Genomic DNA, 72,089 nt, shown 5'->3' on the forward strand with positions numbered 1-72,089 from the left:
TTTTAATACAATACAATTTTAAAGGTAAAAATAATATAATCGATGACACAAAATTTTGTCATCTTCATATGATACTGGAACTCTAGAAAGTTTAAAAGAAATAACTCTTATTTTAGATATATACACGAGCATTTATTTTTACGGATAAAAAACTACAGGATATAATTTGAACTGCTATGTTTTTTTTAACTAATTTATCTAAAGAGAGTTGTACAAGCTAACATTTGGGCATAAATTAAATGTGTTACTAGTGAATATTAATAACACTGTAAACGAAGGGCTCGGAAACAATAACCGATAGTGTAATAAAATTATGGGACCTATTAGTCCTTTACGGGTTTTCCAAAGGATAATATATTAGTTTGGTGCTAAGTAACAACAGGATATTTGATAAGCTAAATAATTAAAATGAGAATAACAATAGTGTTTAAATGTTTAAAAAACATCATCTAGTATTGTGTAATCTGTAGCTTAAACGTATAACTGTTGTGAAACGATGGTTCTAATAGTATACTACTTTATTTGGACAATGTAACACATATCCAAACGTAAATAAGCTCACAATTATAAACACTAAAATTTAATTTAACTAAAAGAACAGAACTATAAAGTTTAGTATATGTGTACATTTTTAACCAATATACTTATATGTGTCTTGTCTATTAGTTTCAAATATATTTATCATTCATTATAGTAAACAAACTAAAGGTATTATTTGCTTAAAAGCCTAAAATAATCGAACGTTATGGGTGAAGAAGAGTATCTAAAATATCAAATGAACGTCCAAAAGGCCAACTGAGTTTCCATAAATGACAAATGAATTGTGGATCAATTTATAACCTACAGGCACACGTCTCCTCCAGATGTCCCTTCCTGAATTTGGATATAGAATTGATAGAAAAAATTGTTTTCTTGTTTTTAAGAAATTCTTGTTCAAATGGTTGGTCCTTTTGGTCCACACACACACACACACACACACACACACACACACACACACACACACACACACACACACACACACACGTACATGTAAACGTTAAAGTTAATTTCTTTTCTTTTTTTGGAACTCTACAATAAATTGTTAATTTAATTACGAGTAACACCATACTAGATTAATGTTAGTCAATATTTTACGAGCTAATCGCCCCTTTACAGGTCTAAGCATACATCCAATGGCGGAGAAGGATGAAAGTTTCCCTAGGAAAGTCAAACTTCATCCCTTTCTGGAAAGGTTCTTGCAAGGATTCTTTTAGACAATAGAGCAATTTTGTATATTTTCTACATGGTCAGCAAACAATGAATATGACTTATTACTGTCAGAAGTTACGGTATGAGAAACCGGTCTATTGAAAACATGACAGAGATGTGCACGCCAGAGCTGTAAGCTTTTCCAAGACCAGGCCTCACACCACGCCTTTGACAAGGGCTGCACTGGAAGAAATGGGTTGGAAAACCCATAAAATCCCTTCTTGTAACTCTGATTTGCTCCCATGTGACTTATTATTAGGGTCTATTAAGAAATCACTGGGAGGAAAACGGTTAAAGAGCAAAGAAGAAGTCAAGCCACGTGCACAGTTGGCTTACAACTGGACCTGGAAAGTTACTTAGAAAAATAGCCAAAAAAAAAAAATATATATATATATATTTAATGATATCAAATAAATATTTAAAATTACCGTTTATATTATATTGCCTAAAATATTATATATATATTTACAACTATCATAACTATTTATAATGTATTTTTAATGGTGATTAATTAATTTTCTTCTAAACTGATACATATCAATTGAGTTATGGCGGATTATATACCAGGTAACATTTATTTCTTAGACTTCCTGCGTCAAAATTAAAGCGATTATCTAAACCTTATTTGCTATCGCCTTAAGTAAACTTCAATTACTAGTTGTTTAAGCGTATAATGCTTTCAATTGTACCTGAACATATTGCACTGGCAATGAAAGACTTTGTGTTCCCTCTTTTGAAATAAAGAATTACGAGAGGTTTAAAACCTATTTTATAGGTTTCAATTTTAATATAAGTTTTTCACGCACAGTCAATAAGAAATGTGTTATTTGAAGGGTTTATATTACTTTATTGGTTTGCGTTTTTAGATATCATAAAATTTTTGTAGGAAAATATAAATTATAAAAACCACGATAAATATTTTAAAATAAAATTTTAGAGTCTTCTCCTAAAACCTTAAAATAATATAATCACTAATCTGGCCATGCGATTTACCAATTAAATTATATTATGAAAAAAGGTCAATTTATAATATTTAATTTAACATTTTACTATTTTAACTAGTATTCATAAATACAAACTATCGATATACACAATATTTGCCACAGTTTTTCGTTAACCAACACAAATAAATTACTCTTGGAAAATACACGTGAAAAGGCAACATACAGTGTTATTCTTGTGAAAAGCACAGAACACTTAAACATAATCCTGCAACATTAAATGCTTGTTATCTAAATCAGAGACTTATAAATGGTATTTGAAAAAGAAAATTTCACAGGATATTGCAGATCCTTAAATTGGAAAAGTAAGTATGTCAGGATTAACGAATCACATTTTTTGCAATCCCGCATCCAGTCTGTATTGTGCAATTTACTATGTATGTTTTTTAAAGAATTTACCAGTAATTATGTACTATTCCATAATTTAGAGGGATTTGGGTCTCGTAGTTCAATAACGAACTTCATTTTCTCTCCTAAATTAGATTGATGTTAAATGTTACAATAACAAAAAAATAAGTGCCGTATTTAATTATCAAACGGTATACAAGTTAATAACTAAACTAATCGGTTTTACTTACCTTTAGTTAAAGATTAGTTAATTTTTTTTATTTTATTACTACACCTATTACGAAGTGTGTTATGATGTCCACTTGACCAATCAGAGCACACCACTCTATGGTCATAAGTCGCACAAAGAAAACATGCAGGAATTTAAACTTATCTACTAAAATATTAATCGAAATTATTTTCTTAACCTGTAATTTGACCATGACGTATCTTAATGCATTAATAAGGAAACTTTATTGATCTAATTAGCTTCGGAAATGATAATAAAAAATTACCCTGGTTATGGTGAATTATTCTTTAGAGATTGATATATTATACCACATACTCTTGTACGGCTTTTTCAAATTTACAATTCTGATATACAATGCAAAGTTTAGTCAGTATTAACAATGTTAAATGCGCTAAAAAATGTAAATGTTGGCATCATGCAAACTTTGCTATTCTTTCAAATGATTAAAATATTGTTAGAGACTATATCATTACGAAGCCGACAGTGAAAACCGAATAAACCCGTTGAGTAGTTTATAAAATATCGATGCGCAAACAGGTTAACACAAAAAGCAACTTTAATTTATGCTATGTATCGAACCTCATAACGCGTCTCATGACTGAAGTTTTGTTTCCAATAAAGGCTGACCACCGATTGGATTTCCTATAGCTTGTTTTACTGTCACATATCAGGTTTAATAACATTGGAGGTAAATAATTCATGAAGAATTTGATTTCATATTCATTTTTGTGGGTGATCCCACTTTTTATTGTTCCCGTTGCCAATAAAATGTGTATATGATTACAAACGTAAACGAATTCTCTTCCGCAGATTAGTTGGACAAGAAATTAAATTCTTCTTTGTGCCCAAGAATCACATGATATTCTTAATCCGTGTTAAAGTTTTTACCTGTTCACACTTTCATTTTTTAAGACTAGCCTTAGATAGACACTTCTAAGAGAACTCGTTATAACGGATGGTTTTATAAAAAATCAGGACTTTGTATAGCATATAAATAGGAAGGAAATCAATCTTAAAACCGAAAGCCTTGACACAATGCGAAATAGTTATCATACATAAAATATCGATGAACAAACATGGTTAACACAAAAAGCAACTTTAGCTTATGCTATGTATCGGACTACGTGCCTCATGACTAGAGTTATTTTTCCAATAAAGGGTGACCACCGATTACTATCACTTGTTTTACTGTTACATATTGGGTTTAATTACACTGGAAGTAAATAATTCATGAGAAATTTCATTTCATATTCATTTTTTTAGTTGATTCCACATTTTCATTGTTTTGTTATCAATAACATGTTTACACGATTATAAGCATAAACGAGTTCTCCTCCACAGATTCGTTATGAAAACAAATTTCATTCTTCTTTGTCTTCATGATTTAAATAAGTTAGATAAACAGATTGTACTAAGATATAAGACTAATGTGATTACCCGAAAAGTGGGAGAATAATTGATAAACTTCAAAGGATTTAGAATTCGTAAACCATTGTTTTTAATATGAAATTCATAGTATGGCAATTATAAAACAATTATATTACATAAGTTTAAGTTGAACTTTGCTAAGATAATGTTCAACTACGTTTAAAGTTTTATGATTCCATAAGTATTAGGAATTTACCAACATTTTAAAATTAGTAATAAACTAAGAAATTTGCTAAACTAATATTATGTTTTATAAAAATCTATATAACTTCATGATTTTTAGCTAAATATAGCATACAGGAACAAATATTGTGGAAGTTGTTTTATGATTGTGCAATTTTACATTCCGCAATTTTAGAATGAACTATTTTTAACATGCTGTTCTAAATTTGAGGGAAAGCTATATTTGTTATCAATGGAAAAACGGCCTAAATAAAATGTTGACTTGTTCCTTTCAATAATACAAACAACTTAGTACGTTAATATTATACTGCTTCGCAACAAATTTTATAGTTGCTAAAAAATTCAAATCTGATGGATAATTATCTTGAACCCCAATCATACTTATGCAGTTTAACAAATGATTGTATACATGTTTTATCCTTAATAAACATAAGCTTATTGTAAGCTATTTAGCGCAAATACATAAATCAACATCATATGCAACAGAGATAACACGTTCTAAATGGTGTGCTCTGCAAATTGGGAATGAATGAGAGGGTATACTTCATAACAAAGATATACTTAGAAATCCGTTATAACCATGACAGTGGTATTGATGTTGGAATAGCAAATAATGATAAATATTATGATTACTATGGGGCTGAGTACCTTTATTGAGAAATTATATTGATGTTTTTATTTTGCCTAAACTGCAAATTTATAACACTAAGCAGTAAACATATCAATCTACTGTTTTAACAGTCATTGCTGAATGTATATGTATATCATAGTGATGTTAGATCTCTTTCTGCACTCAGTCAGTCGTAGGTGGTTAGTAGACGAGTGAAGACGTATTGTGACCTGTATTCCGTAGTTTAGTTTTAATGATTAGTGTTTTGTATAGTTTTGTATTAAGTGCATGTCTTTAGTGTTAGTGAAGTTGACAACAACGTGTACGTTGTGATTCCTGACTTAGGCGTGCCACAACGCTTTAGTAAGATTTGTTTATTTTAACCTAGTTTGTAATTATGTATTAGGTTAGTTCTTTACCTGAAGAAGAGATCAGATTGCAGATCTCGAAACGTAGTGTTACTGTTTTCTTGTTTCACTGAACGATGGCAAATGTCCGGAAAAATCCTGTTTCCTTCACACTTCGTATGTCTCATTTGGTTTTTAATAAATATACCAATACATAGCAGATGTGTCTCTGGAATTACACTGCTGGCTGAAGGTCATACTAAAAACAAAATTGTGTTAATTTGAAAATGTATGATTTTATCATCAATAAAGAGGATACGTGTAATAACTACGTGTAATTAAATTTGTATAGTATTTTCTAAGAAACAAGGTGCAATTACGCCACATCAATTGTCCTGGTAACATAATTCACTAAGGATAAAAGGAGAGACTATAATGAGAGGAATTTGATACAATTCTGCCTCCAAATCCATCCTGCCTATGTAGAAACGAATTTTTATTTGAGAACTTCAAGCCAATAGTTAAGTACCAGAGTATATTCGACTCTAACCACATAAACTAAGAAGATCTTCAGTTTAAGTTAATTACTTTTACAACACTACTTGCCACTAGTTCGGTACCTTTGTCCTGACAATTAAGTTTCATTTTAGATCTTCTCAACACTCATGACAATTCTAAAATTAAAAGACTCCACTTTTTAAGAATTAGTCCCACACACACGCGCGCACACACACACACACACACACACACACACACACACACACACACACACACACACACACACACACACACACACATATATATATATATATATATATATATATATATATTATTTTCTATTTGTTTTTAATATTATTCCCTTCATCAATTATTATTAGCTGAGCGTCAGTTAAGCCTATTGAGGGGGCAGTACAAATTTAATTCTCTGTAAAATTATCTGTTTGCATAAAGCTTCATTTCAAAGTACCCAATAGTGCACTCAATGATATTGCATATCACTCCATTTCGGTTGGTTGAGGGTACTGAATAATTTCACATTGGTATTATAGGTTACCGTGTGGCAACGAGAAAATGTCGTGATAAATCAAACCATAGAAAACCGGACTAAAATGGTATGAGATTTTAAGAAATAAATTGTTTATTTATTTATTATAAATTCAATGTTAAAGTTCTGTAAAAATATCGGATTTCTTTGCTTTATTTGGTAAAACGCCAAAATAAACCCTCCTTAGCTCACGTGAACTTGTATAATTCAAAAACTCCTACGAAACCTTAAATAAATTGTGAATGTACAAGAAATGAAAGAAAAGATTTATTTAGAGACTTCAAATATTGGCATCTAATAGTACATAGAAAAGAATTAATTATATTATAGTGCCAAGCCAACCACGGAATTATGGCTGAGGATAATTAAAAACAATTATTGATAGGGCTGACATAGTTTTTTGACTGCAGGATTAAAATTTCTTTCCAGTATAATTACATAAGTGAAGCCCTTTACGTGACGTAAGATACTTTCTAGTTAGCTATATCTAAGTAACTTTGTTCTACATTGTGAAGCTGCTTTGCCATTCAAAATAAGAATAAAATACATTTTTCACGTAACTAAGGAATGGTCTGAAATAAATACACAGTTATGATACGCCAATTACATTTAAATCGATTTAAAAAAAGAAATATATTTTTCAAATATATTTATATGTTATTTTAAATTATGTTAAATTTAAATATTTATAAATAAACGAACCAGGTTATCGATTTGATGAGTGTTCAATACATAAAATAACAATATTATAATACACACATGTATATATATATATATATATATATATATATATATATATATATATATATATATATATATATATATATATATATATATATATATATATGTATATATATATATATATACATGTAATAAACATTTTCATTCTATAACATATGCCTTATAAAACTTGCTATTTGTACATTTTAAACTTTTTGGTTATAATAAAGTGACAACTAAATGTGCACGCTCGCTCTATATTCAAGGTTCATAAGTAATGTAAAATACTTATTATTTAATTAGTGCATAAGGGTGTTATATAAGCCGATAAGCGCAATACTTTTAATTAAAAAAATAGTCGGTTATTTTTAATGTGCTTAAAACTATTAACGTTCACCTCCAAATTGCAATTTTGTGTAAGTCGGTAATACCAACAAGATAAGCTATAAAAGATAGTAATAATGAAATAAAATAATAATACGAATGTTAACCACGGTGTTGACTAATGTAAACCCATTTTAACAGCCGCATATTGAGTTATAGATTTACAGCATAATATTATAAACAATAACATTGTTCAACGTGATTTTTATATGCCAGAATTATTGAAATTTCCGTGCAAAAACAATAGTACTTAAAACATTTTACTGTGATAGTAATAGTCAACTGATTTTAAATACCAAATTTGCGTCATGTCATTATTGTTTGATTAATTAATTAAACGTCAAACTGACATTGACATTGGCTGTTATTTACTGTCTATTTATAAAAGGCGCCGAAACGACTTACCAACCCCAGGGCCACCAGAGAGAAAGCTGTCAATAAGAAGGTAAAGAACGACAGGCCTGGGAGCTTATAAACCATCGCTTTCAGACATCCTACGCCCTCCATTTCGAGACTCACCCAATTAGTTTTGTTACCTACGTGTCATTCCTAGATTAGAAATATATTTAAGAAATAAATAATTTATAAATGGTTATGTTTAATCACATTCTCTAAAGTTTACTTTAGTTTTATTGTAAAATTGGTTAAAATTACTCAATACATAATCTGTTGGTATATTTAATACTTGTAATAGTGTTAGTGTTTACACCCTCTTGAGTCATTAAGTAGTACGTTAAATTCAATTTAGAAATACCACTTTTATTTAAAAATATTTAGAGTATTTTCTTTCTACTTTAATTACAATTTCTTAGTGGTGAAGTTTAGTTAAATTTTTAATTTAGTATGGATATACTTATTTTATTTAAATAAAAGAAAATCTCAATAAGAAAATGTATGTGTTTTCCGTTAAAATCGAGTACGCTATATAATCCTCTCCCAATAGACTACGCCTCTATACACATGATTCTCTATCATTGGAACAGAGCAATAAGGACAATTGTATGAATGCAATATCCTTCTGAACAATAAAGGATGTACAGAAAGGAGCTCCTCCGTCAATACCAGAGAGCTCAGCTCTGCCTTATATTTTATAATTGTAGCAAGAAAGTCAATCGCGTTTATACCATATGCTATTTCGTGTGCTAGATATGATAAACTATATATTTATGTATGAAAGTCATTAAAATATATAGATAATGTTTTCTAAAATGGCGTTTCGTGTATCCTAAATTTTCTCTAAAATACTCCAATATCATTTAAACTAGTATTAAAATCCTATGATATCCTTAGGAGTAAAATTGCACTCTAAATTTCTGTTCTTCTTTAAAACTGAGTTATTAAAGAAAACCCGTATCTAAGTTATGCCTGTAAATGTTAAGGGATATCAACAAAATAATCATTGATGTTATTTATTTATTATTAAAGTTTCGTTGAGAAAAATAGTTTCCAGTTAAGGAGGGAATGCTTCTGAAATAACAATACTGTTATATAAAGGTTTATAAAAATTGATTTAATGGAGTTTGTAATCAAGATCTGTGAATAAATCAATTTCCTTATCCTACGAAGTAATTCTCTCAATTCTGTTCGTGGTTTTCTATCGAAAAGAGTTCACTCCGGTTACCGTTTGAACCTTAATGGTTATTGATAAAAGAGTGTCAGACTCGTTTTCTATTTTTTAAAGTTATAATAAAACATCACCATTACAACTATATAGTATAATATTTTAGCGCAACGTAAAACAATTTCAATGATGAAGTTTGCAACAGTACTTCCAATTTACTCATATTCTGCATGACTTTCTGTGTGAAATAGGTTACTATTACGTGAAAACCTAATTGAAAATTAGCTCACTCTTCGAAAATTAGCTTAGCTTATTTGTATAGTTTTACTTTGACCTTATAGGTAACCACGGTAGCAACAATAAAATATCAGGACAAATAAACTTTAAACAAACTGCCAACAAACATATGTAATTTCAAGATGTGCCATACTGACAGATGAAGTTGTATTAATTACAGACAACCTGATAAAAAGTCGGCGAAAATTGTAACCATGTGTGTCACAATCCTGTCTGGTTGTAAATAAAAGAAGTAATTAGTTTTACTATTATTATTATTATTATTAGTTAATAATATAAACACAGTTCAATATTAATAATTATATTGTTCCTAAAGTAAGACAATTTCAGAAAAGTTACTAATAGTGTGCGAGTATCAAATTTGTTGAGTTTTCTCTAAACTATTAGATAATAATCATTCCTATCTCAATATTTTATAATAAAAAACCATGCTTGAAAAATACTGTTATTATAGTAAAACCCATTTTTAATTTAAATTTCCCTTTAAACTGATACCTCGTGGTATAGCTAACAAAAGGAAACATAGTGCAGGTGTGTCACAGTAAAAAGTTAATGATAGATACTGTTAACTACATAATGCAGTGAAAAACTACTTAACTATAACAATGACCGGTTATTTTTATAATTGTTATTATGTTGTGTTGTATAGCCCAATGACTATTGACGCGGTGTTTCCTTACCGCTGCTGACCAAAAACTGTTGCCGATATAACGTATCTAATGTCAAATAATGTCTATTTGCTTTAAACTGTTTCTTCGAACGAATGAATGAAATTGATTGACAAATACTAGTTTATGTTTTTTATTGTGTATGCAACATATTAAGAGAGATCAGTAATTGTAAAAAAACATAAAACTTGCATAAATGTATTATTCTGGGTATAAGGATGCACCGGCCACCGTCGAGCTATATTTAGGCGATCTGCTTTAGTGATCTAACAAGTTAACGTGGGTCCCTAATAAAGACGACAACTATGATTTTTCTTTTTGAAATCTTGCAACCTCAATATTTCTATTTATATCGTATCGATGTAATGTATTATTTAGAATTGTAACTTATAGTTAGAAAACTTTCCGTATTCGTAATATAGTTGGTGCAGTATTTATTTACGTTTAATTAAGAAGAATATAAGATTTGCTTAATAATCGCAGCCAACACTGTGCGACGGCCTAGCAGTAGCCCTTCATGTTCCTATGTGATGGATTAGTCTTTTTATTAATTGAACTTCAAGTGACTTATCATGTAATCGGATCTTTTATGCTGTTCTAATTTAAATAATATGTCTAGCAATAATGCACGTTGTGGAACTCATTTGAGAACACTGAAGCATGAAGGGAATTAGCTATAGTTATAATGTAGAACAGAATTAAGGATCTTTTTTATAGTTGGAAAATATCTTTTATTGTGTTCTACATTATAATCATATCGCACTCACTTCTTGCTTCTGTGTACTCGAATCAGTTCAACAACGTGCGCTGTTCCAAAACCAGTGATGAATTTAACATATTGATTGTGGCAGACGCAGAAAGCTATCAGTTTTTATAATTAAATAGATAATTTCTTAATTCACACTTGTGGTTATAAACAAAAACCCATACATATTGTAGCCTAGATATATATATATATATATATATATATATATATATATATATATATATAAAAATTTTTTCAATAAACTTTGAATCACAAAAATTACTTCCTCCGCCGGGACTCGAAGCCGGATCTCTCAATTGCCGGGTGAAGTTGCTACTATTACACAACAGAGCCCTTACTTTTTACGCTTCAATTATTTTGTATTTGGCCGTATCTGTCGCATATGCATTTAAATAACCAAACTAACATATGATCAAAGAACCAAATACCTGACAAACGACTTTTATTAACATTAATTAAATTTGTATATATGGCAATAGCCGAATTTAATTTTTTCAATAAACATTGAATCACAAAAAGTAATTGCTCTGCCGGGATTGAACCCCTTTTTATGTGTTTATATAAAAAGCCCAAAGTAAATGAAGATTTTAAGTTAATGACTAGTTAAAGCGTTCACACGTTACGTTTAAATCTGTTAACTATTACCTAACATTAAATTAGTACGGAGTAATGGTAATCCAATGAACAATTGAATGTAGAGTTCTACAAGAGAAAATAAATTGACTTTAACGTTTACATATACGTGGGTGTGCGTACGCGCGTCAGCGTATGATATAAAGGATATTTAAAGGATTAACAATTTGTACAAGAATGTCTTTAAAAAAAATAAATAAAAATAAAAAAAAAAATAAAATAAAAAGTTGTTGACACATTTTTTTATCAATTCTAGATCTCAATTCAGAAAGAGACATCTGGAGGGGACGTTTGCCTATAGGTTATAAATGGATCCACAATTCATTTGTCATTTATTAAAACTCAGTTGGCCTTGGGAATGTTTCATATGGTGTTTTAGATAATCTTCTTCACTGATAACGTTGAATAAATAAATAACATTTATAAATAACATACAATTTGCACATTATACAAAAAGTAATGAAAAACGTTTCAAGTAAATTATAAAATTAATTAAATAAAGGGAGAACAGAGAACACATAATTAAACGATTAGCCTGTATAAAGGTTTTAAGTTGTAAAACCAGAATAAAAATAATGGCCATATATATTATTGAGTTCAAAGGTTTCTCAACTTAGATAGAACAGTTGGGATTAAAAGATAAATGAAACGTATTTGTCGTCGTTCTCTGTAGTTAACAAACAAATTAACCAATTTGACAAAAAATGTATTAAACTCTATTTATAAAAAAACTTATAAATAAAATTAGTCTTTACTAAAAAATAAAACTCAAAAATTAGTGTTTACTATTTTAAAATGAGCAATAAAATGATTTTTTAAATTATTTATTTATAAACAAAAGATTATTTAAATTTTGAACTAAAATAACAAGTTTGTATAATTTATACTACCCATGCTTTTCTAATATGAAGCTTCTTTACAGTAAGGTACAGTAAAATAATAAAAATTATATTTTTAATTTATTTATATAGAAAGTTAAAGTTATTCTTGAAAGGGAATAACACATATAATGTCAAACGTATATCTGTTTAATTTCATAGTACTGTCCTACCTCCTTATATTCTGACTGTCATTTATAAATTTGAAATTTAACATAAAAGTTATAAATAGTAGAATGAATAAAACTCCCTTATTTTACTGTATTACAATAATGCGTGGTTTTAATATTATAATATACCATGTCACTTGAAAACACAGTTGGCAGGGTTCTAACTCAGCATAAGAAACAAGGAAAACAAAGTGTTAACTAATAATTCTGATAACGACATGCCACGTCACCTTTCAATTGATCTAATAATTATTGTTGTTTTGTAAGTGGACAGTTTTATTTGGTTCCATTCTGGGAGAACGTTTGACTAAGCTTATAACATAAGCGGAGTGAGAAGATATCAATTATCCATCCTGAAGATAGAAAGCTATAACGAGTTATTAGCTTACGTCCAAAAATACGTCGTTTAGTGATTTGGTAGTTCTTGTTAGTTCATGTGTAGCCGTTTCATAATTATTTCAGAACGGACAGAAAACCTTCTTATTTTAACTATATAGATCTTTTGTATGTGGTATTTATAAGGGTATTACTTTATTTTAAAATGGAAAAAACATACAACTTCAATACATCACCAATACACAATACATTTTAAAATTCATGTTTTATGGAACTGAGCATAAAAAACTACTGTGAAAAATTAAGTATTCAAGATTAAAATAACGATATGTATTTTTTTAGCAAAAACCTTTAACATAAAATAACAATATTATACAATAGATGCTGTCTTTTACTCATATAGATAAAAAAAGACATTTGTTATTGGTATGTTTGAAACACATTTTTAAGATATTTTAGAAACATTGCCGTATATCAACATTTAAAGCACCCTTGTATCTTTACTATGATTTTGTGAAAAAACAGCCAATATATATTTATATTAATATATTTTATTGAGTGTAATTTTTGTTAAAGGTCAGATTCTTTGTTTTCAATAAGAAAGTAAAGTACAATGATTGACACTATAATAAAGATATGAACAATAGTAGCCGTTACATGTATTGTACATAGAGTAATATTTTTTGTGTGAATATACCAAATAAATTGGCTTGAAAAAAGTTCCATTATTGGTAAGGTATGCACGTTTAATTAGGAACCAGTGTGTGTCTTCACTCAATAGATTTTCCTGCAATTGTTCCGTAGACAATGTTAGGTAATTCAAAGGCTGTATTAACATCATCGAATTCATTATGTTGCCTTATCTATTTAGCACTTTTCCTAATACAGTTTATAAGAACATATTATATAAATAAAACAATGTGGTTTACTTTCATATTTAACAGCTTGTTCACTGTATTATACAAACCATTAACCCAGACGCAGAAAATATTATAACAACCGGTATATAGATCAATATGGCTAAAATAAAATATTCACCAGCGCTCAGGCAAATCCAATTGAATAACATGCACCATCATCGAACTCAAGTGTTTCACATTTAGAAATGAAACTTTATGTAAATTTTAAAGTCTGTATGTCAGTTAAAATGGACAAGCAGTGAAAAAGGAAAAAAAATTATCAGAAAAAAACAAAAGATAATTTTTTTAGACAATTTATTTTAACATGCGTTTTTAGTAGAGAAAATATAAATAATATTACTATAGGAGATTTGTTTCTCTGTTGACCTAGCTTGTATTCAGACCCTAGAAAAGTTTTGAGTGTACACTGACGCATGAAAAAAATAATTTTAATTATTTTCTGTTACTGTTTGTTATAAAATGTAATAAACATTTCAGCTAAGAATATTGTAAAAATAAGATATATTTAACTCGCCAACCACATTCGAAAATGCAGTTCAAAGAAACACCGACGCTTTTATACTTCATGTGATAGAACTAATTTGCTCCTATATTCATTGTGTGTAGAAGTTTACTCTGTAATTAAAATTAATGTTATACTTATGAATGTCCAGATTGCATAGTCGTAGAGGTACGGCACAATCTAACTTTCAAGACACCTTGGCCATATTGACTTCTAAGTCTTTCCGGCACCTAGTGATTTAGAACTTCATATTGATAGGCCTCTAAGCGGCACATCTTGTACCATCTTGGTCTAACTAAATTCTAGAGACCTCAAAACTCTAACACAACCCAGCCTCTAGAGCACCCGAGATAACTCTTCAACGGACCTTAACCTTTTTGGGATCCTAACCTCCAAACTTCGTGTATCAGTGGGGGTACATGTACATTAACTTAGGGGTTAATGTACATTAACATATGAATTATAAGCTTTTAACTACTGGTTTCTTGTTTATATAATTATTAAATCACTACTTGGTACTACACAACTCCCATCATAAAAAGCGTAATTACACCATATTTGATTCTTATTTATTTAAGGTTTGCTTTTCAATACTTACTGATCAGAAAAAGGCATTTGAAAAATATGTTATTTATTCTTGGAACAATAAAACTACATTCTGTAAATACTATTCTATATAACAATATACTTTGAAATATTTCAAATATATAACACACATATTTAGATTAGGACACATCCACATTCTCACAAATTGATATAATATAGGACTCATAATTTTCTACAGCAAATACACTTTTATTATCACGTTAACTATAACTGTTGCTCTTTAAAATAGCATTTATATAATTAACTTAGTGTCAAAATAGCTTATCACTTTAATGGCACCTAAAAGTTATGTCTGAATGTTATATTGAAAACGAATTGACATATGGACTTCGAATTTTAAATGAAACTTCATTTCTATGAAGGAAACTAGGATATTAGATAATGGGGCATGTTACTCCATGAATGTTGTACCTTACATTATAGGAAATAACAATGAAATTGACAAAATTTCAGAATTTATGATTTTGTAAACTGAACTATTTAAATCATAATTAATTGAAACATGTGATATAGTAACACTTGCAGTTTAACTATGTAATGAAATAAAATCATTTGTTAACATAAATTGAATATTCAGTTTTAAAAAAAGCATGTTACGCCACGTGTGGCGTGGCGTTCTCGAATATTGTTACAACAAGTACTTTCTGTAACAGGTCAAAGAAAAAATACTACTTGTTGCTAAAAATTCCATAGTTATATAATTTAATAAAAAAAATTTGTGTGTTAATATGAAGTATAGTTTTTGCATGCTACAAAAGCCAAAACTGAATTAAAAATCACAATTAAGTTAGTGTTTATCGTCCGTGCTACCAACTATGTCATATAAAAAGTAAACAAAAATGATAAATCTCTCGAAGAAAGTTTGCTATGGGTATTTATTTACTCCCTGTTTGTATATAGTTCTAAGCAATTCACCAAACCAGAGGCTATCAGAGTGAAAGCTGTCAATAAGGACGTGAAGAACGGCAAGCCTTAGAGCTTATACATCAGGGTATCGTGCTTCTTATGTCAGTAACATTTTACTTTTGTGAGAATCAAATGATACTAGGTGTTACCTACCAAACTTTTATCAAATAAAATTTCAGTTATTTAAATTAGTTATATAAGTTAAAGTTATACATATTTTGAAATAGGAAATGTACCATTGTTAAAACAAGCAGCCGATGACAACTATTCCTTGGAAAATAAATTACCGTACAATCAACTTATTGTTCTTTATTTAAGTTTTGGATGAGATATTTTTATGCTTCTAAAAAAGTAAGTTTTGTAATGGTATTGCTTATTTATTATTATTTTAGCAGTACCAGAATTAAATATGGTACTCTTGTGATTATCATGGTATTTCTGAATCAAAAGAATAAGTTTTTAACATATCCACCGGAAGTTTCTTGAGTAAGCTTTTATGATTGTACTATGTAACGCAATAGCTTTCATCAGTGGTTCATAGGGAAAATCTGTTTGACTAACACAAAAAAACACAATTTTCTACGTTTATTAAAATAATTTACGGCAGAAAAAATCATTATTTCATGATGTAGCTAAAAAGTTTTGTATTTCCATATTTCATTACATAGTATTTATAAAAATTTAGCCGTATGCTAAATCAAAAAGGTCTAGACTATTACTTCTGAAATTACTACAAATAAAATATGCTGCAAAAGATGTCATATTACTACCCAAAGGTACTATTAGAAATTAAGAAATCGTGACAAAACCTAAGTGGCCTTAATAAATGAAGACTTTTAAGAAAGTTACATATTGTATTGTATGCTATTTTAGTTGAACATTTATCGAATTCTTTTGTAGAGATCGATTTTTTTAGGATATCCAGACAAGTCAGATTGTATGCTAATGCAGTGTAAACGGCTTACAGCTCCTAGACTGTAACATAAATCTGAATGATTTAAAACTAGATAAATCTTTGATGTAGTGTTTAGTCAGGAAATTTAATTTTATACCTATTCTTATCACAATTTAAATCTATTAAGGAGTAAAAGCAATGCCTAATTTAAATCAAAGTACTCATTACATTCCATATAATATAAATAACACTTAATTCTTGTATTAATGGATGTTGTTACATATCCCAGATTTATGCGTTACTGTGAGTTCAAATACGATGTAGCAATACAGGAAATTTGTAGTATACCAGAAGAATGTTTTATAAAATAGTTAAACTAAGTCGTCCAAAGCAAAAGAAAGGAGGGAGAAAAAAGAAACAGCTACGTAAAAGATTAAATAGTATGATGCTGGCACGATGGGAAAATACAATCAAATAATAGCAATAGATATAATTAATTGCGTTAAAGGGTTTGCCAACTTAGAGAAAACTGTTTTGCAAAGAGATAGAAAGGAAGCGTATTTTTGTTGGGCTCCTTTAGTCGAAGAAACAAAACAACAGTGTTGTGGAATGAGAGTTTAGCAGGTGTTCCAGACTGGGAATGTGAAAATCAATGTCCTTACGCAATTCAATATAAGTAATGGTATTCTGTTAATACAGTTTTGTAAAAAAATATATTTTAAAATTTGAAATATTTTTATAACAAAACATTACAACGTGTTACAAGAAATATTAAATTTTTGAAACTACGTGACTTCTAAGAATTACTAATGGAAGGTATATAAAAGAACACGCTAAACTTCATGAAGTTTCTTTAAAATAAAATAAATAATTTTAATTATAAGTGTTCATCATTCAGAAAGCTTTGATGTTCCAAAACTTAGGCAAAAATATTTAACTAATTATAGAAAATCAAACCGGAGTAATTTACATGTAGTCTAGCAAGAAATATTATTCTGTTCCACTGTAAAATAATGTTTGTATTGTAATGTATTCTAATAAATTTAATGAAAAAGTAAAATTAATGTAATTTTTTTATCCAAATTAGAACATAAAATTTTTGGGGCTCATTACTACTTTAAATCTATATAATTACAATAAAATATTTTATATTCATTAGTGGTAAATTGTACAATTTTTCCCACCAAACGCCTCCATTTAAATGGGATCTTTTTAAATTTATTAAGAACATGTGATCGATTTATATGAATAAAGCAGAAATAAATTGAAATATTGGGCATATACATGATGTTGCTAAACTTTAGGATATTCTTTAACTATATTTATAGAGAGGTTTAATTTAAACATTATACAACCCACTTTTACCATGAACGCAGTTGACAGAGTTCTAAGTAGTATAAGTTTTATTTTTTTCCTTTCTTTCTAGAATAATTTGAAAATGTTTGATTCAGCTTACCGTCAAGGTTGAATGACAGAGTTAACTTTCTGAGATGCTATAAGGAACTGTCACTTTCAAATCGTCCTAATAAACGTTGTTTGGTGAATTGGCAGTTTTATTCCGTTATTTTCTCTCTAGAAGAAATAAAAAATGTTTGACTCAGCTTACCGTCAAAAAGAAGTGACAAGGTGTTAATAACAGTCCTGATAACGCAATGTTATAAGGAGCTGTTTGTTAGTTTTAGATCGTCCTAATATACATTTTTTGTTGTGTCTACAGTTTAATTTCGTTCTGTTCAGTTCAGAGAAAGCTCTTTCATAACTGTTATATGGTAGAATGTATTAAATGTATTTCAATTCAAGTTATTTAACCACTGGTTTCTCGTTTATATAATAGATAAATGACTTTTTGTCTTGCACTCACATCATCATAAACGTAAGCATACAAGATTTCATACTTCTCCTTTAAGATTCGATTTTTAATTTTAATCTTTACTGATTGTCTAAAATGCTTTTATGTATTCTTACAACTGATATAAACCTACATTCCGCAAATACACTTCCATTCTGCACATAAATATATTTTGGAATATTTACAATATGTAATCCACATATTTAGATTAGAAAAGAACTCATTCACTAAATATTTATATGATACAGGATTCTTCATTTCCTAAAGCAAATACACGTCATTAGTATATCATTATGATTATATATTTTCAAATTGAAAATACTAATTACACCAATTTCCGACAGTCAACAAAGCCTAGCACTTAAATGGCTCCAAGAATTTCTGAACTATAGAAAAAGTGGACTTGAAAAAATATGGAGCTGAAATTCTAATTGAAGCGTCATTTATATGAAGGACACAAGGAAATTGCATTATGGTCCATGTTACTCTACGGACATTTTACCTATAACATCAAGAATATCTATGAAATTATGAATTTGTAAAATAAACTATTCAAATCATAAGTCATATTAGCTTGAGAGGTAGTAGCACTGGTAACCTATGTATAATTTTTTAATGTGTTCTTAACATTAGTTTTCATATGCATCTAAAACAAAACATGTTTGGCCTCTTCTATCAAAGTGTACTAGTCTAATAAATAATGTCAAGTTTTATTAACAATGCCATAGTTATACAATTTAATAAAACGAATATATCTTTGTACTAATGGTAGGTACTGTTGTGGCATGCTGTAAAGATCAAAACCTAATTAAAATAATTAAATTTAAGGTAGTTGTTTTATATTTTGTTCTCCCAACTAATTTATATAAATAGCCTACTAAACGGTAATGTTAAATCTCTCTAAGAAATTTTAACATTGACACTTATTTACTCCGTGTTTGTAAATGTTTCCAAGCAATACACCAACACAGAGGCTATAGCAGTGAAAGCTGTCAATAAGCTCGTGCAGAATGACAGGCCTGTGGGCTTTTAAAGCGCGCTATTGAGCTCCGTATGTCAACCTTTGTGAGAATCAAATTATATTGGCAATCTTTCTTAAAGTAAATTGTAGATGAGGTACACTTAATAATTAAGACATTGTCATTGAAAAAGCAACATCTTATCTATTCCTTGCAAAATAATTTTTATCTTGAAATTATTTGATTCTTCTTTTAAGTAAGATTAAGTTCATATTATTTTAGCACAAAAAATTTAAACTTATACTAGAATTTTCAGGAAATACGCATGTCAATGCTCACTTCATTTACCGTGAGATATTCGCTAATGTCAACTTCAGGGGACTACTGGGGTGATTATGACAGTCCAATATCTAAATCTAGGCCGGTAGAGTTTTTGGCATGAAAATTAGACAACCGGTATTTCTCTTATATCAATGCATCTTGTTTAAAATTTTACAACATTTTTCATTTAATTTATTGTTTTAAATGTTCTTGTAATTTTATGAACCTGATATAAATTTTTAATTTATTAAGATTATACTTTTTGTTTCCTAAATTAGCCGTGTCGATACATACAGAAGAGGTGAACATAGTTCTACATAGTGGAAACGTAATTTGTCGATGATAATTTAAATAACAGTAAATACCCACCACATACGAACACAGTGATAGAAATACATTAAGTTTTCTCCCTGAGTGATAAGCTGCACAGAATCTCAGCCATTTATACAATAGAATATGGTATGCGATATGGATGTGTTTATAATTAGGGATAAACAATATATATTTCATACAAATGTGAAACTTATTGGAGCTGTTTCCTCTTTACTTTATAACAACAATGTATTAATTTTTGTTTGTTTTTGTTTGTAATTTACAATTTGATAATATGTGCTTATACAAATATTCTATAGTTACATAAAAGTCTTTGTGTTTGAGGAACAGGCAGTAACAAAGAAAAGTAGACGTTTGCTGTATATTTTCTGTTGTATTATTTATGTACTGCAGTGAAGTACGTAACATGGCGTGTCAGATATTATGATAAACTCTATTTTAACTTCAAAGTTCATTTATAAACTGATTTTATTATGAAAGCATCGTTATTGAATTTGTTAGGTGATACTGAATGAATTCAACTGACCTGATTATATTGTTATAGGACGGAATATAATGATATTGTAGATGTAGACTACAAAACAAGGACAAGTGATTACTTCTCTAAGATGTTTGTCGGTACAGAACGAACAGACCTGTCAATGTAGGAAGGAAGCGTTGTCTTATGTTCCATTAGTTATTTAGATCGTGTTTAGAAACAGTTTCCTTCTCAGTCATTTGGGACAACTGGGCCAATAACACATATTTGAGAAAATTAAGAGACTCGGGCTATTATGGCTATGGGTAGCTAGTATAGTTACTTTACTTTATTTTAATTTCAGCGTTTAGTTTGAAGACATTTGCCGTTTTGTAATAAGCTTCGATGAGTTTACAAGAATAATTCCTGGTCAACAGCCATTCTTATGGAAATGAAAGTTTATATTCCCATTGAGACAACAAAGAAATTACATCAGCCAACTTCATTGACACTCAGCCAAAACACATGGATTTTCAACCTTTATTCACCGTTAAACAACGCATTTTGATGCATCTAGAAGTTTCCTGCAATATAAGAATTATATAAAATCTAAATTTACTTCCTGTCAATTAATTAATCAGATATTTGTAATAAACTAATGCGCAGTTACAACACGGTTTTAAGAAGTTCATCTAGCATCAACCAATAATAATAATAAAAAGGCCTATTCCTGTCCCCCTTCCTTTTTACTGCCGCAATCTTGTTTCTTTCTGCCGTGACGATTTCGATTTGCTATTGGCATCTGGTCAGTCGTAGGTGATTGGTAGACGAATGTTGACGTATTGTGACCTGTATTCTGTAGTTCAGTTTTAATGATTATTGTTGTGTATAGTTGTATTAAGTAGTTTTATAGTATGTTTTAGAGTTAGTGAAATGACACACAACATGTTGGTTGTGATTCCTGACTTAGGCGTGCTAAAACGCTTTGGTATGATTTATCTATTTTAACCTATTTTGTAATTCTGTATTAGCTTAGTTATTTACCTGAACAAGAGAACAGATTACAGATCTCGAAATGTAGCATTATAGATTTTTTTGATTCACTGAAGGATGGCAAATGTCCGGCAAAATCCTGTTTCCTTCACAATCCTTCCATTATGAAAAAAATGTCAAACAAAGAGTTCCTATTTTCATGACTCGGTTAAATACTATTTAGTGATATCCCATATCATCGAGTCACAGAATACGCTAATATTAATCGTTGAAGCTCTGAGCCTCTGAATATATACTTTTGTTTGTTTGCTTTGCTATAATATGTCTTCTCATCTCCTACTCAATGCACAATAGTATTATCGTTATCTTCTGTATATTTAACATTAATATTTTTAAGAGTTTACCCTATACGGGAGCTCTTGCATATGTTGTTTACTGTATATTTTTGTAACTTTATAGTCAACCATACTCTCAAAGACACACTCCAAGTAAATCATTGCAATTTAGGGTACTCTAGTACTGTAACTGACAGATATATAGAAGCTTCTATATTCTTGAAATTATAAGTATATTATAAATGATAATGTATATATTCTCTTTATCTTTACTTTTATTTGGTCAGATACAGTCAGGGTTTTGAACAATTTATTACGTTAATTTACTTTATATAATTACAATTTATCGTATAAGCATATTTTTAATCGTGATATGTAACACGATTACGTTATCAATTTTGCTATCTAGTGATGTACAGTACACATATTTACAACATTATTAAATGGCACTGCGTTGTAATCCTACAAGTCAATTATTATTGCCACATTTTTAAATTTTCTGCAAGAATACTTATTCGCCAGATTTATTCAGTCTTGTTAAATTATAATTATGTCTTGTTTTTCTACACATACCAAAGTCAACTTTACATTTATCAGTAAAAGTAGATGAAATTTCAAGACACACATACTTCACTGTCAAAGATAAAGGAACCGCAATTCTCGGCGCAGTACTTCATCTTGAGATTTCGTACGTGACATGCATTAAGAGTGGGCAACATCTATCTCTTTTAACACATTCACTGCGACATGAGTCATGTGGCGGGCTTAGGACAGCTGGTATAGTCTTTGTGTGCGTCCGACTCAATCTTTGTGGTAAACCATGATAAACCTAGATTATATGTATATATATATATATTTATATTTTAATACTTATATACTATACGTAATTATGTAGTATAGTTACAACACACACACACACACACACACACACACACACACACACACACACACACACACACACACACACACACACACACACACACACACACACACACACACACACACACACACACACACACACACACACACACACACACACAAGGTCTTTTATATATAAATATATATATATATATAAAATATATATATATATTTATATATAAAAAAGTATTTATATATAAAAGACCTTGTGTGTGTGTGTTTGTGTGTGTGTGTGTGTGTGTGTGTGTGTGTGTGTGTGGTGTGTGTGTGTGTGTGTGTGTGTGTGTGTGTGTGTGTGTGTGTGTGTGTGTGTGTGTGTGTGTGTGTGTGTGTGTGTGGTGTGTGTTGTAACTATGCTACATAATTACGTATAGTATATAAGTATTAAAATATAAATATCTCAATTTATATTAAATGTTTGAAATTTCTACTGCAACACTAGGTATAGTCTGTAACCGTCTTTATGTCATCCGGGATAGTATAATTACTACTACACACATCACTTCAGCTTGTTTTAAAACATAAAAGCCTTCAATTTAAATCTGTTATTTAAAAATGAACTATTTGTGATAATAGGTAATATAACAATGTTGCGTACTAGATGACTAAGTTTACTATCATTTAAAGGATAGCTGTACATCCAACTACACATTAAGAAATTTATTTTTTACATTTATAACCAAAATTAAACATCGTGTAACGGTACAATTTACCAAAATTAGCACGTTTATAAAATATCAAACGTTTTCTACGTTTGAAAGATTAATAAACCACAGTAGTCTATATTTAGCTTTCATTTTAATACTTGCCCCAAAACTGGGCTGTTTAAAAGATGGAGACAGCCGGGATGAATATTATCTTGGTATTCAATAAATAAAATTCAATAACAAGTACACTTATTTTCATTTTAAAAATCACTGATGAACGAGTGCACAATCCAAAGTGCTGTTACCACATCACGTGAGTCTACGCCATGATCTGTTTGTTTTTCATAGGCTCTTTTTTACAGAATTGGGAGTTTTTAAAGGTGTATTCAAAGATATATATTACTTGCTAGTCTTTACGTAACTCTCTAACTCCCTTATCATCATTTATATAATACATGATATCAGTGATGGCTACGTACTTTTTCCATTTGTCCAATGGTCACAAATCGAAATAAAACTGCAGTTTATCAGGAAATATTTTTCTTTTAGATGCAAATCATTTGTTTATATAATGTAATATAGCTGAACTCTAGAGTCATTATAACATCATAAAAATATACATAATATATACGCTTAAAAATGCACAAGACTTAATTATATAAACGTAATATTATACTTAGCGTTCATAGCGTTATCAATTCAAGCAAGAGTGAAACTCAATTAAAAGGAACAGTTAATTCCAGTCAAAAGGATACAAACGTTTCTTGGCGCGTAGTTAACGGAAGCTTGCCTCTCTGATGCGAGTCATTAGGCTAACGACCTAGAGGCCTGCATCTTCACAAAATGTCTAGACTATCTAGATTTAATACTATTTAACCGAGGACTGGAAAGTGCTACGCTCACATCAGCAGATGACTGAAGACCAAGGCACAGATTTTACTCGGATGGCGACTGAATACAGGGGCACACATCATTAGTATCCGCCGATCCCTGAAAGTAGGGACACACATTTGACACACTAGACATTGCTTCATGAATCGTTCTCAGTGAGGTTACCAAAACACTCATTATCCCTTCTATTCAGATGTGTTCCATCACGTGCAAGATGATAGGGCCTTATCACTTCAGTGACATCAAAAATTTCTACATTAAAATTATTACACATCAACATTAGTTGATCATTGTAATAGAAGAGGGCTCTCTGACTGATAAACTTCCTCGTGAGAACGCTATTCACTATTATAACAGAGTTTGGGAACGTCCGATCAGCCGTACTCAACAAGTCAGCCATCGAATGGAGTGCCTCACGCTTACCCCAGCCACCGTCATACCCAGGGCCACCATTGTAGCCACGACCAAGGTTGTTAGTGCCTACCAAGAGATATATTATTTCAGGTTGTTCACTCATATATTTTTCAAGCTTACCCTTTATATGACTAATTCTCGACCCCGGATTTACATCCACGATAGCTCCCTCCTCTGCACACCTTTTCTCCGAGAAACGCAAAAGAGAATCTTTGATCAATAAAACTAATAAATAAAATCATATAAATCAAATAAAATCAAATAGAACAATAAAATTTTCTGTTTTATTTAAACACTTTGAACTATCTACCCTATTGGAAACATTTCCTCTTACATCTGAGTACAAGGCACTGCAGTGAGAAAAGGCTTGGTTTCCTGTATTTGAATAACATTGTTTAGACATGTTAGCAGATGGTTTAGGTTTTTTAATTGTGTGTTTTAAGGACTTAACTTTCTATTTTCCTGAGGAATTACACCTAATGGTTTCATTTACATCATTACCCTCCAACTCAAGCACATGAAATCTATTGTTACATTGTACTGTATTGTTGTTCTGTAGAGAAAACTTACATTCTCTGTTAATATTACGCTTGCTCTTACATTTGACACTTTTACAAATTTCAGAATGATTCACTGATACCTCTTTACATTCAACATTGTTATACCTATTTAACGACTAATTATCAATATCACTAATATTTACATTGGTTTTTGAACAATCAGCAGAGAGCTCTGTAGTTGCAGTAGGCTGTACAAGTAACGACTCATGATAGTTGGTAAGTAAGAGACTATAAAGCCTCTCGATAAAGAGTTCATACCAGTTACAGAAGGAAAAGCCGTTTCCTGGTATGAACCTTTAACAAAATCCTTCATTAACAAACTTGGCATTGACCAGAACACTTAGTCCACACTCATAATTGTTACTATGTTGAGTACAACTCAGCTCGTTGAAATTACTCATATTAAATCCCAGTTTGGTTGCAACAGTTTTTGCAGATGATAAATTTGTGCCCTGGAGTGAGTCGAAGTGGTAAACCAACTTACTAGCTATGTCAACAAACATTAAGCTCCAGTGTGACCCATTATCTTGCTTGAATGTAACTGGATTGTCACTAATACATAAAAAAGCATAATGTTTCTTAGAGAACCTTAAGTCTCCTAAGAGTTGTTTTAGATCGTCGAAAGTAGCATGCTTTACCAGTTGAGTTAGAGAGGAACCCATAAAAACTACTTTTGAAGATTTATCTTCAGAATTGATGTTAAAAGCCTGAAAATAAGAATTACCATTATTGACTGAGAATGCTACTTTCTCACACCTTATAAAAGACAACTTATATTCTCTGTAGTATGCCCCTTTAACAACAAGTTTGATTACTTCATATAATTAATTAATTCGCATTTTAGCATGCCTAATTCCGCTTTTACAAAATATAGCAGGAAAGAGAATAATAGTTTGGAAAATAAATTACTTATCTAACATGCGATATTTTAGATTTGGAAGCATAAAAAAGTACTTTATTTAAAAAATTTCATTTAATTTTAAGAAATTGATGGGCAATACGCTCTGAGAATAAAATGACGAATTAAAACTGATGAAAGTCCTGTAACATAATTTAGTAAGGACATAATGAGAGACAAACCATGGTAGGACGTCTACCATTACTAAACTTGATCCAGACCATGGAGAAGCGAATCCTCATCTGTATTTCTGTAATTTTACTGCGTACCTACCGGGACTTGTTTGCCTGTTTGTCTGTCTAGCATTCTATATGTCTGTGTGGCTGTATTTGTCTGTCCGCCTGTGCTTGCCTGCCTTTCATATGTATGTCTAACCATCTGACTATATTTCTGCCTGTTACTTTCTGACTTACTGTATGTTCGTCTTTTTGATTATCTGTCTGCCACGTATTAAATAATGGTGTATTATGTTTTTATTTCTAAGCAGGAAAATAGCTTAATATTTGGCTTGCAACATGTGAGTAGGCCTGTTTATCAAAACCACCTGATGGAAGGCGAAGAATGTCAACCTGCCAGTGGTGTTTTCTTGTTAACACCAGCAGACATCTTTTTTGTTGTTACAAGAAAAGGGTCCACGAGCGGAGCATAAAATATAAAAAGCTTATATGATTGTATAATACCTAATTATCCTTGATGTACCTCTAGTTAATGTCAAAACATAAATTACTAACATCAAAATAATTACAGCAAAGGTAAGTGTAAGAGTGAAATAGTTCTTTAGAGTTAAACAAACAAGTAAAACTCTAATTATTAACTTTTGCTGATAGATTATTTGAGGAATGGTATTTTCCCTAGTGTGTCTTTATTTAAGACATGAGCAAATATTTATCATTGGTTTAATAATTTTGTAAAGAAAAAAATTAAGTGTAATAGACTTACATTTAATATTTAATACAATAAAAACGATAACCAACTATTATGGCTAAATAACGTAAATTTTGCTACAAATATTTATGGGCTAAATATTGATAATACATTTGACCTGTAAAGTTCAAATTCGCTCGATTAACTTATGAGAGTGTAAAAAGATAGTGTTCAAAGAGTTCAAATAACTATTTATTTGTATAAAATAAAATAATTATTGTAAATAATTACGGTCTGTTAACAGTGAAATTAACTGTAAATGGTTTACTCAGCCTACGAGACTATAAGTACGGAAATACATGAGTGACAGACGTCCAATAATGAGCGAGGTATAGACAACAATACAGACGGCCAGACACATATACAAACAAACAGACAGGCATGTGGACAGACAGACAAGGAGACCCTGGCACGTTTACAGATATACAGACAGACAGGCACAGGCAGGTATATACAAGGTCATGCCCATGCTGGTCGAGGGTCTGAATACCAGAAAGAGCTGGAGGATCTATAGTAGCCGTTAGCCGCAGCCATGGGTTAAATTATGAAACATCCCTAGCTATATAATATGTTGTTAACACATTCACTGTAACATGAATCATTTACCGACTTTTGAACAGTGGGGATAGTAACAGTATGTCTCTACTGCAGTTTATGGTAAGCTTTCATATATCACTGCCTTTACTATATGTTATTAACACTACATTTCAAAAATATTGTCTAACCACTTTGGATATGCAAGATGTGCGATATTGCAAGTCTAATGCTTTTTTGGTTTTTACTTTTTAAAGAGACTTTGATCCCTTGTTATTTCTTATTCTGCCCGTCCTCATGGACCACTGGCCTGTACGAGGATCTTACAGAATATGGGGAGAGTCAATCAAGTACAAGGTCGGTAGTGCTGATAAAAAGTGTAAGGGTCACGGACAGGATTCGAACCTGCGCTATCTATAATTGAGACTCAATGTCTACCGTCTTAGACCGTTAGGCCATCTGCACTCTCTACAAAGTCCTTCCTCAAGATATCCTATGGAAATGAGGCATCGCTAAGGCTCCACAATATATCATGGATTATTATACCTCATCAACCAACTTATTATAGATATTTAAATAGACGTTAATCAGTTTTAAATTTCATTATTTAAAATTTTTTGTTGCGATAAATATGCAATTTTTTTAGTGTCACGATTGATAGGCGAATTATGAGTATTTAACTTAATGTAAATAATAGAAACATAATATGCGATAAGAATAATACCAATGAGTACCTCTGAAAATGTATGTTTTTTTTAATTAAATGTTTGTAATGAAATTGATGTTCTGTATAGTATTTGAAAACATTGTACAATATTTTTCATAAAAGTTTATAATTTGAAGAGCTATGGAATAAACAATGGGAGGGAGTGATTAAATTTATTTATAGTGCAATGTATAATCGTGAATCGGTACACATCGGTAAAAACACTGGCTCATGAATCATATTCTATCGGTAACGCTATAAATAATCGCTGTTCTTCCTGTTAGTTCCTGCGTGTGTTTGACAAACAGCGAGGCACTTTTGACATACTGCTACATTTTCATACGCAATTCGTTACATAGCAACTCCTACTTTAGTATTAGTAAAGTTGGGAAATATAATACAATATAACTGGGCATTCGATTTAGCTTAATTTTTTTCACACTTCCCAAATTACAGCGTCTGAAATCTACATCTGTCGCAGACTTAACTTCGAATCTTGAGTACATTTATAAAGAAATACAAAAGGTAGACTCGGTTACCTCACTGTCTTTTATTATCCTTTCTAGAATATCGCTGTGCACTCAATATTGCAATTAATGACACAGCGAGAACGCTTTTTCATCAAATGTAATCTGTGACGCTGATAGGAAATTAGCAAGGTTTCTTTTGTAGTATATGAGCCTCTGGTGTGAAAATCGTGCATAATAAAATCGTGGCCGTCAACATTTTTGTATCTCTTCAGATGTGGACTCCTGATTCCACGACAAGTCTGTGACAGTGTCGGATTTCAGTCGCTGTCACTGTACGGAGTGTAAAAAGTGAAGCTGGACTCAAAAGTCCTGATTTTATTTTTGATTAAATTAAAATGAGTGACACCTTTTTTGTTCCCTTATTAAAGTATAGCCTTTATCAAGTTTTAATGTGTTTATATGTTACTTGTATTCCATATTATACGAGAAATATAATGTGTATATATTATTTTTCTCTATATGTCAGCGGGGGAAGGGACTTCCGATTTGTGAAATAACAACACGGTACATATCTAGTAGTGATAACACTATGGATGAGAACCTGGATCACTCTTTTGTTAGCGTTCTCTAAATACTTTTTTTGCTCGTAGCAGTGCTAAAGGAAAGCAGTTTCTAACTAGTTGTAAAACATTATCATTATCTTTATCTAATTATAGTCTATATACAATTTTCAGACATCAGACATTTCACAATTTTTCACCCAAACAAAAAAATTAAACAATTTATGTGTTATTGATTCCTTAATGTAAAATTATACTAAGTATCCAGCGGTTCTATAAATATTTGAAAATATAACAATGACAAAGCAATGTTATTAGCTTATTATTATTTTTGTTTGTTCACAATTTCTTGCTACATACGTTTTTACACATAATATTTGAAAAGGGGTTTTACACTATCTAAGCAAATTGTCACTTAATATTATTAGGTATGCTGTTTGGTAAAAATAAAGGTTTTGTGCATTTGGAATAAAAATTGTTTTAGCATATGTTCATATTTAATTTCCATTAGCTAATTTAACAAATTTTCTAGGGCTCAAGGATTCCATTTTCTTTGAATTTACCAGTTCTAACGAACTATTGCTCATCTTTAGTATGAAAACACTTTCTTGTTACAATCCTTGTTATCATGTTTGTATTAGTATATATTTTATTAAAATAGTATATAGACTATGAAAAACATGAATATAAATTTCTAGTGCGATGAACCAACGGAAGAGAATTCGTTTATGATCAAAACCATATAAATAAATTATTCTCTGTCAAAACAATAAAAAGTCAATCACTCACGGAAATGAATACAAAACGAATTTTGTCATGAATAATTTACTCCCATTCGATATGTGACAGTAAAACAAACAATAGAAAAGAGAATCTGTTTCTATGCTTTATTGGCAACCAACTCCACTCCTCAGGTAAGTGGTTATGGTTTATTAATAATAAACGTGCAGCATTCTAAATAGTTTTTTAGACTTAGTAGTATGGTAACTAGTCTGGTTATTAATGTATGTATTTTCAAAATATTTATACCTCAGTATAGGAAAACCCTTAATTAATTACTGACGCATTATTATAAAATAATTATAATAATGCGTCTTTAGACTGAATATAATGTCTAAAACTTTAAATACAAAGTAGGAGCTTATAAATTATAGATGTACAATAAGGCTAGGTATAAATATGTTATTGACGTGGGTAAAATTTTAATATTTCCTTCGGAAAATTGGGACTTAAGAAAGCAAATGCATGCAGTTTTACATTTTCCCTGTTTGAATACCAAAATATATTTTTCAAGATAAACGCACAAACCAGTAAAATCCCCACAATGACATAATTTATCTAATTAATAACTTACGCAGTGTCAATTTTGATCAATTAATTTTTATGCTATTGCTATTTATTTAAGACAAACAACTATATCGGCACGCCACTGCTCCTGGTAAGATAAGAGCCCAGCTGTAAAGTGACGTGATATCAAGCTAATTTTTCCTCTAAGCAAACAAACCGTAGGTACTAGTTACAGCCACAACAGCTCGAGTATAACGGGGCATACTTTAAAGAATAATTATATTAGGTAAAAGTAATATTTCACAATATCATCATTTAAGCTGGTTGTGGGGAACGGTCAAGTCATGACCAACACCTATGAAGATTTCAATTTATAAATCCACTCCAACCGACTATGTTCCTGACGGTAATAGACCGCGGTAATTCCCATTAGGAACCGTAATCAATTTTTCTTGCACTGTTTATAAAATGTCTTTCATTTGATACCTAGGAATTGTTAACTCATGGAAAAGGGTATAACAATATATTTAATTTAATTTAAAAGTGACACCGATATATAAAAAAAAGAAAATTCCTAATTTAACGATTTTTTTTAAATAAATTGTTCTTAAAAATAGGAAATACAAAAATTTTGCGTATTTTATCTCCAAGTTTACTATTACTTAAAGGATTGCTGTACATCAAACTACACGTTTATGAACTTTTTTTTAAATTTAAACAAAAAACTAAAATCGTGGAACGGTAAAATTTACTACAATTAGCACGTTTTTTACTTGGAAGACTAAAAAACACAGAAGCCTTTATGACATAAAATCTTTCTTTTTATGACATACCACCTATCTGGGCACTTTTAAAGGGGGGAGACAGTACCGAGATTACTATTACCTTGGTCTTCACCGAATAAAAATCGATAATAAGCAAACTTGTTATCATTTTAAAGATAAACCATGTAGTAGGACGTGCGCTTAGTTCATTCTACTGATACCACATTACGTGATTGCACGCCGTGATCTGTTTGTTTTCCAACGGTCCTGTTTACGGAATGGGGAGTTTATCAGTTGGGTAATCAAAGATATATTTTATTTGTTAGTCGTTACGTAACCCTCTTACTCCCGTAACATTATAGACATAATATATAATACCAGTGATGGCTTCGTGCTTTTTTTATGCGTCTAATGGTTAAAAATCTAAATGAAACTGCAGTTTATCGAGAATTTTTTTTAGATTGCTTGTTTAAAGCATCTCACCCGAATTCGAGACTCAATATAAAATTGGAAAAATATACATTAAATAGACTCGTAAAAATGCACGAGACCTACTTAAAAAAAATTACATTTTTCTTTTTATAATTATGCAAGCTGGTGCAAAACTCAATTAAAAGGAACAGTTAATTCCAGTCACTAGGATTAAAACTTTTCTTGACGAGTAACTAACGGAAGCTTGCCTCTCTGATGTGAGTCATTAGGCTAACGAGCTAGAGGCCTGCATCTCCAAAACATGTCCAGACTATCTAGATTGAATATTATTTCAAGTATCATAGTTAGTCACTTAAACATATATTTCTTTAATAATTTTCGTTTTAAAATGAAACACCACTAAAAAATATTTCGCAGTATAGTATGAATTTTATTAAAAGAATATTTTTTTGCAAATTCTAAAACTAATTAGATATATCAAGAAATCATACTGTGTGATCTTTTTTTGAGAAAAATATTGGCTTTTTACTTATAACTAGTAGGTTCCCATGGTAAAATCAATGAAATGCTGGGGAACGGTCGTAATGATCTAAACCTCTGGGGATTCTCATTTATAAACTCAGAAATCACCTTTCAATGACCCCTTGACTGTTATTTATTTATTTTATTTTTTTCAATGAACCATAACCGCTTTATACATTTACGTTCTTGTTTATACTATATTGTTTCGACATCAGAGACACCTTGATTACAATATATAAGATTTAACCCTTGTTATAAATTCCAAGCGACAAGTCGGTTTAGTTTCCAGACGCTGCAATATGAGGTTGGTTAACTGATCTAAACTATTTATATTGAATCAAACCTTCTAACCATAGCTACGTTGTGTCGGATACTCGGCTGTTTCATCGTGCTTGGAGATCATGTCAGGAACATCTTAGTTCAATCAATTGTGCACCTAGTGACACAATGATAATGCCAACTCAGCTGGGTTGCACTATAGTTTATATTTCGTAATCTAAGTGTCTCTGGTGTGGATACGTTGTAAGTGTTCGTTTTAAGCTTCTTTTTCGTAGAAATAATTTTATCTCCTAGACGAACAGACTCCATAGTATAGTAGTTTGTAACAACAGTAAATTGGAGACGCTGCAATAAGTGGAAAATGAACTGGAACTAAACTCAAAATTCATACCAAGTATGTGTTGAATCGTTCAATCCTTATATGTTGTTAAAGTAACACAAATCTTTGAATGAAGGACCGTCAGAAATGTCCAATAAATATTACTAAGGATATACATATATCCTAAGTACACACTGCTCAGCCGTCCTATTGCTTAGTATATTAATAATGATGTTCAAAAATATTTTAAAAGCTGTATAAAATCACGTAATTTATTTCTCAGAAGAGAACAAATTAAATTGTTTTACAACAATGATCAGCCGTGATCTGTATTTTTAGAATACAAAAATAACTGAATGGATAAATCTAATATAACCTGACTTGAAATAAATACGCTTTATTTCGTTTTGTTTATGATTAACGTTTTGTTTAGAGAAATTTAAACAAACTTTAACACCCTGACCAATAAAGTATTAAAAGCCAATCCTTGAATTTAAAATTATTTTTCTTGATTACTGAACGTGAAAAATGTGCGATAAAATAAAAATCGATAAAATAAAACGTAAACCTATCTTAAAGCAACTGAGTATAAATATTCAATAAATATCCTTATCCTACAACGGAGAATACACACTGTTTTATTATAAATTTCCTAATGTTAATGTGCAATAGGAATTATTAAAACTTCATGCCACAAGGTTTGTTATAGCAAAAAACACTATTAGGAACTGTTATAGAAATTATAAGAAAATCTACGAATATACTAATAGCACATATTTTTCTATATAAGTAAAAAGTCAGTTAATTTTAATTGTACGTCAGGAAGGTGTCGCGTTAAACTTGTCGTTAACAGTACTCAGCATCTAGGCTATCAAATAAATTAACAGGTATTAAATAAGTAATCAACAATAATAATATGATGTAATTATCAGACCTGAAGTGAAGTTGAAGATGTCTTGTAGATTAGTGTAATCTCATCAGTTGGCCTATATAAACCACGATCCTGGTGTGAAAGATTACTTTATAACTAGGTTAATTACAATGAAATGTAATTGACATTGCATTTTTTTGGCATCAATTATTAATGTTTTAGGGAGGTTATTCTTACACAAATTTCATTTTGTTTTCTAATAGGTGGTTGGTTGGGTTAAGCCTCAACCCCTTATCTCGCTTAGTCATACGATTAATTATTATTTAAAGACTAACATCTACTGTATAAAGGTGCCTCTCCAAAGTGAAATAAATATTTGAGGAAATTTGTGTAAGCAATATTTCAATGATTTGTAAACGGAAATATATTTAAGTTAGTTAAGTCTTTGTCATTTTATGTTCGAAAAGCCTGAATTTTTTTACGAAATAAAGTGCTCTTTAACTACTATTTAATAATATGTAATTTAAATATCTAATTTTTAATGAAATATTTACGTAGTAATAAAGTAAAGTTTATATAATTGGTTTATCTAAACTTTTGGAACTACACGATTGGCTCTTAATAAACATTCTATATCCCATATTTTATTTTTGTTCTCTTACAGTAATATTTAGAGTTTCTATCTTACATAAAAGTCATTCCTGTGGTTTTCCTTACAATATTTTTACAATCGTTTTCATAAATAATGGTAAGTTTTTTAGTTACTCTTCGAATAAATTTCCTTTGCTGTTTGCTAAATGGATTCATGCTCTAATTATTAATTTTGGTATATTAACATCTATGTGGCGATGAGGAAGGCCTGATGTATGTAACCAGGAGTAAAAAAGACACCATCAGGGTTTCCCCTTCTGTCAGTCACACGAGGAGTGTTTATTTAGCGGATCTCAGAGCCCTCTTATAGCTATTGTAAGATAAGTAATCCCTACTAGAGAATACTGTTACGTTTGTTAAAATAATTTAAGGCTGAAAGATTTATTTTTCTATGAGTTTCCTTAGTATCTCCATATTTCATTAAATAACATATAAAATAGCCATATCCTAAATCGTAAAGGTGTAGCCTATTACTTAAGACACTTCTAAAAAAAAGATCTAAACAAATTCTTACGACTGCCAGAGAAAATAAAAAATATGTTTGTAAAATACGAAAAATCTAAATGGCCCTAATAAATGACAGATTGTAAAAAAGCTACATATAGTATAAAAATGCTATTTTAGTAGAAACATTTTTTAACTGTTTTTAGTAATCGATTTCTTTTTTATTATTTCCAGACAAGGCGGAATATATGCTAATGCAGTGTAAATGGCTTACTGTAACCTAAACCTGAATGATTACGGAGCATTTAAAATTAGACTAGCATTTTGTTGTAGTATTCTAGGCCGTAAATTTAATTTAGGACATATTCTTATCTTTATTAAATAATCTAATAAACAGCAAAAATTTTCAAAATGAAATCTTAGTACTAATTATATTTCCTATAATATAGGTACATAACACTTTATTCATGTTTGTATAGGTAATGTTACCCAAGGTTTGTACGTGACGGTGAATTTAAAGATAATGTAAAAATACAGACAATTTGCGCAGTATATCAGAAGAATGTTTTATACAACAGTTAAAATACATTGTCTACAGTAAAAGGAATGAAGGGAGAAAAAAGGAACAGCTACATATAAGATTAGTATGATGCTGTAACGATGGAAATCCACGATAAAATAATGTCACTAGATATAATTGTGTTCAAACGTTTGTCATCTTAGAGAAAACTGTTATGGAAAGAAATAGAAAGGAAGCGTATTTGTGTTGGTTTCCTGTAGCCCAACAAACAAAACAACAGTTATTTGGAATGAGTGTTTAGCAGGTGTTTTCAGAGCTGGGAAGGTGAAAAACAATTTCCCTCCACAGTTCCATATAAATAACAGTTGTTTGTTAATATTGTGTTGTAAAAAATATTTTAAATATATTTTTATATTCTTATAACACAATTTTACAACGTGTTACATGAAATATTGCATTTTTTAAACTGTGTGATTTTAGTCGAAGCACTGCTAATGGAAGATATATAACAACTACATTCCAAACTTCATGAAGTTTAATTAGGATAAAACAGTTCATTTTATCATAAGTGCTCTTCACACAAAACATTATAATTTTCACAAATCCTTAAATTCTTATTGGTAAATTGAACAATTTCGTTTATCGAACGCTACCATTTTACTGGAATCCTATTCACTTTAGTAAGAACTTGGGATCTGTTTCTTTGAATAAAGCAGAAATGTATTAAAATATTGGCCATATGTACGATATTCCTAAATTGAACGATCTTTTTTAACTATGTGTATTAAACGTTGTTATACCGTTAAATATTATAATACAATCCATCTATCATCATTAACGTAGTTGACGGAGTTCTAAGTTCTAGAAGTTTTATTTCTTTTCTTTCTCTCGAGAAGAATTTGGAACTGTTTGACTCAGCTTTCTGTCAAGGTGGAGTGAAAGTGTTAACTTTCCATGCTATAACGAGCTGTCACTTTCGAGTCGTCCAAATAAATGTTGTTTACTAAATTTGCAGTTTTATTTTATTCTTTTATATCTGGAAGATATAAGAGAATGTTTGACTCAGGGTACTGTCTAGGTGAAGTTACAAAATGTTGACTATAAGTCCTAATGACGAAATGACATAACGAGCTGTTAATTTTTGGATCATTCTAATAAGCGTCGTTTGTTGGCTTGGCAGTTTATTTTTATTATTTTCTGTCCAAAGGAAGCTCTTTTATAACTTTATCATGGCAGAATCCATAGAATATATCTTGCCTTATTTAATTGTACGGATTATTTTAAACATAGTAAAATATTGTTACTTTACTTAATAATTGAATCACGTATTTTCAATTTAATTCAGTATGAACAAAGGCATGATACATTTTGAAATATTTTAGTAGAGGAAATCAGCACTAAACATTACATTCAGTACTGTTTCAGGAATACGTAGTTAAAATATTATTATACAATAGACTCTCTCTTCCATTCACATAGATTCTTAAAACTTCTGTTGTTCATAGCAGTATGACCACAAAAATTTTGTTTCATTCTCTTAGTAAAATAATCAATGACATTATTTCATACATATTTAATGGATGGATAGTTGTTATTTTCCTAAAACTATTTTTAAATACATCCTAATATAAGTTTAATTAAGTGAAAACATTATTTTCATTAAAGTTAGATTGTTTTTTGTTAAATAAGAGAGACAGGTGCATTGGTTGATAATATAGTATAAAAATTAGCAATGGGAGCACGGTACCTGAATTTTATATTCAAGCGTCTTTTTCTTGTTTAACGTCTAAATAAAGAGACCGTGTACATGATTTAATATAACCAATGTATTTGAATAAACGTTTAAGTAAAAACCAACGTTTGTCTTCACTCAGTAGAATTTCCGGTAGTTGTTTCATAGAGAATGACTGGTAATTCGAAGAACGTGGTAATATCATCAATATCACTATGTTTCATATCTACTTAGTCACTTATGTAGTATAGTGTATACTAATATTTTTATTAGTGCACAATTAAGTCGAATGTAAAGCATGTTCTTTGTATTATACTAACACACAATTCAAACGTAATAAGCATATGAAATTGGATATATAGACTAATAAGACCAATATAAAAATATTCCTTAATGTTCAGTTTCGCTTTTCAATGTGTACTTGTAAGGTGTATAAAATGTTTTCATGTATTCTAACACCTAATATAAATATACATTGTCCAAAATTATTCTCAGTCTCTATGAATATATATTTTGGAATATTCTGAATACATATTTAGGTTAGAAAATCTTTCTCTTTAAATTCATATAATACCGGATTCTTCAAATACACTTAATTTGTTTATAATTTTGACTGTATATTTTCTACTTAAAAGTACCATTTATATCAGTGGCTGTGCTTCAAGAAAGCATATCATTTTAACGGTCTGAATGATAGATATGTTTAGAACAAACTGTCATGCGGACATGAAATTTTAATTAAAGCTTTATTTATATAAATAAATAAAGGGCATTTGGTTGTGGTGCATGTTACACTATGGACATATTACATTAACATGACAATAAAAATATAATAGAAATTATGAATTTGTAAAATAAACTATTCAAATTATAAGTTATTTTACCATGTGACATAAGGATGTAAATAATTATTCATCCATCGACAAAATAGAACACACTAGACACCAATAAGCGTTTAGACGAGTTTTTAATTTTTGAAGTTCTTTATACTTTCTGGGAGTTTCTTGATGCTCTACTCTACACTTCACTGAAATGAACTGTTTACTTGAATTTTCATATGCATCTTAAACAACAAAGCATGTCACGATACGTTTGGTGTGGCGTTCTTGAATATTGTTACAAAAGGTACTTTCTATATCAGTTAAAATATAAAAAAAATATCAAGTGTTACTAACAATGCAATAGTTTTAAAATAAAATAAAATAATTACATTTGGGTAGTAATGATAAGTATTGTTGTAACATGCTGCAATAACTAAAAATTAATTAAAATAATAAAATTTAAGGCAGTGATTTTTTATTTCGTTCCACCAAGTAGTTCAAACAAAAAGTAAATGCTAATGTCAAGTACCTCGAAGAAATTATAACATGTGACATTTATTTACTCCCTATTTGTAAATGTTTCCAAGCAATACAACAACACAGAGGCTATCAGAGTGAAAGCTGTCAATAAGGACGTGAAGAACGACAGGTCTGGGGCTTTTAACGCGCGCTATTGATCTTCTCATTTCAACCTTCGTGTGAATCAAACTATATTGGCTAACTACCTACCTTTATTAAAGTAAATTGTAGAATTTATACACGTTTTGTAATAAATAAGATATTATTGTGTAAACAAGCAGCTTGTGACAACTATTCCTAGCGAAATAAATTGCAGTGAAATTATTTATTTTCCTTTTAATCAAGGTTTATTTGAAATTTTGTATGTCTTCATAAAATGCAACTTTTGTAATGGTATTGCTGATTTATTAATACTTAAATAATGCTGTACTTAACTATGTATGACACTGCTACAGTTTATTAATAGTGTAGAATCGTAAAAATAAGTTGTTCTCTTAATACCAACGAAAGATTCCTGAGCAAGCGCTTATAATTATAATATTTAACGTATGTTATTTAACAACTTATCACACAGTTTTACCGAGGACAAATAAGAGTGGAAAATAAAGTTCTGAGTATATCTCAAGTGTGTATTCATTGCGGGCATCGTTTCAGAATCCATGCAGTTAAGAAATATCCTAAGCAAAAATGAATATTTAGCACTTGGAAACAAATGCTTCCATAAGTCTTATTTCAATACTTAAAATCATAGCATCAAACCAGCCGACATGAAATTATAGGCATTTTTTATTATATAAATAAATAAGTTGTTTTCAAGTAATTTAAGATGAATGTCAATTCCCCGTCAAATTAGATTCTCTACTTGAACTATAGTTCCAGGAGTAGAATATGAACATCCTTGAATGTCATCAAATATTTCCAAAGTTTTTTATACATAGTAATTTAAACAAACTCTCCAATAATATAAGTTTTTTTATTTTTGTGAGGCCTTTCGTACTCAATGAGAACATATTCAGACCCACATAACTGAATAAAAGTAATAGTAACAAAAACAATGTTATACTAAATAAAAACACATGTCATTAAAAATACAAAGAGATAATATTCTATGACAGGACAGTATGTTATATGTTAATGTAAAAAAATAAAGTTGATATTTAGTTAGATCAAATAAAGTAAATTTTGTCAATTAATTTATCAAATCAAATAATTTATGACAATAATCAATGACAAAATATGTGAGAGAGACTGCGGTGAATGTGTGGGTAAAATAAAGTTGCAGTACTCCATTTGATATCAGAACATCACTGATTCCGGTAAGTATTTAAACTAGAGAACACACATGACGCATAATGTCATGCATTTGGATAAAGCTGCTCCTCGTGCAAAGGAGAAAAGGCAATGACGCAAGACCAGAAAAAACGTGTTCAGTAAATACAAGGCTATAAGACTTATAGTTAACACAGCAACTAGAAGTCTACCCTGCGTAATCTTGACTGATCTCATGAAACTGAAGCATTTACTAAAGCATCTATTGCAGTAAATATATATTATTGTATAAAATAACTGTCGAGCTACTTTTAGTTAAACAAGCTAGACTGAACGTAAAATTTAAGAATGTTAGTTATGGTAACATTAAAGAGGGAATCAAGAACTTCTATAATAAGGCACTTATACGACCAATTCACAGTTATTCATTTGTTCACATAAAAGTTATTTTATCTTAAACTTCTAGGATGTAACTTCTACGTCATAGCAAAATATTATAACTTAAATTATAAGGGTAAAATTTAAATGTTTGATTCGATTTAAATAAATATTCCACCAACAGGAAACTGTATATAGGACGGTTTTCTGACATAGCTGACTTTTACCCGATATACAGAAACAAAATGGTCAAGAAGTCATCTACTCGTACAATCATTGTAACGTTCTTTTAATCCCAACTTTTTACGTTATAATTCTAAAAAATACAGTAAATCAAAGTTGTATATATAAAAATATTTAAGATTCTTTATCTTGCATTTCTTTATGTTCATCTATGTTGAAAAACACTTATTTATACACTTTAAACTGTATATTAAACTTTATTTATATATGGGAAACACTCAGTTCAATAATGGTCCATGTCACTCCATGGGAATTGGCTGAGTCTCAACAAATAATTCTGCATTTGTCTTATAAGCCACCACAATAGCAACGATAGCATTGTAGATCATAATGTACAGTATCAATCAAAGTTGGTTTTTATAGCGTAATGTTACAATAGAGGATATAAAAGTAATATCATCCACGTTGCTTGTGTGTTGTAAACAACTGCATTAGGTGAAAGTGTCTTTACTTTACAAGAATAGCTCTTGAACGTCACCAAACCTTTTTACCTGGGCTCACAATACTGGACACAAAGCATCTGGTTCACTGTATAAGAATTGTCTTCTGTTGTGTCAAGGAAGACTGAAACAAAGCTCTTTCAGTCTTGTGTTCCCTCACTTTACTTCGTTTAAAACGTCGTGAACAGAATTGAAATCATCTTGAACATGTACCTTTAATAAAACATTTTATTACCACATGTCAGTAATTCATTCGTGTTTTAATGTGCCGAGTTTTGTTTTTGCGAAGTATAGAACTAAAGAGCATAACAGTGTGGAAAATTAATTACTTATATGACATGCAATGGTTTCGTATAGGTATCTTTTCAAAAGAAAATGTACTTCATTTTAAATTCATTAATTTTATTTTCATGAAAATGTTTAAGTTTTATTACTGGCATTTCAATTTAGGCACTACGCTCTGAGAATTAAAGGACGAAGACCTAATCAAGAGTCTTGTAAAATAATTCAATTAAGACATAATGAGAGACGAACCATGGTAGGACGTCCACCATTAGTGAACTCGATCCTGGCTATGGATAAGCGAATTCTCATGTAAGATTTTAAGACTTTATCTCAAAAGTATTGAACCTTACTTTACAGCAAATTAAAGTGATATGTGATGTTTCAGTAAACATTTTTATACGCATTTGTTCATAGTTACCTTATTTGTATATGAGATATTTGAATATTTCAACTTGCGTGGCCACTGGACCGATTATAACAGTCCATTATTTCGGTTAACTTGTATCGGAAATCAAGTTTCACATGAGAGCTAAGCTGATAGAGATTATCATTTTTTTATACTCGATAATTCCTGTTATATAATTATATTTCCAGTTTTATGTTTTGCAATAACATTCAGTTAATTCATTGTTGCTTATAGTTATATATTTTATTAAATATTATGCATTATCTTATTTTTTTATTTCTATATTTTCCTTCTAAGTTAACCTTGCAGACACGTAAAGGATAGATGAACGTAGAACTAAATTGTAAATTGCTATATGAAGTTTAAAATAAAAACAAAATAAATATGTTCAGCACATTGATGGTACAATAATAAAATTAATACAAATCCATTTGCTTCTTCATCCTGAGTGATAAGCTTCACTAAAGCTCAGTTATGTATGCAGTAGAATATTGTATTCAATCCGATAGGTGCACGTAATTTTGTATAATAAATATACTTCATAAACAAGCTTACCTATTGATCCTTTTGATATTTAATTTATATAAAAATGTTGATTAATTTCAGTTTACTTTTAAAAAGTTATAATTCCACAATATGTGCCTATAAAACTATTCTATATCAAAAAGCTTTAACTAGGAACAGGCAATTTAAACTGAAAGTAAAAGTTTGCTGTTTACTTTCTGTTTTATACTTTATATACTGCAGCGATGTATATAACATGAAATGTAAGATATTCTAAAAAGCAAGACTTTATTCTCCTTACGAAATAAAATCATGAAAAATATTAGTTTATTATAAAAAATATTATTGTTGAATATAATAGGTGACATTCAATTACATTAACTTGCTTATAGTCCTTTAGAAAGGCAGATAATGCTTTAGTATTATTTTTGTAGACAACAACAAAAAGACAAGTGATTACTTGTCTAAGAAGTTTATTCGTGCAGAACGAACAGATCTGTTAGTATAGAAATGAAGCACTGTGGTATGTTCCATTACGAAATTAGATCGTATTTAGAAACCATTTCCTTCTCAGTAATTTCGAACAATTCAGTCAGTAACAGAGTTTTGTGCAACTTGAAAGACTTGAACCATTTTCTAATTAAGTATGTTAAACAAATTACATTTAGCTCAAAGTGATATGCTGCAGCATAACAGAATTTGCTGATATTGCACAAACAAATTTAAGGCCATAACTTTTTTTAATCTTTAGTTGTATTTCGGATAGACAGCTAGTCACAACTAAAATAAATTTTTGCATCTCTTAGGACCTATTACGACTATAAGTTGCTACTATTTTTACTTTACTTTTTCTAAAACCCGACGTTCTTGTCAAAATGAATATATTGTTTTCTATCAATTTCACTAGTATTGCAAGAATTATTTCAAATGTACTGTCGCACTGAGAATAAAAATTACATTCCTGAGAGACAACAGAGAAATTTTACAAGCTAACATAATTTATTTTCGTCCGAATCCTAGGGATCGTCAATCTCAATGCATCACCAAAGAACGAATTCTGACGTAACTAGAAGTGTCATGCAGCATTTGGAGTTTATTAAATCTTGTATGCATTACTGTCTTACAATAAAATTGTATATGAATTAACTCTTAAGAGGAATCTAATACATGTTTTATAATTAGTTTTTTAATTAGTATAATTAGAGTTTTTACATAACCTTTAAAACACCCTAGAAAAAATCCTAATATTTTGAGCACTTAACTCCAGCATATTTAACTGTAATATATATGTACACACGCGCATGCACACGCATATCTTTACGTGCACCTCTATTCTGGACAGTAATAAATAGTATCCCTTCTCACGAATTCATAAAATCTTTCAGGCAATTGACTCTATTTATTCGCAATTATTATTTAGAATATTTCCAATCTTTACGAGTAACACAATTTAATTTACCTTTAAATGAATTTTATTTGTAAAATGTTTAGAAAATGTGAACATTTGTTTAGAAATAATATAGGTGGATTTTTATCATGTTAAATTATACATATATATGACATTGTGTCCTGCATATACCGAAGTTACATTTTACATTCTTTCAAGAGAAAATATTCAAGACACATATATTTCACTGTCAAAGATAAAGAAACCGCAATTCTTGGCGCAGTACTTCATCTTGAGATTTCGTACGTGACATGCGTTAAGAGTGTTCAACAGCTATATCCTTTAATCTATCCATTGGGACATGAGTCAATAACCGAGTATAGAACAGCCGGGATATTAGGGGTGTGTGTGCAACGTAGTTTATGTGTTTAAATATATTACATCCCGAAATATATTATATTTTCTTAAACTGTGATACACACCTAGCTATATTATATTTTGGTAAACTATGATACACTCCTAGCTATATTATATTGTAGTAAAATATGATACAACCCTAGCTATATTATATGTTGTTAAAATAACACACTCCTTCATATACTACGAGTCTTAGATAAGAGTCGTAAGACTATACCGTCTTTAGGACAATCTGGATAGTGGCAGTACTAGTAAAGTCATCACTCCAGCTTATTCTAAACTGACCTAAACATACTATAGCTTTGGTGGTAAAAGGTTAATCAATTTCAATGTTGGGCTTAGCTCCAGTTACCCATACTCTAAACATATAGTCTAGAATATGACCTTACGATTATCAAGCTACGTTAGGTACAAACATATTACTGCTACACCGTGCTCAGAAACCGTCTCTAAAACATCGTACTGCAATCAATTATGCGCCTGACGCGACAATGAAAATATCTTTTAAACCAAACATTTTGGTTTACTACGATCATTACTACGAACCTTCTGCTTCCTCCTTTTATTCTGACTTCAATCCATGGCTTTTAAATTCAAAATATTTAATAAAATAAAATTCAGAATGTTTTTTATTTAATTATATTTATAATGATATGTTATTTAAATATTATAATAGAACCTGTCTATCATTAGCAACGCAGTTAGCAGAATTCTAACTTAACGTAGAATCAAGGTAGATGATAAAATGTTACCGTCACAGTGAAGTAAGAAAATGTAATATCTATCCTCGTGACGAGATGCCATAACGAGCGATAAGATTTAGATCGTCGTAACAGACAATTGGTCAGATGGAAGTTTTATTTCTTTCCTTTCTGTCTAAACGAAGTGGAAGAATGTTTGACTCAGCTTACTGTCAAGGTGAGATGACAAAGTGTTAACTATCCATCCTGCTGACAAAATGCCATTAAGAGCTGTCAGTTTTGGATCATCCTAATAGACGTTGTTTGGTGTGTTTGCACTTTTATTTATTTATTTTCTGTCCAAAGGAAGCTCTTTCATAAGTTTTTACGGGAAAATGCACATAATGTCTTATCTTATTTTATTATATGAATTAATTTTGTAGAATAATACGAGTTTATTAGTTTATTTTATAAAGCGAAACACGAACTCTTACTTTAACTCAATATGCCATAAAGAAAAAATTATTGTGAACTATTTTATTGGTTTATCTTAGCAAAAAACATTTCATGATGTATTTTTGCAGAAATAATAGTTAACACATTATCATACTAAAGACTCGCTCTTTCATTTACATCAATTCTTCAAAAGGTTTGAATTTCATAATAATATGTAAAAAAACTACTGTTTCGTTCTGATGGTAATATAATTAAGGAAATGATCATATGCATTATTAATATTAGGATCGTTGTTACTTTCTTAAGCACTTTTGTAAAACCAGCCAGTTACAAATTTAACTTAGTGAAAACAATATATATTTAAATCACATTCTTTGCCTTGCATAAGGGAGAATGGTACTTGTATTTTATATTCTTGTCTTTTTCTTGCGTAACCAGAAAAATAAATAAACATATTATGTGCTGTTGCGATACAATCAAGGTGTTTTGAATACACGTTTAATTAGGAACTGGCGTGTGTCTTCATTCATTAGAATTTCCTGGAACTGTTTCATAGACAATGCCAGATAATTCTAAGGCTGTATTATTATCATGAATTTCATTATGTTGCATATTTGTTGAGTGAGTTTTCTAGTAATTATCACATTATAATATATAGAAAACAATAATGCTTACTATAAAGTATTTCCTCTGTGTTATATAAATATTAATTACCCCCAATAATTTTTTAAAACTCCGTTAAATAAACCCATAAAACCAATATAAATATATTCGTTACGCTCTGGAAAATTCCATTGAGTGGCGTAGACCATCATCTAACTCAGTGTTTTACGTTTCGTAATGAAGCTCAATACAACATTTTAAGACTGTAGGTCAGATGAGTAAGACGAACAGACACACCGACAAAACCTTTTAGCGTCTCAAGTGATAGGCGTCGCTAAGAATATAGTGAAAGTTGTACAATCAGGTGACCTTAGTTCACCATCGATTGAGAATCCCATATCACACGTGTATGAGTGTAGATCACTCTGTATGTACAAAACATTAAACGCCAATGTCAATCCATTGAAGAAAGTACAACATTGACATTTATTTACTCCCTATTTTTAAATGGTTCCAAGCAATACACCAACACAGAGGGCATCAGAGCGAAAGCTGTCGGGAAAGATGTGGCAAACGACAGGCCTGGGGGTTTATAAAGCACGCTATTACGCTTCTTGTGCTAAATTTCTTGGGAATAAAAGCTATAGATTGGATGGTACCTACCTAACTTTCTTCGATTAATTTGCTAAAGTCATACACGTTTTGTTACAACTAAGATACATTTGTTAAAATAAATAATATATGACATAAACAATCCTTGCAATATCATTTTGTGTAGAATCACCATATTTTTCTTAAGTTTCATTTAAGAGATTTGTATGTCTTCAAGTAAAGGAAGATTTGTAATGTTATTGTTGATTTATCAATAATCCAGCAATAACATAATTATGTTTTGTATTATTATAATAATTAATTGATTCTTAATAGTAAAATATTATGGAATATACGATACGAAATGTTATGATCACAATCGATGTGTCATACGCAAAGACAGAGATGGTGATTGCGCATACATTTTTAAATATTTTAAGATAAGAAAAAAGTATAATATTATCCTTGTGCATACAATTATAAAACATAATTTTATCTAGACGCGATCTCGTTTGTTTAAGATCAGTAATTAATTCTAGACGCCAATGAATTTCTTGAGGATCGGTGAAAATATGTGAGAAAGACTGCAGTGATTGTGTTGATTGAAGAAATTTGCAGCATTCCACTCAAGATGAGACAATAACTGGTTCCATTAAGTAATTGAATTATAGCAGCCACTCTACCCATAATGTAATAGAGTTAGAATTATAGCCGCTTCTCGTGTAAAGGGGATCAGGCAGGCAGACAAAACCTGCATACTCGTTTATGTATAGGTAAAATAGAGTTTTTATTGGTCTTTTATTACCCATGACAGTAATAAAATGATAATATAACATATAAATTTGTAAACAAACACAGTATACTCATAATACTTAGAATCAAGTGGTAACAAATGTAGCTATAAACTAAACTGTGCATCCAGCCTCAGCGAAGCCTGAAGAATTATATAGTGTGTGGTTAAGAACTATTAGAAACATGTAATATATATATATATATATATATATATATATATAATTATTCAACGTAAAATTACACCTCATATGCTACAGTTTGTATGTGGAACGAGTATATCGAGTTAACGAATTTTCAAGACACTTTATATCTTTTATCAACGTGCAAAACCCTAAAGTTTCCTTAAACATGTAAAAAAAATTGATTAAGTGACGTAGTGTTTAATATACTTTAGGCATAGGAAGATAGATGTACAGGTACTGTGAGGTTCTTTTGAGTCCCCATTTCTTAGGTTCAAATTCCACGAAATGCATGCAAGTTTAAAATCTAAATATTGATGATTAGAAAAATATGTTAGTCTCCCCCTTTATGTTAATCACGTCGTTTTGCTTTATTATAAGAACAGGCAACATGAAAATTAAGGTGACTGATAAATAACGTCTCTATAAACCACCCACAACACTGTTGTAAATGTAACTTTTATCTTTTTAACACCTGATGCATACATAATTATTAACATTACCGTAATTAACGTAATTATTTAATTAATCGTTTTTCAGACATGATATGAGCCAACATTGTAATATATGAATATAGCCAGTTACTTATTTGTAACTGGAACTCAGATAAGAAGATATTACCTGTAGTGTAAATGCACTATTTACGTTTGAGTTATTATAACAATACTTTTTCTATAATAATAATCTAGTTGTGCCATGCAATATGTAACCAAACAACATTACCAACAAAATAAACTGTGTTCATGATCAAATATCCCTAAAATTAGTTTTATTCAATATACAAATGATTATGAATTAAAAGGAATAAATATTAGGAGTCATTGATATAATGTTTTATTCAAAGTTCTAATAAAAAATCTGCTTTATTATGAACCATCGTGAGCCTTTAATTCAATCTCAGGTAGTGAACAGATTGGAATACATTATTCGCTTACTGTTACATTAGCCGATTGAAATACTTGCTGTAAACTGTTATTACTACAAAAGATAGTTACAATCAGGTATACCGGTATAGTTTATTTTTATCGTAACTTGCACATAATTTTTAATTTACATGTCTATAAATGTCTTTATCTTAAATCTATACTATCAGGATCCTTGGTATGTAGTTTTATACCACTGTGAGGTATTTCTAGATGATTAATTTAAAGTGTACATGGCCTATTTACCTGGGTAAAACAATTTAAAAGTATAAAATATTGAAATTTGCATACAGCTATTTTTAAATTAACTGTACAATGTTTGTTTATATACCCAATACTTAAAAAAAACAATACTTGTATGTATTAGTTGTGTATTAAAAAAGAGAATTATATATACGCATGTAATTAATGACATTTGAGGTAATGATGTACAGTATCAATAATTGAAATTCATTTTTATGTCGAATGGGATAATAAAATAGATATAATAATATCATATTCTACGATGTATGTGTTTTGAAACCACTGCATTAGGTGAAAGTGACTTTACTTTAAAAGAATAGCTCTTGAACGACAGCAAACCTTTTTACCTGAGGTCGCAATAGTGAGCACAAAGCATCTAGTTCAGTGTAAACGAATTGTCTTCTGCTGTGTCAAGAAAGACAAAAACAAAGCTCTTTCAGTCTCACAATTCCTCACTTTCTTCTTTTCAAAACTTCGTGAACAAAATACACATTTATTATTCTCTTTACTGTGTCCCTTTAAAAGGAAGTTTAAGTTAATTCATGTCATTGATTCATTCGTTATTTAACATGCTGACTTAAGTTTTTACTACATACAGGAGTACAAAACATAATATATTGTAAAATAACTGACTTGTCTTACGCGCAATAGTTTAACATAGGTGATATTTGGAAAGTAATTGTACTTAAATGATTTTATATCAAAAACATGTTTAAATTTTATAACAAGAAGTATTTGAATTTTGGCTATACGATTTGTGAATACAAGGACAAAGTAAACCAAAACAAGTGTAACAATATTGCAACAACAACCAGTATTGAAACATAATTTGCCAAGGATAAAAGGAGAGAATCAAGGAGGAACTTATAATATTACTGAAATAAATTCTGGCTATGGAGAAGTGACTTCTTATGTGGATCTTTGATCTTATGTTGTTTTATTGTGACTCCACGAAAAGTAGTCAAGTGGATATAGATCTGGCGCTCTTGCTGGCCACTTGATAAGTACTATTCTGTCTATCCAGCGATGGAAAAATATTATTTAATATTTGCAGACATGCAGGCTATAGTGTTGAGTGCTCCATCCTGCTAGAACCCAACTTCATGACAGATCTTGGGTGCTTCTTCGATATCTGATTAAGTCTGATTTTGTAACATTTACTAATATATCTCGACATTAAAGTTTTCATCAATAGAAAAAGGCCCAACAAACTGATCCCTCACAATACCAAGCAAAACGATTAATTTTTCAGGGTGGTGGGTATGTTATTCGCACATCCATTGTAGGTTTAAATCAGCCCAATAATGAGCACCGTATCTGTTAATGTTACCGTTTCACATGAAATTTACTTTATCTAAGCTCATATTGCATGATAAATTTTAAGCCTAAAGCTCATTTCAATCTTGACATACAGACAGCCACATATAAAATTAATCTTTACATCTCCCGGCATACAGCAGAGAAAATGTTCGAGTTGAATTCAATGATGCTCAACCAAGTTAAAAGTATGCTCATCCACCATGATAGAACCTTTGATTATGCTAGTAAATAATTTGCGTAACTAGTTTAATCAAAGCTAGAACATGCCCTCAAAGACCCACTGAAACAAAATTTTCAAGTTTCAGAGTACTCATAACTTCAGCACTTCACTATATTGAAGTAGAGAAGTTGGCTGAAAACTATATATAAAATGGAAATGGTTTTAATGTTATACTATTGCCTGTAACATGTCTTGAAGGTTTATTTAACTTCTATTTCAGTGTAATGAAGTACTGAAGTTAGAAGAGTAAGAGTGCGCCAAACATAAGTAGGCGTAAATTTGGCACTTATATTTTTTTATAAGACTAATAAATTGAATAGGTTCAATAAAATGTTTTACTCATCCCTCTTTCCTTTGCCCGTGCTTAAACTGACATTTTTGTTTCAATTATAACATTTGTAACACAATAGTTGAATTTTCCTGCTCTAATACCCCAAATTGAGAGAATAAAACTCCTGCTTTAAAACTTATAAAAGGTATCGAAAACTTACTACAGTCAAAAAGCGTCTAATTTTGGCGCTAGAGTGTAATTCCCTTCTAAGGTGTTATCAATAGCATATTTTGAGTTTATTTTTCAAAATTATGCTATAAAATATTTTTACGTACATAAAAGTAAGAAATTCGACCGTGTATTTTACTTTTCATGAAATGAAGGTAAAACATAATCTTATTCTCATATATAGATTTAAATCATATGTATTTACGGTACACTAGTTAAGGTTACCTTTTTGACGTAGTAAAGAAAATACGTGCATATTTTGGTTTTCAACACCTAACTCGGTCAAAAAGTGTATTTTACAACTCTTTAAATCGACATCCGGTCTAAGTTATTTTAAGCACCATCATAGATGAGTGTCTTTTTATAATAATGAATATTTACGTACTACTGAAAAGTTACTGTTTTAGAAAAGTACACATTCAGGGTACTATAAATGCCGTACCAATACATATGTAAGTTTTTTAATTATATTGATGGCATACAAGCCCTTCATATACTGCAGTTACCCTTTATGTTAAATATTCATTTAACAGGAAAAATGCAAGACACACATACTTCACTGTCAAAAGATAAAGGAACCGCAATTCTCGGCGCAGTACTTCATCTTGAGATTTCGTACGTGACATGCGTTATTAGTGGGCAACATCTATCTCTTTTAACACCTTCACTGCGACTCTAGTCATGTACCACCCTTAAGACAGACAGGATAGAAGTGGTGTAGTTCGTCGCAGTTTATGTGTTAAACTGCAATGCATCCCTATAATAGCTATGTACTAAGTTGTTTACATTTTTTTCGCGACATAAAGGTGAACTTATTTTCGTTTGCAATGCTAATTTGTATATAATTTTTTTTAATTTATAAAATTTAAGTGGATTTTAATTTGCTTTATATCATGTGACTTTCTATAAATAGGTAAAAACAGTTTAGCCTATTTAATTTATATTTTGACGGATACCGATGTAGAAAAAATAAAAGTGTTTAAATTCATAGGGAATTTATTTTCATAGTACTTACTAACATTAAAATTTCAAGCACTGTCTCCGAGATTAAAATTATTTAAAAGAAACTGTAAATCTAACTATAGTAAATTCTTTTATACATTTTACACCATGAAGGGACATTTTATAATGGTAAAATCTAACAGCGGTAGCAAGTTAATTGAGATTAAGTAAACACCTTTTATTGGAAGGATGAAACACGCACAGAATATAATTAATTTTACAACTTTCCTTCTAGCAGTGCTTCTTTAAAATATATCACACATTTGGAAGACAACGGTTTGCTCAGTTATATATGCATTGTTAATAAATAAATACTTAATCAATTTCAATGTCACTGATACATTTCAGCAGAACAAGTGCATTATTCATTCTGCTGCTATCGGATTAGTTGATTTTACTGTATGGTTTGTTCTGCTTTCTATTCGATCGTTTTTCACGTGCAGGAGAATGTTTTAAATTGAATAATGATAGCTATATTTTACCTGCTAACAATTAAGCTACTTAAATCTCCTTTATTTCCGTAACATCTGTGAAATAATAAGATGTTGACTTAATGCTATTGGCCCATAGCTAAAATCGAATAAAAACAGGAAATTTATCGGCGGAACTCTTTTCTTCTTGCTGCAAATTGATTACTTGTTGTAAAAGAAAAGAAAAAAAAATTAGAACCTGTTTCATAAAATCGACTTAATAATAAGCGAGTCCTAATTATATAATCTTATTATTTTATTTTCCCTTTATAATTATTCAAGCAAGCATGAAACTCAATTAAAAGGAACAGGTAATTCCAGTCTAAGCATTAAAACGTTACTCGACGCGTAATTAACGGAAGCTTGCATCTCTGATACGAGTCATTAGGCTAACGAGCTGGAGGCCTGCATTCCAAACTGTTTCAAAAATTTAGAACTGTCCACTACCTTAAGTTGAATAAGGTAATTAAGTAAAAAAATTATATTTGTTATAGAAGTTTCATAAATATATATATATATATATATATATATATATATATATATATATATATGTGTGTGTGTGTGTGTGTGTGTGTGTGTGTGTGTGTGTGTGTGTGTGTGTGTGTGTGTGTGTGTGTGTGTGTTTGTTTATATATATTTCAATAATACACCATTATTCACATTAAGCGTCTTGATGGTGATGTGGACAGATTAATGCAGCGATGTTCTGTAATATTTGCATAGAGTTATATCCTTTTGTTACTGTTTGAATGAAATATCCACGAGGTTTACTAAGAGCGTTTTCCACTCAATGAATTAAAACCTTTTGTCGAAGTGGTTACGTTTTACCCTGGAGTGGCATATAAAACGCTATGGTTTTCCCTTCCGTTTTTCAGTAGTAGAAACTTTATATGGTGGGTCAGTGTTGATAGGGCTATTTCAAGGTAAATAGTATTTACTTATTATTAAATTTTTTCATGATAATGATTTATCACAAATATATACTCATCCATTAAATTTTTTCTACATTTTCTGGCAAAATTATTATTAGGTTTGATTTTATTATTTATAAAAAATTCTTATGGTAAATAAAAAAAGGTAATGACAAGTCTGTTATTAATCTATTTTTAAAAGTAAAACTGGAGCAATATATCAAATTTATTACTTAAAGGTAATAAACATAATACTTAATAACTCAGATATAATTTAGAAATAAATTACTTCAACAATCGTCGTATCATTAAAGATTTGGCAACCTGTAACTCAACATTATACTCGTAATTATTGCTAACTGGTTGACCTCTAGCCAATCAATAGATAGCTACACTCTCTTCTAGTTATTTAAAAGCATATAAGCCATTTGTTTCACATACCATAGTTTGCGACTCAACAAATTATGCTCAGTGCACTTTACACTGATTTCTATATCTCGTACACACTTTTACCATAGAGTTAGTAAGTTCTTTCAATTGCATCTGGCCTCATCTCAATATAAACATTTTACCAAGCAAGGATACCAGTAATAAAGTTTGGTATTGGGACAGAATAAGATTGAGAAAAAGTCTTTTGTTCATAATAAAATATTTTACCTATTTTAATATTGCTTTGAAAGGCATGGGAAACCGTTTTACCGAGAGTAGTAGTATGTAATAGAAATTTGATTTTTAGCTTCACATTATTTAGCATTTCATACGAGGATATTTACATAAAAACCTTAAACAATTCACGACTTAACGATTCTGTATAGTTTATGTAGAAATAGTAATGTTCATATAAGTGGATACTTTCAGTACTGTGGGTAATTGATTTCCTAATAAGATACATTTTAAGTTTTTTAAATAAATATTTAAGTTTTTTATAAAAATTTTTACTAAGTTAATGCATATTTTTCTGCACCGCCTGTATTAAATAATAATTCTGGGGTAACTGGATTACCGGTGGAATGAGTAGGCCCAGATGAATGATAAGGGTTGGACTGTAAAAAAGAGGCTGGTATCGGCGAGGCGCGCATCGCAGATGGCAGTGTTTGATAACGAATTTGAGTGGTGGGGTGAGGTAGACGTACCGTACCTCCATCTCAGTTCATCGGAAGTGATTGTAACGAGTAGAGTAAAACTAGTGCTTAGAGTAAATCTTTTTCCTAATCGTCATCGAACCTGCGTGTAAGTGAACTTTTTAACTGGAGTCCAGTCAATATTACATTCTTAGTTATTTTGGAATAATTTTGGGGAAAGAAATATTGTAAAAATAAATTTAACGGGAATTTAGGAACTTGTACTTTTTATCTGTGCAATATAAAGCTTGTTGGTGCAGTGAGCATATGTATATAAAATTTATGCAAAAATACTAAAAGAGTTTGTGGTTGTTACAAATGCTTTCAGCAATATTTTTTGATTTGCTCAATCTCTAACACTGAAGAAAATTTTGATTTATTAAGTCTCTAACACTGAAGAATTTATTGATTTTTAAATCTCTAACACTGAAGAATTTATTGATTTTTAAATCTCTAACACTGAAGAATAATTATAAAGTAAAGTAGAAAAAATTATTAACAAAATAAAAATTTAACTTTGAGGATAAATTAAGGTGAAGAATTGCCAGATCGGACTGGAGTGTGAATGTTTTAATTTTTTTAAATTTAATAAAAGACAAGCTGTAAGAACTTTGTACATTTTTGGGAGTAAATAATATATTACAAGTATGAATTTAAAAGTCATCAATAAGTGTTTATTTTTATTCTAGTTATTGTTTTTAAGAAGAAGTTTTATATTATTTTGAACTTTATTTATTTCGGAAGATTTACTTTTATTTTTAAACCTTCACAAAAGTTTATTTTAAATTTCAAAGCCAACCCCTCATGTGCCAGTAAAACGGTGCATTTCCATAAATAGTTCATTTTTATCCAATCTAAAGAATATTTCCTACTCCGAATGATTCTAAAAGAGAAATTAAACTCTAGTTAATTTAAAAAGCAATAGGAAGTTCAAAATGAAGTGTTTGCTTTTTGTACTTGACCAGTTCAGTCGGACTTACATCCTGATATGCCGGAGGTATTTAATGCGTTACATTTAATATTTAATTACAACTCTTTACTTTGCTACATGTGAATTTTTAAATAAATTACACCAAAACTTTATAATTGATAACATAAATAATTATTTATGTTTTGTTTTGTACGGATAAAATAATGTAAACTATTGTTTATCGAAATAGTATTGCATAACTAATGTACTGTTATAAATGAAATCTTTTTGTTTTTTCTCTTAATACTGGTTCCATTAACATTTCAGCTGTAACTTTACTGTTCAATAAAATGTTCATATAAGTATCACTCCTCATGTACTTCAGGTATTAAAGTCAGGTTATTAAATCAGGTCATTGAGGAATTTTGTTATAATATAATGTCATTGGTTTAGTTATAAAATATAGATTTATTGTATTAGAGATATTACGGCTATTATAATTATGGAAAAGTATAATATTATTGTAAGTTGTGTCAACCTACTCTTTGAAAGGGTTAAATAACGCTTAGCCAAATTAAAATTTGAATATCCACCATCATATAATTCATTCATATCAATTTATAAATGTTTTTTTAGACAACATTTAAAATTATATATCTTGCGAAATAAATTATTCACATTTTTATGAAGTTATATTTCATAGTCGTGTCCAAATAATAAAAGCCCCTTAGCTGGCTTTAATGCCACAACAAAACAATGCTCAAAAATCAAATTGTTCACTACGTTTTAAATCTGACTAATATTATTCTCGTTATGGAATAAAATTTAGGAATAAAAAACGTCAAATGTTAAAATATCATATGATCTTAGTCTGTTTAAAAATGTATTTATTCTGCTTTTGTCTTATTATCGAATAGTACTTGATAAGACCGTTGTAAAAATATACGTTACCGCTCAGCCATTATGTATGATATTTACAAACAATGTTTTATCAGAGGAAATACTCAAAAAATTAAACTTATGATACATTGGTGTCTCTGTTTTCTTCATTTTCTTACGAGTCTTGTAGAAAGACCAAGAGTTCAATAGCAAGTCAAGTCACGCACAACGGCGATCAGAGACTACCAATATCTCCCAGAGGGTCTGACCTGCAAGCTTACACACATGGTTCTAATGTGTTTACTGCCTCAAAGTACTTGTTTATTGCTCAGCTGTGTCCTGCCAACTTAATAACACGATCTTGCGTAATGATAACAAATTAAATCGTGCGATCTCCTAAATATCTAGTGTAGTTAACTTATCACTGCGTGATATTTTCTATTCTATCGTATCCCAAAATCATAAATAAAATAATATTTAATAAAATATAATACTATAATGTGTCAGAATATTACGTTATTCCAGCAAGATATAAAAGTAATAAACACATACTCGTTATTATTGCAAATAAATATAGTATTGGAGTGTACTTTATATTATAGTTAACATTTCTAATTAAAATTAAACGTATTAATAGTATTAGTGAAAAAAGAGGTTACATATATGCCAAAAATTATACAAAGACACTACAAATATGTATCCTTTATTGTTAATTGTCTTACATGAAATTAGCCCACATGCTGAACACCTAGGTTGGAGGTGGTCAGCAGGTAGGCTTTGACAACCAGCATTAGTGTTATAGTTCGAGTTATAAAAATGGCTGTGGCCGGCGAAGGGTCATAATGTATGTTGTAAATAAAACATTAGAGAAATATTTATTCACGTATGTAAGCATAAACATAACAAATCAATAGTTAATAATAATATTCCACTAGTTAAAATTATATTTATGCCAGATATTACATACAGAATAACGACACGTATATCTTGCTTTTATTCTAACTCATATTTACGACTATATTATTTGAATGACTTTAGACTGACCTCTTCTGATTATTATTTATATCAACACCAAAAAACAATATACCATGCCTAAATTTATTTTTAGGTCCATCAAAATATTGTTGTTGAAATTTAATCTGTAAAAAAATCCGAAATGTCTGTTTGGGTTACATATTGTACAAATTGTAATAAAAATTCATAAAAATATTTGTGCAATAATATCTTGATATTTTTAAAACTACACAATTATTGATATGAACTTTAGGAAACTCCTTTAATAGTGGTGTGCAAACTGAAATAAATTGAGTATTTGTTGGAATACGTTGTTTTAATTATAAGAAAAGAATCTATAACTATTTAAAAATTAGAATTTCATATTTAAATATGTTTAATGTTTGCTAAAAGTTAGTTGTGGTATTTTCACATTTTTTACGTCTCAAAAGAATGTCTCAAAATACAATTAATTGTGTATAACCTAGAGACAAGCCTTAAATTTTTATCTAGTTGTTAAAAATCTTCCAAATTTCCTATGTAAATATTAACTGCCCAACTTCTGGAATCATAAATGTAAAGTAGTTTTAATGTGAAAATGTACTATTAACCACATAAATGCAATGAAAGTAGTAGAATCACTTTTGTATAAAATGACATTACAAAACGACCTATGTTGAGAAAAAGGTAACAGTATTAATTCCTCATGATTTTTACGTAAACAATGGCAAAAGCAAGTATAAATAAGCAAGTATAAGTATAAGCTTAGAAAAATAAATAACTCCCATGAAATAATACAGAATGGATTATCAATGTGAAACTCAAAGAAAATGGATGAAAATACAGGTATATTTACCAACAACATTAAACATAGAACATCTTTCCTCCTTTAATTTATAACTTCAACTTAGTTAGATTTACCAGTATATCCAAACATTTCTAATGTTTATTAGCTTTTAAGCTATTTCAATCTAGTTCTAATGAGGTTTGTTTGCTTATTAATGTGAATTAGGTGAATATTAATGTGTATAGCTAAAACTTTTACAGAGGATAATGTATATTTCCAGTCATTGATTGAGTGAAAGCCAATTTAAAGAACATGTAAATTAGACATTTGCCTAAATCTCATAGTAGTCCAAAATCACGTTACTTTGCACATTTTTTGTTTACATCTCTCGTACAGGTAGAGGTATGTAAGCTTGCGTTTTGTTCTGACAATAGCATATGTTAAAAACGTGTCAAAGCACTGCGTAAAATGTTCTTTCAAGGCTAGTCACCAAAGGATTTAAGAGGGGGAAACGCTCCATAGAGTACTAAACGAAGTCATTTTATAAAGAAAGTGAAGACAAAAAAGCATAATTTCCCCAAAAAGAAGCACATTGCACTAGCAGGTCTTAAGAGACTAAAGACCTAAACGCATACCTTAATGAAATAATTGTTGGGCAACTTTTCTAAGAAAATAATTTATTTTAATATTAAGGAAATTACAGATTGATTCTTGTTGAAAATTAGAGGAAGTTTATCTAAAATTAAAAAGTCAGTCTTTAAATTATGAATCTAAGAGTGATTTCTTTGTTGAACTCCTTGCGCATGAAAACAAAATAAAAATAAAATTTATATTATACCTGTTAACAAAGGTTTTTTATATAATTTATGAAAAAAGAAATACCTAACATAGTTTTGGTTTTTTATATATTTAAAAATACAAGTTATGTACGTGATATCAGAAAAAATAAATATACACGGCATTTGCAATTTTAACATGTCATTTTTAACATGATATTTACAACATTTTTGGTTCCATAAACGAGTTAGTTTGATTGTTAGTTAAAGTAAAATATAGATAATGAAATTACTATATTTGTAAAGTAGTAAATCATTTTTATCTTATTTTGATAACTTGTCAAGAAAAGTAGCCTGGGTGGTGTAAGATAATACATATCTATTTAAATTTGGCCTTTGTAAAAAGATTAACAGATCCAGCCGAAAACTGTTATTTATTTTGTAGTAAAAAACAAATTTATAAAATACACACATTTATAAAACAAAAATATAAAATACACTTTCATTTTCAGTTTCGCATGCATAGCACTGCTACTATGATTGCAACACAAGCAGTGTAGTGGAAAAGTCGTGGAGTTTAATACAAGTTTTATGACCCAATACGGAAAGTTATACCATTGCAATCAATCGTGGAAAGGGACCCGGCGATTTTACACGGGCCATTGCTCTAAGCCCAACAATCTGACAATTTATAGCTAACAAATCCATCAACAACACATTGTGTGTTCCAGGGCTTTACACAACACACGTAATTAATCATAGATGCACAGTTTGTCCTGGCTTTCACGCATGACAGAACATTAGCAAACATTTCAAGTATACTAACGTATTTGTGAATTTTGGAATCCGTAATGAGGTGTTGTACTCAAAACTTTTATTATTACTTACTTTCCATTTTTAATATTACAAGTAAAATTAATACACGTCGAATAATAGTATAATATTATTAGAAATGTAGCCTTGAAAAGTGTTTGATAATTATATTATATATAAAAATATGTAAGTATTGAAGTATTGAATTATATATTTATAATTTAAGTATTGAAGTACATGTAAGAAATAAAAATACATCAGAAAATGTTAAAAAGGTTTAATATTATATATATATATATATATATATATATATATATATATATATATACATATATATACATATACTATCATTCTTATCTTCAAATGTATATTATTTATTACTATACTATATGTCGAATCTAAATTTAATTTTTTTCTTATCAATACTCATAGATTTAATTATGTAAAGAGCAGAGGAAATATAAACTGTGAACTATATGAGGTAAATAATATTAATGACTACTATATTAAAAAAATAATGGTGGAGCGACAAAAGTACAATTGTAATTTTCTACAATATTAAAAATAAATGGATATTTAATTTGGAAAAATATTATATATCGAAACTAAATCTAATATTATAATACATATATACTGAATATAAATACTTCGATAGTATTTAATGTTATCAACTTAATTAATTAGAATATATACAGGGTGTCCAAAAAGTCCCGGGTCGGTTAAATATTTTTCAAAATATTTAAAATAGATCTACAAAACCTTACACAAAGTTACTGGACCTGAAAATCTATTTTATCACATATTCAGTGATCCGCTACTTCCTCAGGGGGGCGGCCCTCTAGGAGTCAGAGAAAATCTTAAATGTAAGCTTAGGTTGATATGCATATCAAAATAAAAGGTCTTTATTAGTAGAGTGCAGAGCCGTTAACCCGACCTTAAACGGATAACCGAGTCTAAAATGACAGCCGTTCAAAGATGGCTTGAGTTTACAACTTAGGTTAATGTAAAAAATAAATTGATGAGCTTTTTGATTTTAACTTAACTAACCCAAAACTGTTTACCATTAATTGTTGTTGTAGAATAACAAGTTTCGTTATTTCTGAGAGGGATCGGATTTTTATAACCCTATGCATATAAACCTATGCTTACATTTAAGATTTTCTTCTGACTCCTGGCGGATCGCCCCCCCTGAAGAAGTAGCGGATCACTGAATATGTGATAAAATAGATTTTTATGTCCAGTAACTTTGTGTAAGGTTTTGTAGATCTATTTTAAATATTTTTAAAAATATTTAACCCACCCGGGACTTTTTGAACACCCTGTATATCGTTTTAGACAACTCATTATGCCAAAGTTCTTAATTTTAGAACTTATATAACAGTGATAAGAGTTGAGTGCTTAAAAGGGTTACTATTAGCATTGAAATCATATCCTGGGAGTTAAAGATATGGTTACATTGTATCCAAAAGTAAAATGGGTAGCCTAATATTAATCTCTTATTTAATTATGAACATATATATGTGTTTATGTTTATGTGAGAAATAACTTCGAATTCTGCAGTGCATATAACAAATTATGAACATGTGACATATTGTTACTGTTGGTAAAGCCTATTTCTAAATTTATCGTGGTTTTGTGTTACTAATCTATCACATGTTAAACAGTTACATGATTGTATTGCCATCTATTTTACCAATAAGACAAATAAATAGGTTTGTTAATTCTCAGCCTAATCCCACAGCGAGATAGCATAAATCCCAAAGCACAAACCATGAACTCAACCTTGCTTACATAGAAATAAAAAAGTAATGAATAAGTTCAGGTACGATATCATTTTTCTCGAGAAATATTATATATATACATATACATAATGTATATATATATATATACACACACATATATAAAGAAAGCAATAGACATAAATACAATATTTCTACTCTCTTAAGTAGTAAACCTACGTATAATAACAGTATATGATATTGTTCATTATACGATATTCATTGAACGTCAATAAACGACATCTCAAAATATGCTGAATTTTCTTCCCGATGTTCATTTTAGATACTTTGAATCAAGTATCGCGTCACACAGATCATTACGTCATGCTATCCTTCTGAGACTAAAGAGACTTCACGAGCATTGGTGGATTTCCTTAAGTCTGTGTACTTTCATGAAATAGCATTAAAGGAGACTTATTCACTATTCTTTCAGTTTGAAATCACCACTCTTTGTCCCACGAGTCTTATTTATATACGAATAAAATAGGTTTAAAATAGTAAAAAATACGAGTATTTGTATATATAATATATTCAATAATATATAACTATAATTAAATTTTAGGCCTTTTAAACAAAATATCGCGTTACACAGATCATTACGTCGTGCTATCATTGCAAGACGAACGAGACTTAATGAGCCTCGGTGGTTTTCTTTAACCTGTGTACTATCATGAAGTACCTTTAAAGAAAATCTATTCACTTTTCTTTGAAGTTTACTATAAAAAGATTTCCTTCACGAGTCATATTTATATATGAATTACATACTTTCAAAATAGTAATGTAAGTAATTTGATTATTATTTTACAAATTTATAACGACTTGGGATTTGGGAGTAAAATAATACTTTGAATTACTTTTGATTAATCCATTGAAAGAATCACCGCTATTTGTATCGTTTATATACACTTCAATAAATACATCTAAGTATGAACATCCCTGTCAATAGATAAAAAAATATGGTTTATTAAGGTTTAGAGGTGGACAATTTATAGGATATCGTTCCTGTATTTTTTTCCTAATACTAATTTTAACACATGTAGTTGACAAACATTATTACTACTTAAGTATAAGAAAACGCTATTTGATCCTGTACAATTTTAAGGAATCTGGTTATATTATGCATTGCTAAGCTTACACAGGGTGATCAGAAAATGTAATACACGATCACCTTTAACCATTTCCATTGATATAAAACCAAATGGAAGTCTTTCCTTAGTTTAAAAATACTCTTACAAGGATAATGAATAGAATATTTGAATTCCAGAATTCGTGGGCATAAAGACACCAAAAACCCTGAGTTAACAATAACTGGGGGTTGATGGAGTGGGGATAACACACACTAAACCGTCGGTGACAAATCAGCCAGCAGTTACTGGACTGTTAGGTCAACTCAGCTCTGATCTTGGCTACAAGCCAAGGGTTGGCTACACGTATATGGACATGGCGATATTTCAAGTAAAATATAGCATTATGCAAAATATTTGTCATATGAAATGTTTTGGACGAATTGATATGTTCACCTCATATAATAAATACTTTCAAAAAAAAAAATGGATAAGATTTAGTAAAACCATCGTAAATGCATTACTTAAGATTCGTGAATAAATATCAAATACATTAATTTTAATAACATGATGTCATTATTTGAACTGTAAAATATGTTTTGTTCAAACGCCGTGGGAACTGTTTGTAATACAACATAATATACAAAGCTCTTTAATCTGAAGAACTAATTCCTTCTTTTTATAAGCCGCTGGGTAATGATGCTAATACATAAAAACATGTTCAGGAGTATTAATGTTAGCTCGAATACATAGCTGCGAAATTGTGATATATCCGAAATTTGAGATTTGCGAAGGAAAAGAATGTGTTAATGCAAATTAAGGTGGGCGTGAACCTAAACTCTTGCATTATAGATTAAAGCTTATTATAAAAAATGTTTTGTGTGGAAAGTAAAGACTAAAATTTTCTAAAACAGATAAACAATAAACGTCTTAGAAATAATTAAAATGTTAAACTATTTTTCTATCTCTTATTTGATTTTATTATGGAGTTGAACAATATTACAAATAATTTATATTGGTAAATTTAATGTGATTTAAGGTCCTTTCGACATTTCATTTTTAGTTTATATTACGATTCTCGCACTTATGATATAATACCTTGCGATAATTTCCCTGATGACTAGTATAATAAATATTACATATTTGTGCGTTGTGTAAATTTAAATCATTATACCTTTTAAGAAGACTTTTAATTAGTATTAAGTAACCTAATTACTAACACATATACTGGTGTGTAAGCAAAAATACGAGATGGCCTATTTTATTCTCTAAAAAAAGAAAAGTACGTAATACAATGTTTTATTTGTCAGCGATTTAAATTACGACGTATGATTATGCCAATGACTTGTAGCTTATCAGGCTTTTGTGAGATTGTATTGAAAATGTTGTCTTTAGTTAATTTTACTTGTCAAATACCAAGCCTTGTTTTGGTCTTCGCTAACGCACAGAGAATATCCAAGGAAGAACAACCGCTATCCCTAAATTTAATCTCGTATATGTACAATTACAAGGATACAAAGGAGTATCGAAAGCTCCAGATTTAATAAATGGTAAGACTTTTCATCTAAGCAAACATTTTGATATTTTAAAATTGCATTATCATGTTTCTAAGCAGCCAATCTAAGTGATAAAATTATCTGTTTCAAACTATTGCGTTACATAAATTGATAAACATTTCGTAAGTAGTACTAAGTGAATTTTCAAACAATCAGAAATAATACTGTGGTATACTACTTGGAATGTTTATAGACTGATAGTGGAGTATGAGATATTGAGAATACTGGCGTGACCTCATCTGTTGTACAGATAGCTGCATGCTCATAGACCACAATGAGAAATAACTTGGCAACTAGGTCAATTACAAGCAGACACCGAGTGCTTGGTAGATTATTATCACAGATATCTCTATTGCTTATTTTAAATTAATTTATGTCCACGTATAACTTAAGAATCTTGATCGTAGTGTGGGGGTACTTACAGGTTGAGAATTTATAGAGGACTTATTGCTTTTAACTCAGAATTACTTCAGAGAAAGATGGTTGTTTTAACATACTTTGACCTACAGCAGAATTTGTTTAAATATTGAACATTAAAAACATGTTTTTAATTATGGGAATTACTAAACTGTATTAATTGTCACTAGAAATAAATTAAAAATATTAAGATTTCATCCTCTGAACTAATATAATTATAGGTTTACATTGCGCGTTATAGATTTTAATTTTGAAATTATATGAACAGTAATTCTTAGTGTGATAGCCTCTAGAATGTTTTGGAAACATAAAGTGCACTTATAACTGGAATTAACAACCTGACGCTGTTAATTAGAACACATTGTACAGGAAACACTACCCCTCTAGAAGGTTATATCCCATCAGCTGATATTTAGTAAAGTTGGTAGGTTGCGAATAACTGCCTCAACAACAAAATTTTTTCACAACATTACCATTAGAACTTTGGAAGTCCATGGGATAGCCATAGTGAACGTATGCACACAATTCGATCCATGGGCCAGTGTTATTAGTATAGTTAACAGGAACGTTAAGAGCAAAAGGTTTGTTGGCTTAAGGGCATCTTTTATGAGGAAGGTCCTCTATTTATATGTTGATGTATCATGTCTGTTGATAATTTTTCAATATATAAATTTTTTGGTGGGGATGAACTGTTTTGTGTCAATATATTAATATAAAATGTTGTTATAAAGGTATGTATTGCGTACTGAGATATTTTTTATTCGGCTATTTAACTTTTAAACTCGTCTAAAGTTAATGTTTTAATTAAAACAACCCAATTTTGTAAATTTTTAGTCCTAGAGAAATATTAAAAACTAACTGAACAAAAATTTTCTTATTATCTAGACGTTTCTTACCATTTACCTTATCTAACAAGTTTGTATTTTAAATTTAGAGATTTGATTCCAAGACCTAATTTAGGTTCTCCTTATTCTTTAAAAATTATGAAAATAATTTAAAAAGAATCCTTATGTTGCATATCTAATGTTCCTCTCAATATACGTTTATGACACCTTGTTTGTATTGCAAATAAAATCATTTCATGTTATGTCAATAGTTCAATTACTTTTTATGTTTTTCTAGATATCATTTTAGTAATTTTATGGTATAAAAAAATTAGATTTTAAGCGATAACGTAAGAATAGTAAACTAATATAATGATTTTTCTGATTGTCACGGAATATTAAATAAGTACTGTATTCTATATTCGTATATCTTGGTCAATGCAATATTTGTAACACAGAGGTAGCTGAGTTCTAACATATTATGGAAACATATGGAACTTAAAATGGAGTATGTACATTTTAATTAAATTCCAGTAAGAATACAGGAACTGGAAATTGTGTTTTTAATTTATAAACGATATAATAGAGGATTCTTGTATATATGACATTGATAGACTCAGAAACCATTTGACCGATCATATGAAATTTATATGTATATGTATTTTTCCAAGGAGAATGTTTATATGCACTGCCCATTGGTGTAACTCGCCACCAGGCGGCACTAAAGAAGATAAATGTGTTCACAGCGCCTGCACATTGCATACTGCAATTACGACACAGGTTCATGTTCAAAATATCCAAACAATATTTAACGGCGCTAGGTTATGATGTATATGTATCTTTACAATAAATTTCTGGCAAACGTTTTCGCAACGATAAAAACATAAAGTAAACAAATTAAAAAGTACACAGAGTCTATTGTAATAGTTTATCTTGTGGGATTTCCCGTATTTTATCAAAATATATGATACGTAACTTTTTTTGATTGGATAGTTTCATACAAAACATTTCCTAAGACAATTTACTAAGTAGTACTGAAACCGGTACATCGCCGCTCGCACACCCACAGCAAATCATCAGGGAAGCGCTCGCCCATGGTGGCGAACGGGATGTCGGATCAAAACTAACTAGGTAAAATAAAGAACACCGTGGTCAGTATACTCAGGTTCATTCACTAAGACATAACATAGGCCTATCCAGTCAATATAAATATATATATATATATATATATATACTATAAATAAAAAAAAAATTAAAAAAAAATAAAAAGTGCCTGCAATAGTATATACCTCAAACAATCCTTGTCAGGTGCACCTGCATACAAAAATTAGAAACGCCATAATTTGAAACAAGAAATGCCAATTCCACCCGGTATCCTTCGGCTAAGGGCGGGCTCCTAATGAAATCCATGAAATAACTAAATAATATCTAAAACTAACTTAAAATTAAATAACAAAATATAAACTATATAAATGGCAACAATAACAATAACAAATGAATAAAGAATATGAGCAGGGTATCACAGATGTTGACTAGAAGAAATGTCCATCACGGTGGCCGTCCTTCAGCAGAGCGCAAAAGCGAAGGTTCTCTGCGACCACGCATGATGGAGAGATGACAGGAGAAAAACCACTCATCTCTTGGACCTCATCAGTGAGGTGCCGTAAACTTAGCCGCACATGTCAGAAGGAAAACAGCTCAGCAAAACTAACAAAACACTTAATTAAACCAAATTTTAAACTGGAGCTACTCCTAACTTGTACACCACGGCTCGGAGTCTTGACGCCACTCTACCGGAAAGGCCAAACGCCTTCAAATGGTCAGTGGCCTCTGCAGCCAATAAACCACACACACATACACTATATAAAACACACATGAGCCGGGGAGATATAGGTATTGAACCGGCTCAGACTCCCCCCCCCCAAAAGGAGGAACTCCCCTCTGTTAATTTCTTCAAAATGAAGAACCAAACGAAATGCCTCTCCCCCCAATGGTTGAAAAATTATAAACCGGAAACCCTGAAGTCTGCAGAAGGGAAAACCAAGAAAATCCAGTTGGAGGCAAGAAATCCCTCCAAGAGTTGCGTGGGTACAAAGAAGAAAACAGGAACCTTGATCAGGAAGAAGGAGCAGAGGTGATCAGGCCTCTGGACCTAAAACCCTCCCGCACAGACTAAAGAGAAATCACGGATGACTCCGGCAAGGCTTCAGATGGGATATGTGCGCCTTCCTGAAAATCTTCCCGGACTGAGGATCTCCCAGTCGGGCAGTCACCGGAGTCAGAAACTTCAAGATGCGGTGGGGACCAGTCCACCTGTAGCAAAGTTTAGCAGCTCTTTTATCCACAGCCGAACTGACTGGGTGAGCCTTGCAGTAAACTAGATCCCCCACCAGGAAGGGATTGGCAATACGACCTCGGTTGTACTTCCTCCTTACTAACTCCCTAGCCCGAATGAGATTCCGCCTGGCTGCCTCCCAAGTGGCTTTCACATTGGGAGTACCAGGAGGTGGCAGAAGATCGCTAATTTTCCAAAGGTTCGCCAAAGGGTTGTTTGGCGGAAAGCCAAATAATAACTCGAAAGGTACCGCCTTGTGACTTTCATGCTGGGCCGTATTAAAGGCAAATTGGATCCAAGGTAGTTGTTGATTCCAGGTGGTCTGATTTTCCGCATGAAAGGCAATGAGAGCAGATCGAAGATTGCGATTAAACCGTTCGGCGTGAGAAGGCTGAGGATAGAAAGGGGAAGTAGTCACATGGCGGATTCCGTGCCCAAAGCACATTCTTTTAAAGATATTGGAGACAAACTGTGAACCATTATCGGAAACTAAGGTGGCGGGGATTCCAAAGTGTTGAAAAAAATGGTTACGAAGTGCTTGCACCGTGAGCTACGCGGTAGCACTCCGCAATGGGAACAACCAAACAAACTTGGAGAAGGCATCCACACAAACAAGTAGGAACTTATTTCCGGACTTGCTACGCGGGAGAGGTTCAACATAGTCAATGAAAACCTTCTCCAAAGGTTTTTTCGCCACCTCAGATGACAAAAGACCCAACGTGGTATTTTGAGCGGGTTTGCTTAGCGAGCACAGTTCACAAGAACGTACTCGAGCTGCAATATCCCGGTCCATACCTTTCCAGATGAACTGATCCCTAATCTTCGCGATGGTCTTATGAATTCCTAGATGTCCGCCCACAGGAGAAGAATGAAAATACTGAAAGACCATCGGTACAAGAAAGCTTGGCAGCACTAACTTAGGTTTTCTCCGCTGCTTGTCACGGCAGCATAGAGCACCTCGGTACAGAAAATACGGAGGGTGGGCACCTCCGTTTTTAAGCTCATTGATGATAGCAGTCAGCTCGGGATCCTTAAGTTGGTGTGGAACAATGTCCAAAAATGCCAGAGGAAAGTCTAGGAGCACGCCACAACATGGCGGCTCTGATAAATTCTGGTGGTCGTTGGGTAAGTGATACATGCGTGACAGAGTGTCCGCTATGATATTTTGGGTGCCTCGCACGTGCTGCACTGTGAACTTGAGGGCAGAAATTTGGACTACCCAGCGACCAATCTTCCCGAGCTGACGGGGGTGGGCATGGAGCCAAGAAAGTGCCTGGTTGTCGGTTTCCAACAAAAATTCTTTATGTTCTAGGTAACGCCTGAACTTTTTAATTCCAAACACGACAGCCAAACATTCAAGCTCATAAACAGAACAACTCTTCTTCTCACAAGGGGTTAACGTGCGTGAAGCATAAGCTATGGGCTGCCGGATACCATCTACTTCTTGCGATAAAACAGCAGCAACGGCTAAGGAGGAAGCATCAGTTTGCAAGACGAACTTACGACCGAAATCAGGCATAGCCAAGACTGGAGGCTGCATCACTGCCTCTTTCAGCTGCTCAAAAGCAGTCTGTTGCGCTTCACCCCACTCAAACTTGGCACCCTTTTTCCTAAGAGAGTTCAGAGGGGCCGCCACTTCAGCAACATTGGGGATGAAACGACGATAAAAATTTATCATTCCCACAAAACGGGCAATCCCCTTGGCATCCTTAGGAGGAGGAAACTCCCTGATTGCCTGGGTTCTCTCTGGATCAATACAAACACCTCGAGAAGAGACAAGATGACCCAGAAACGATATTTCAGGCTGAGCAAAACTCACCTTTTCAGGATTGACGGTAAGGCCAGACTCTCGCAGCCTAGTTAGAACTTCCTCTAGATGAGTCAAGTGCTCCTCATAACTCTCACTGTACACAAGCAGGTCATCCAGATAGTTGAACACGAACTTAAATTTGACATCATGAAAGATAGAATCCAGGAGTCTGGTGAGTGTTTGGGCCCCCACAGCCAAGCCCATTGGCACTCGGGTGAACTGGTACAAATTCCAAGGCACACAAAAGGCAGTGAGAGGTCGAGACTCGTGTTTTAGAGGAATCTGATGGTATGCCTGATTAAGATCAAAAATGGAGAAATACTTGTCCTTACCAAACCAGTCGAAAGCAGAATGCAAATCGGGGAGAGGCACGGAGTCAATTTCTATCTGAGCATTGAGCTTTCGATAATCCAGGACCAATCTGGACTTCCCATTAGGTTTCGGCACTATAAACGCTGGACTGGAAAAATTTGAGCAAGACGGCTCGATTACCCCACTCTTAAGTAAATCATCAATCATATTTCTCAGAATTTCCATCTTGGGCGGAGCAAGCTTATATGCATGGGAACGTACAGGACGGGTGTCTGTAAGACGAATCTCGTATTCCAAGAGATTGGTCGTGCCCAGTTTGTCAGTTAGGACTTCAGGAAAACTGGAACAAATCTGCCTTATGTCCTCAGCCTCTTTCGGCGTAAGATGTCCTAGTTGGTCAGGAGGAGTCAAGCTCTTATCTTCCATCTCTAAGGCAGCAGTCCCACGAGACTCGACATCTGAAAAGGGAACGAGCACCCGCCTGGCGAAAGCAAAGAAAACATGACTGGAGGCCAAATCCAAAATCATGCCAGTTTTTCCGATAAAATCTGCTCCCAAGATGAAAGGAAAAGTCAGGTCCTTAGCCACCAAAAAGCTCCAATCCCAAGAGAAATAATTAATTTTGATGTGAATCTGGGCACTACAGATAATAGGTAAAGGTGTGCGTGAAGCAGTCCAGCAGATAAGTGAACTAGGCTCAACCTGCCGTATTAGCCCAGAGGATTTTAGATCTTCAAAAAAAGACAAAGAAATCAGGCTGCGTGCTGACCCAGAATCAACCAGGGCCTTCTGCACCACATTCCCCACAAGCACATTCAGTTGTTGGCAGGTTGAGCGGGCAGCCCTTACTCCCTGCGCAGCCAGAGCAGCAACCTCCCCTCTCGGCCAACGATGATAACTGTCCCCAAGTCTATTTCTTTCTGTTTTCTTTCTGTTCTGTATTAAACCAGCTACCCTTTCACCATCAAAATTAGGTACATATTTGCCCTCAAAATTACCTTTACGGCACGAGTCGGGCTTACTCGTCCGCAAGCTTACTAGTTTTTTTTTATTAAGTGGACAAAACGGTCTAATATGTCCCACTTGCTTGCAGCCATAACAGGTAGGAGGCTGCCTACGGGAAGGAGCAGCTGCTGGCTCAGACTGCACCGGAGCATGGACCGGCCCGGAGGCAAGTGAGGAAGATGCCTCGACATGGCCTCCATTTGATCATCCGCATCCTGAACCCCTCTAGAGATGATGGAGAAGTGGTCCAAATCCGCAAAAGATGCGGGACGGCTACAAAAAATCAAACGGGAGCGTTCTTCAGGTTTAATGCCCTCCAAAATAAGGCTCACCAACTCCGTTTCGCTCAAGCTCAAGCGCAACACCCGGGCTACATCCCGTATCTCCCCGACAAAATGGCTCAACGTCTCGTTTGGTGCCTGAGGACGGTAAACGCGTTCCACCCGCAAGCGCTCCCTAACCCGAGCAGGTACAAAGAACTCCAAGATCTCGGCGTGGAACTGGTCAAAGGTGGCACCTCTCTTAAGGCAGTCTAGAAGGCGATCAAAAAGCGGCCTTAAGGAAAACTGCGCTAAAATCTGCATAAGCATGGCATCTGTCATACCAGGAAATTTTCTTAGCTTAAAAACTTCCAGAAGGAAATGGATAAGTAAATTAGTGTCAAGCCCATCAACTCTGGGGAAGTGTTGTAAAACACTCCCCAAAGGATGGGGCAGTTTGCCAAAGCTAGAAAAGGAAGGCACAACTATAGATGATGCCTCACCAGCCGCTTCAGGAGGGCCACTACCCATCGGAGACATAGTAACTCTGGGAGGCTCGAAAGAAAGAGCCGGTGGATGGTTAGCAAAAGTAATGATAGTGGGAACCTCCGTTGGAGTGACAGCGGTAAATAGTACCCCCTTCTCTTTCACCGAGCGCACCTCACTCAAACCATCTAAGGCTTGTTTTAATTTGTTACTGGCCGAAAAAGCCCAACTTTTAATATCAGAGTCTAAACTAGGAGCTGACATAAGTAAAACTATTCTGTCACGCCAATGTAAAAGCTGAGATGCCAATCTAGCCTGTGCTGACCCGGACATGGGAAGTGACTCAAAATTAATATCGTCTTCTAATTCCTCTATTCGGGTTTTACAAAACTCAAATTCTGTATTAATTTGGAACTCTGCATTCCAGCTGCGGTCCAACGCTATACAAGCCCGTAATTGAGCTCTTAATGCCCTCACATCTCCCTCGGGCTTCTGTCCTCTCGCCAGGACCTCAAAAACCAACTCGGGCTTGCGTAGATGTTCAGGCACCAGGGAAAACGCCATACCAAACAATTAAGACAAAATAAACACAACAATAAAACCACAAAGCGTACGCAACAATTACTTAGTAACCTAAGTGGACTCAACTCACAAAGGGCTTACACTGACGAGGTCCAAGTGAAGAACGTAATACCTGCTACCTAATAGAAGGATACCCTGCAAATATACACTAACCACAACCTACAAACACAGAAGCAATAAATATAACAAAACAACACATTGATAGGGGAGAAGTAGAGTACAGTTAGATAAATTTAGCGGTTAAGCAATTTAGAGTCCCTTGCTCCCTGCAAAGGGAAAGTCTGCAGGAAGCAAGACACTAAACCAATTCCACCCGGTATCCTGTGCTAGGGCGAGCTCCTAATAAAAAAAAAGTTGTGTACTCTAACCTCCCCCTACCTAACACTAACCTACACCAACAAACAAAACCAGAACTGAGAGACAGCTGAGAGAGCAGCTAACCACGCTCTGCTACCATTGAAACCGGTACATCGCCGCTCGCACACCCACAGCAAACCATCAGGGAAGCGCGCGCCCGTGGTGGCGAACGGGATGCCGGATCAAAACTAACTA

The sequence above is a fragment of the Homalodisca vitripennis genome, chromosome 1 (genome assembly GCF_021130785.1).
Source record: "Homalodisca vitripennis isolate AUS2020 chromosome 1, UT_GWSS_2.1, whole genome shotgun sequence".
NCBI classification, from domain to species: Eukaryota; Metazoa; Arthropoda; class Insecta; order Hemiptera; family Cicadellidae; genus Homalodisca; species Homalodisca vitripennis.